We start from the raw sequence: 61,094 nt of genomic DNA on the forward strand, positions 1-61,094 counted from the left end.
TAGACTCAAATTGCCGTGCATTACATTTAAAAACTACAGTGCAATAACCACAATATGGTTGATAGACTCTTAGCGTACGAAATGAGGACCGTGACCCAAATATCCACATATCTGCACCCAACACTCAGAAATGGCTTTCGCCAACCAGAGCACGTGTTGTCTACAAAAGAGATGGTGCGTCGTGAACTGGGAAATCTTCTTAAAGAATTTTCAACTCTCGCTTTATCATCGGAACAGCCAGAAGAAACCACAAACTATTTTAAAAAAAGCATTCTAGATTTTTTGCATTCGCGAAAACGGGATATTCCGAACGCCACGGCGGCCGCAGTGAATATAGTGCGAATGTATATTGAGACTGAAGCCGCCACAGGGAACCACACCAAAGTTACTGGCACTTTTTGGATGAGCAATACTCATTTAAGGCCTTTAAATACCTATCAGTCCCAACAACTTCTGTGCCTTCCGAACGTATGTTTTCGACGTCGGTGTACGTGCTAACATCCAGAAGGAGCAGGCTTCTGGATGACGCAGTGGACCAACTATGCTTCTTGCATAAAATTTTTAAAAAAATTAAAAGGTTTCTATTATTGGATAATATAAAATTCAATATGATCATTAAAAGCCTATATAAAAAATGCTCAACCAAATAATGGTATGAAGAAAACTCTTCGTTTGCACGTAAATTTGTTTTATTTAGTTATTATTTAGCCTTTATGGAAAAAACCTAAAAATACCTAAAAAAACCGGTTTTTTGAGGAAAAAACCGGTTTTTTGAGAAAAAAACCGGTAATAAACCGGAGCCAGAAATTGTAATCGGTTCACATCGCTACTCACTATGGGGGAACCGCCTGGATGATTACGGTATTCCTCCGTCAGGAAGTATGATTTAGCAAGAGAAATACGAGAACGACTATCAACTGTGTAACATCTCGTCACCGCGATTCAGGAATTGTTTAATTTACGTGCAGCGACATCTGTTGATAACAAACTAAATAGAAATAAAAGTATCTCAGGGCGCTCCGAGAGCCACGACAGCGTGCACGGACGTCAAAAACACACTGAACTAGACGGAAGGCGAGACCGTGTGGAGCGCTTCGTGATTTGTCGGCGTCGCTCGGAGCCGCTTCGACAAGCCAATCGGGGCACACTTATTTTTTCGTTTCGTTTCATTTCGTTTTATAGAATTAGAAATCACATCTCAACGATTCTAAAGAAGTTTCACTTCAAAAATCTCAGTTGTCCACTATCCACTGCTGAACATAGGCCTCTCCAACTGATATCCAGTGCAGCCGGTCCGTTGCCACCAGCATCCAACGTGACCCAGCGATTCTCACTAGGTCGTCGATCCATCTGGTGGTGGCAGTCCCAGATTGTGCTTGCCAATACTTGCAGTGGGCTTAACATGGACATTGAACATGATTTTCGTTTTATCAATATCATTTTAAGGCCTACTCGTTGGGAAACTCTATTGAGGTCTGCCCCAAAGCTTCCAGCGATTCAGCCATGACCGCTGTATCGTCATCGAATCGAAGGTGTGTAATATTTTCGCTGTTTATATTGATGTCATGGTGGTGGTATTATACAAGTACTTCCTACACATATACACCTCGGTATGCACCTCGACATACTGATAGTCAATACGGCATCGCCGGATCTAAGGACTGCCCAAGCTCCGATGGAATCAAAGGCCTTTTCATAATCCACAAGAGCCAAGCATAGTGGCCGATTATACTCTTCGGTCTTTTGTATAATCTGCCGCAGCGTATGAAAGTGGTCTATGGTGCTAAACCCTTTGCGGAAACCGGCTTGTTCGATAGGCTTAAAGTCATCAAGCCTGCGTTCGAGACGGTTCGTGATGACTCTCGAGTATAGTTTATAGACAGGGCTCAGCAGTGTTTTGGGCCTGTAGTTGTTCAATAAGGCTTAGTCGCCTTTTTTGAAAAATAAAACCCCTGTTCCATGCCTCTAGCGTTTTCCCTTTGATTAAGGAGGAATTAAATAGCTTCTGAAGGACTTTCAGCACGGGCGTTCCGCCCGGTTTCAAATTTCATCCTCGCCCGGTGCCTTGTTGTTCTTGAGCTGTTTGAGGTCCATTTTTGCGGTGGGTTTTACAATATCTAGGTCCTACCGTATGGACAGTTTCCACCAGCCTGCTGTTGATATCTTCCACTGACGCTTTGCTGTCTAGCCCTTCAAAGCGATTCGATAATTCGAGTGGAAAGCCCTCACGGTTTTGAATATGTGCATTCGGCGGCCAGAGCGAGGTTCATCAGACGGAATATTTCCAATTTGACATTGATACTCCAGCCTCTCCCTGTTTTCGGATTTCCGATAAACCAATAACGTCCCAGCGCAGTTTGTCCGTCTCTTCTTCCAGCTCGATGAACTTCTCGTCCAGTCTCAGAGTGCGCACGTTTTGTGTAACCAGGGCCAGTGGTCGTCGTTTTCGGGGGTGGTATCCGGGTCTCTGCCAGGGATTCTTAGCACCCCCTACCCCGCCGTTACCGTGGTCGCTACCGTAGCCAGGAATAGCGGGGCCGGTGGGACTAGAGGCCCGGTCCCTCTGTTACTTTCGATGGAGGTATTTAGCCTACTGTACCACGCTGGATAGACGGGTTGGTACAGGGTTTAATTTCGAGTTTTCCCTCTCTTGCACTGACGTCTTGTACATATTTCCTTAATTGGTTCTTACCACTCTCTGGGATAGTGACACATTGTATTCTTACTCCGTCACCACACGGACAACGGACCACACGGACTGTTAGTTCATACACTAGAAAATATCACAAGCAATGCTCTTTGCGGAAATTGCATTCATTCAGAAGAATTACAAATTCACGCGGGCGAAGTCGCGGCGCACGTTTCGGGAATGATATAGTATGTACTTCAAGTACGATTTGACCTCAAGGGTATCAATTGTTTTTTCTAAACATCTTTTATGGGTTATAAATACAGATTGGACAAATACAGAAGTGTCAGTCGTGCTCTGTTGCTCGAAACGGTAAGTCACTGTTCTTATTCTTACTGTATTTAGATGTTCGTCAATGTTTGAGATGGATAGAAATAATAAGTGAAAACTGAGCCCATAACCACAGCGGGAAAGCTGCCTTGAGGCATGAGGTCAAAGTCTTAACCACCAACGGTATCAAAGTAGAGGGTTTTAAATGAATTTTTAACATTAACGTCTGTGAATAGCTGGGTAGGACTCCAGATTGTCTCAAGTTCAGAGATACAGTCAAATAACATTGTCGATTAGTTGACACTGAGTGGCGCACACTCGAGATCTTCTCCCAAGTGTCATCCGGGTAACGACGCTCCGGTGATGTCTGACTGACGAGACGCTCACCTTCCCCTCTATAGTACTAAAGACTGTTTTTATTGACATTATAGATTCCAAGATGAGGGTGCTGTTAGTTTGCCTGGCAAGCTTACTGGTCTGCCTGAAGACGGCTGATTTTCACTCATTGCCGCAAAAAGATTACGACACTGACACCAGTGGGAATAGCAGCTTGGATCCCAACATCTCCAGCGGAAACCTTGATTTTAACATCACAACGTTCATCGTGCGTTACGTATATAGGAATGACAAGAAAGAGTCCATGGGCATCTACGCCCACAAGAACGGCAAAATAAAAAAAGTTTTAGAAGACGGCATGGCCATCTCGGATTGGTTTCCAAAGTCGTTCACCTATTTAGGCAATAAGGACGGTATCTACGCTTACGATAGCGACACAGAGAAGCTTGAGAAGTACGGCAATCTGAGTGACAGCATCATCGGGATCGCAAAAGAGAACCGCACCGACGACCTGTACATTCTGACGGAAGACCACGTCGTCTACAAGGTCATCGAGCAAGGCACCAAGAAGATCAAGGTCAACGAGGCTGAGCATGCTGAGCAAATAGCGCTGGACTGGGATGACAACTTGTACTACATCGGAGCGAACAATCAGCCGTATGTTGTCGCTTCGCATGGTGCGAAGAAGATCGGAGGTCTTCCAACTAACCCAACCTCAGCGTTTATCTCTAGGCCTCCGATCACGATAGAGCACGGAGCGTGGTTTATGTCCGAAAAACAGCCCTACATCATCTATCCCAACGCGACCAGCGAACCATACGTATTCAACGACCAAGAGAAGTTGGAATATGAGAAAAGAAATCGTGCTGTCGAAGCTATATTCTTACAAGTGAGGGACCAAGCAGGGGAATAATGTATTATCTTCGGGTTTCGCGTGTTGTAGAGATAATTAAAATTACTTTTACAGACTGACCGTGTCGGACGCAGTCGGCCATGACCACGAAAACTGTAAAGAATTCGAAAAATTGGGAATTTAATAGTGACAATAACAAACACGAGGTTAAGCTGTAAAAGTAATTTTAATTATAGAAATAACGTGTTTTTGTATGAAATGAATGATTCTTGTCGAAGACTGTTGTCTTATTTCTTGTTTACCTGGACCATATAGAGCATATTATTATGAACATAAAGTAGAGCACTCGATGTATGTGGTTGCCGTTGCTCGTGGACACCAACAACGCCGGAGACACAGCCTGGGCGCTGCCTATCACGAGGGTTTTCTAAAAGTCTACTTTAGAACTTGGGTCTCAGAAAAAGTAAATACCATAGCTTTGAGAAGTACCCAGAGAGCACATTTGTTAAGTTTGATAGAACGTGACAGAATCACTTCTAAAAGAGATCCTCGTGGTGGCCTGGCCCCTTTTAAAATGATGAATCATTTTCCGGGGGTGGGAGATACAGCGCTAGGACGGAAATGACAGGGTCATCCCTTATAAATGCTTAGAAGGGTTCCCACGGAACTCACGGAGCATAATGTAGAACGAACAGTTGTTTCAAAAAGTAATAAAATTATTGAATAGGCGACATGAATTCCAATATCTTTACATTGATTGTGTTAACCGCCAGTACCGGTAAGCGCCAATTGATGTTACTACATGTATACCTACATACTACCTACTACTACTACTACTACTACTATTACTACTATTACTACTACTACCTACCTATGCCCGTTCACAGGACGCTCTACCAGCATTATACGCATACGAAAATTACAAGTTAGTATTGCGGGTTTGGTTTTTACACGATGCTATTCATCGCGGAAGTCGTTCGTGAAGATGTGTCAAGCATGTATTTCATTAGAAAAGTTGGATTGGAGTACCGGCACAGTCGCAACGGTCGATATCAATACAGCGGATGTCCTTTGGGCCGCGACGATTTCAGAGATTCTCCGGTTGACGGAAGTACTCACTATACCTGATTGCTAGTTATTTACTTGCCTATAGTCGCAGGAAGAGAGCCGCTGCTCTTACTGCAGTCCATGGACAAGGGCGTGTAATGTCGCCGCTAACCTTGACAAATAAAACTGCCGTTATTATGTAATGTACTTGTCTTCAATTTAGTTTCTACACTCCTGTTTGCTTTGTTCAGATGATCAGTTTATCAAGTGAACTTTGACCCGGGCTTTACATTTCGTACTATCAACAATAATTCTCGATACGGAGCCGGAGCCGCGGCTAATGTTTACCTAATTAAAAAATTTCGTAGTATCCAGATTGCGCAATTTAATTTTTTTAATTTTAGTAATGTAATGTGTACCTAACAGAAAGACTTGACTTAGTTAACAACTTTGTATACCTGGGCGCAAACATTAGTTGTGACGGCTCGTCCAAAAATGAGATACGGAGAAGGATTGGAATGGCAAAGGGGCCCATGGCGCAACTTAATAAGATATGGAAGGATAAAAACATCTCCCTGAAAACCAAGAGCAATCTTGTACGCACTGTAGTGTTTTCCATATTCTTATATGGCGCAGAGACCTGGACCATGAAGAAAGCCAATCGCGACCGAATTGATGCATTTAAGATGTGGTGCTGGCGAAAGATGCTAGAAATTCCATGGACAGCAAATCGCACCAACGTGTCGATCCTCCAAGAACTCCAGATAAAGACGAGGCTTTCTACCATCTGCCTACGAAGAGTTCTGGAATACTTAGGCCACATTGCAAGAAAGGATCACGGCAGCTTGGAGAAGCTAATGGTGACTGGCAAGGTGAAAGGAAGAAGATCACCAGGTAGAGGCCCGACACGTTAGACTGACCAGATCCGCACTACCCTCGACACCACAGTTCACGATGCTCTACACTCGACGGCAGATAGAGGCAAATGGCGTGGAATGGTCCGTAATAAACTCCTGTTGCGAGGAGGCGGTCACGACCCTCAGTATTGAGGAAACCGAAGCAAGAAGAAGAAGTGTGCACCTAACACATGGGATTACATAACGAATTTTGTTTCAAATACAATTCGGCCAATATTCATTCCTGTCTAACGCAGACGAACTGGCAGCCGACCTCGCGGAGTATCCGCTGTGGCCCACGGACACAGTAAAGGTAAGAGGCTTATTCAACAGGAGGTTGCCAACTGTAGACATACTTACCTGTTCCTGCTTATCCTGCGATTAAGCTCATCATTTTTACGAGCGCAAATAAACAGACAAAGTTACGGTCCCCCCGACGCACAGCGGTGAAGGGAGCAAATCTTGTTTTTTTTTTTTTTTTTTTTTTTTTTATGATTGAAGGATTACTGGTTGCCTGGAGGCCTTTCCAGTTTCACCAGGACAGGTGGGCGAGCAAAGGCTCAGGAGGGGTGGGATTTGCTAACAGCTACCCGAGCGCCTCCGAAGGAGACCTAACAGCTCAAGAGCAGCTGCTTCGCGAATGAATCTACTACCGGATCGGAATCGCGACCCGCTGAGAAGATCCGGCGAGAAACCCAGCGAGCTGATTCATGGGTTAGGTTGCACGGCGAACTCTTTGTCGAGTTCGACGAGTACGGTTACCGAGGTCCCTAAGCCTGCTCCTAGAGCTGAAGACGTCTAGTGCAAAGGTTATTGGATCTGATGGATCCGTAAGGACGTGTCTAGGGCGTCGACGGTGACTGGCTCCTGCATGATCAGGATTCGGGGAGTAGTCAGCGGCGGCTACGATAAGGCGATTATCATGACGCATAGCCTTATCGAAGTACCGTTCCGACGCTGACTTCATGTATTTCTGGATAGATTCGAGGCCCAGGTCGTCGTGTAGGTCAACGTTCCTCACGAACCACGGAGCTCCGACGGCTAACCTGCAAAAGCGGGATTGTAGAGATTGGAGGGGGTCTATGTGTGTGCGAGCCGCGTGAGCGAACACCACACTCGCGTAAGTCATGACGGGCCTTATGCAAGTTTTGTAAAGTGTCACCTTGTTCCCAAGGGACATTTTACTCCGCTTACAGATCATGGGGTAGAGTCTACCGAGAATAAACGTGGCACGGTCACGGACTGATTTTATGTGCGGGCGGAATGTCATCGATGCATTCAGGGAAACGCCCAGGTACTTGACCTTCCTGACCCAGGGTATGGATTGACTAAAGAGAGTAATCGGGGGTGTGAGATTCCTCCTCCTAATACGGGAGGAAATCCGTGTGGAGCATCCCCTCTGAAATAGCACCGCAGTACTTTTCGCTGGGTTGATGTCTATGCGCCATTTTCGGAACCACTGTCCTAGGGCTAGGGCTGCGCTCTGAAGCTTCTTCGCGATTAGGGACTTGTTTCTACTGGAATAGTAAACAGTCGTGTCGTCGGCGAATAAAGCTAAATGGGCGGCGGCGACCGGGGAATATCGTTAACGAATAAGCTAAATAGGAGGGGTGAAAGGACAGAGCCTTGCGGGACTCCAGCTGTGAGAGGTCGTGGGGAGGAGCGGGTTCCCTCGACTCGATATCGAAAAGAGCGGTTCGACAAGAAGTCCCGTATGATGAGCACGAGACTATCCGGCACACCCATGTTGAATAGATTGAAAATCAAACCGTTGTGCCAGACTTTGTCGAACGCTTTTGCGACGTCGAAGAAGAGAGCTCCCGTGTATAACGGTTTTGGTCGATTAAGCCCCACAAGAATGTGCTCCGTGAGGCGGTGCACCTGTTCAACGCATGAGTGATTTGTACGGAATCCGAATTGTTCATCGATGAGAATGCCCTTGGATGAGACGAAGTCTCTGAGGCGTTTGTAGAGCAGACGCTCATACAGTTTGCCTAAAGACATGAGGAGGCTAATCGGGCGGTAGCTCGTCGGATGATTTTTTGGTTTACCGGGTTTATGTATGCCGATAACGTCCGCTTCTTTCCACACCGCGGGAAAGATACAGTTCGGCATTGCGGCATTGAAAATAGATGCCAACATCACGATGAGTTGGACGGGTAGAAGTTTAATAACGCGGTTGGATATACCGTCGGAACCGGGAGCCTTGCGAGGACGTAGGTCTTTGATCAAGTCTTTAACTTCCATCGGGGTGACGGGTGGTAACGCATCCGAGGGTGGCAAGGAGACTCTGCGTTCTACCTCATGTCTACTAATTCTACATGAACAGGGTCAACGGATTGAGTGCTGGGCGTGCACTGAGTTTGCAATGTATCGGCCAGCAACTCTGCTTTTTCGTCATCATCAAACGCCGCGAGTCGGCCTGAGGGGCCTACGAGGGGGGGGGCATAGTTACTACCGTATCCGATTTGAGAGTACGAGCTAAGCGGTAGTAAGACCTTTGAGAGGGCGCGAGTCCTTCTAAGAAATCAGACCATCTGGCATCTCGGACTTCGGCGATGCGAGACTTTACGTCGCGTTGTAGGGCACGCATTCGAATACGATTTTCCGCGGTAGGATACCTGTCGTAGGCGCGTATCGAGGCGTTCTTAGCTCTAAGGAGTTCCCTAATATCATCGGACAATTTGAAGCGGTGAAGGAAGTCCTCCGCTACAACTTGTTTCGATGATCTATCTAATGTTGAGGTGATGTGTGACGTTAAGATGTCTATGGCTTCAGCGGTATCCTGAGGAGACGGGGTAGAGTCCGGATTAAACGGGAGCGATGGTGGATCAGATTCAGCCAGGCTGATGCCCAGCGTGTGCCAATCCACCACAGTCCTCGTGACGGGAACGGAGTCGGGAGCGCGACCGAGCTTCATAACGACGGGACGGTGGTCTGAATCTAACTCTGAAACTACTTCGATCGAGTGTAAGCGCAGAGTTAGGTTATTTAATAACGCTATGTCGAGTATATCCGGGCGATGCGCGATATTTAGCGGGTAGTGAGTCGGTGTTAGCGGAGCGACGATATCGAAGGCGAGATCATCGACTAACGCGTCAAGCCGCCTGCCATTCGGGGTTGTGGTGTGTGAGTTCCACCTGATGTGTTTACAATTTAGGTCGCCCGCCAGAATGACAGAGCTCCCCATGCCGAGCAGCGCCTCGATATCACTGCTTAGAACGATCTTATCCGGTGGAAGATAAACGGACGCGATAACGATCGGCGCGTGTCCCGTCAGTGAGATTCGGCACACTGATGCTTCGATATTAGCGAGCGCGGGAGGATCGAGCGGGACGCAATTCAGGGCTCTTCTATAGTAAATGACGGTACCACCACGACGAGCAGAGAGCCTGTCGTTCCTGACCATGTTGTAGTTCGCGATTTTAGGGTCACGGCGCGCGGGCTTAAGTAGGGTCTCCTGCACTAAAAAGATATCAATTTGATGGTCACGCAAAAAGTCAGAAACCTGATCACGTTGATTTGCGAGACCGTAAGCGTTAAAAAATCCTATCGTTACGGATAGGGGCTTTATTCTACTTATATACGCCATTGATTACCGGCGGAGTGAGGGGAGGACGTACGTATTTAATGACGCGTATACGTCGGCGTATTCTTGCACAACGGCGATAAAGTGTTGTGCAGTGGAGGCAGCGCGAATGGCGTCGCCCAAAGCGTTAACGCGCTCAAAGTTGATCGACTGAAAGGAGTCGATCGCTAAAGCGAGATTGTCGGAAGCGGTCGGAGGGCAAGTCGCGGGAGAGGGACGAGTTGCGGAGGCGGGACGAATCGCGGAGGAGGGAGTTGTAACCGTGTTCGTGTACGGCAGCGGTTTCGCCCAAGCCGAGACACTGGGCACCGGCGCCGGAACGAACGCTGGCTTAGCCTGCGACACAGAGGGTGCCGAGGCTTTGATGTTTGGGCCGGAAGCTCGGAGGCGGTTTTGGCGGGCGACGCGGCGATTTATTTTCGGGGCTCGGGGGCATCCGCGGTAATTTGCGGGGTGACCCTGTGTACGACACAGGACGCAGCTAGGCGGTTCCGTCGCGGTTTTTTGATCGCGAGTGCAGAGGGCCGTGGCGTGATCTCCTAAACACTTGACGCATCGGGGGGGAGCAAATCACAACGTGAAGGTGAGGTCGAGGCCGGCCGCCCTCTACCAACTGGACACGTACCGGCAACTTGAACCCTGAGATTATTTTGCCATGTTCTCAATAATTTTACTGGGATCGTTTTTTGTTGTTGTTGTTGTGTTCATACAGTATAGTGTTGGCTTGAACTGTAAGAGTAGTGGACACCATAATACGCAAATAGCAATCAAGTAAAAACGTCTGAGCCGATTTAAAGAACGGGTAAATTTAACACAAATATTCTTTATGTCTTGGGTTAACACATACAATATTAACACCTTGGTTAGTTTGTATCATGATAAATGGAATCACTCGGCCCATACTGTACCTGTCATATAGGTACTTTATTAAAATGAACGCGGGCGAAGTCGCGGCGCACCTCTCGTGAACGATATAGTATGTACTTCAAATACGATTTGACCTCAAGGGTATCTGCTGTTTTTTCTAAACATCTTTTATGTTTCATAAATACTGATCGGACAAATACAGAAGCGTCAGTCGTGCTCTGTTGCTCGAAACGGTAAGTCACTGTTCTTATTCTTACTGTATTTAGATGTTCTTCAATGCTTGAGATGGATGCAAATAATACGCTAAATCTGAGTCCATCTATATCGTCTCAAGTTCAGAGATTCAGTCAAACAACATTGTTGATTAGTTGACACTGAGTGGCGCACACTCGAGATCTTCTCCAAAGTGTCACCCGGGTAACAAGCGCACGCGGGGGCCGGGGGGATGCTCCGGTCCCCGCGTGATGTCTGACTGACGTGACGCTCACCTTCCCCTCTATAGTACTATAGACTCTTTTTATTGACATTGCAGATTCAAAGATGAGGGTGCTGTTAATTTGCCTGGCGGGCTTACTGGTTTGCCTGAAGACGGCTGATTCTCACTCATTGCCGCAAAAGGACTACGACACCAGCGGAAATAATAGCAGCTCGGATCCCGACAACTCCAGCGGATTGTTCGATTTTGGCCCCACAACGTTCTTCGTGCGCCATGTATTTAGGGATGACAATAAAGTGGACAAAAGTATATACGCCCACAAGAACGGCAAAGTGAAGAAAATTTTAGAAGACGGCATGGCCATCTTTGTTGAGTTTCCGAAGCCGCGCGCCTATTTGGGCAATAAGGACGGTATCTACGTTTACGACACAGAAACAGAGAAGCTTGAGAAGTACGGCAATCTGAGTGACAACGTCATCGGGATCGCAAAAGAGAACCGCAGTGACGACCTGTACATTCTGACGGAAGACCACGTCGTCTACAAGGTCACGGAGGAAGGCACCAAGAAAGTCAAAATCAACGAAGCTGAGCACGTTGAAAAAATAGCGCTGGACTGGGATGACAACTTGTACTACATCGGAGCGAACAATCAACCGTACGTTGTCGCTTCGGACGGTGCGAAGAAGATCGAAGGTCTTCCAGCTAACCCAACCCTAACGTTAATCTCTAGGCCTCCGATCAAGATAAAACACGGAGCGTGGTTTATGTCCGATAAACAGCCCTACATCATCTATCCCAACGCGACCAGCGAACCATACGTATTCAACGACCAAGAGAAGTTGGAATATGAGAAAAGAATTCGTGATCTCGAAGTTATTTTCTTACAGTTCAGGAACCAAACAGAGAAATAACGTATTATCTTCGGATTTCACATGTTCTAGAGATAATTAAAATTACTTTTACAGACTGACCGTGTCGGACGCAGTCCGCCATGACCACGAAAACTGTAAAGAATTCGAAAAATTGGGAATTTAATAGTGACAATAACAAACCCGAGGTTAAACCGTAAAAGTAACTTTAATTATAGTAATAACGTGTTTTTGTATGAAATTAATGAATCTTGTTGAATGTTGTTGTTTTATTTCTTGTTGTTTACGCATCAACTCCTCTTTCGTGAAGTCGGTAAAGAAGGAGGCAGCGCGGCGAGGGAGGAGACGGCGAACCAGCGGAACGGTGTTAGCTCGGTCGCGTAAAATACACAACTACCCTTCTCAACGGGACTCAACAACTACAAGACGCGGAATATGTACAATATTGCTTTTTTTTTACTGCTTAGATGGTTGGACGAGCTCAGCGCCCACCTGGTGTTAAGTGGTTACTGGAGCCCATATACATTTCCAACGTAAATGCGCCACCCACCTTGAGATATAAATTCTAAGGTCTCAGTATAGTTACAATGACTGCCCCACCCTTCAAACCGAAACGCATTACTGCTTTACGACAGAAATAGGCGGGGTGATGGTACCTACCCGTGCGGACTCACAAGAGGCCCTACCACCAATAATTACGCAAATTATAATTTTACGGGTTTATTTTTACTACACGATGTTATTCCTTCGCCGTGGAAGTCAATCGTGAACGTTTGTCGAGTACGTATTTCATTAGAAAAATTGGTTTTGAGTACCGGCACAGTCGCAACGGTCGATATCAATACAGCGAATCGACTCGACGATTTCAGAGATTCTCCGGTTGACGGAAGTACTCACTATACCTGATTGCTAGTTATTTACTTGTTTATAGTCGCCCGAAGGAAGCTGCTGCTCTTACTGCAGTCCATGGACAGTGGCGTGTTAATGTCGCCGCTAACCTTGACAAATCAAACTCCCGTTATTATGTAATGTACTTGTCTTCAATTTAGTTTCTACACTCCTGTTTGCTTTGTTCAGATGATCAGTTTATCAAGTGAACTTTGACCCGGGCTTTACATTTCGTACTATCAACAATAATTCTCGATACGGAGCCGGAGCCGCGGCTAATATTTACCTAATTATGTTTTCGTAGTATCCAGATTGCCCAATTTTTTTTTATTTTTTTTAGTGATGTAGTGTGTACCTAACACATGGGTTTGTTTATCGGATTTTGTTTCAAATACAATTCTGCCAATAATCATTCATGTCTAACGCAGACGAACTGGCAGCCGACCTCGAGGTAGTATCCGCTGTGGCCCACGGACACAGTAAAGGCTTATTCAAGAGGCTGCCAACTGTAGACATACTTACCAGTACCTGCTTATCCTGCGATTAAGCTCATCATTTTTACGAGCACAAATAAACAGACAAACTTACGGCCCCCCCGGCGCACAGCGATGGCGGGAGCCCATCAAATTACAACGTGAATGTCGCCCCCTACCTCGAGACATGAGATTACTCGTCGAACTCGCCGAAGAATGCCCACAGCTCAGCAGTACACGATGTAATTGTATTGTCTATCAGAGTCGGTCACATCGCTCGTAGAGGCCCCGATAACTTAGTGAAGCTGATGGTAGATGGTCAGGTTGACTGACGGGAGAAGTTCACGCGGACGCTTACCTATCCGCTGGTCTGATCTGGTAAAGACGCTCACCGGCCTGCCAATAACGGAGGCTGTAAAGACCGCCAAGGACAGGAAGACGTGGGGAAGCATTGTGCATCGAGTGGTCCACATTTCAAATTAGACACGACCTTCAGCAATGAAGAGACCGACTCAGAACAAGATCAGAGTCGGTAGTCCGTTACCATTGAGTCGGCGCTGAGCACATTTCGCAACTCATTCTAATAAAAATACAAACAAGTACATACGGACTATGATTGTTATAATAAGCTTTGATTTATTTCTTCAATTACCAGAATGAAGACAGTGTTGGTGTGCCTGGCGGCAGTCGACGCTGCTTCAGTCGAGGGCATCGCGTTCACTCCCAGCTCGGTCTACAACAAGGATTAAGTCATTTACTCTGGGAAACATGACATTATAAACATTGAACTTTGACAGAGTCGACATGAGCTCTAAGTCTGACAGCTCCAGCGAAGAATCTGACATTAATTACCCTAGTTTTTTCGTGGAAGCCGATATGGATGACAAAGGTAAAAAAGACTACAAGGGTCCGTATGTCCTCAAGGATGATGAAGCGAGAAAACTCCTAGAATCTGATACGGATATCGCCGTCTCTCAGCAAGCGATCTCGCTCGCCCACCTCGCTGCTGAAGACGGTATCTACATTTACAACGACAAGACCGGGAAGATCAGGAAACATGGACACCTAGACGACAGCATCGTCGGCATCGCTAAAGAGAGCTGCACCGACGACCTGTATATCCTGACGGAAGACCACATCGTCTACATGATTATCGAGGAAGGCACCAAGAAAATTAAAGTTGAAGATGCTCAGTAAATTCCGTTGGACTGGGACGATAACCTAATCTTCTACGGAGCGGATAAGCAACTGCAAGTGATCAGGTTTGACGGTACAAAGAAGAAAAAATTTCTACCTGCCACTCCGAGCATTGTTAAGCTCATCAAGCCGCCGCCCACGATAGTGCAAGGAGCCGTATTCCTGTGTGACGATCGCGTCTACGTTATATACCCCAACGGCATCAGTGAAGTCACAAACTCTCAGACACAGCCCACTGAGTTTCTCGCCGGATCTTCTCAGTGGGTCGCGTTTCCGATCCGGTGGTAGATTCTGCGAAGCACGGCTCTTGCTAGGGTTCGTGTTAGCAACATCGTCAGGTTTGAGCCCCGTGAGCTCACCTACTAAAGTTAGGGTTACGCTGACATAGCCGCTAGGGCTATCAGCTTAGGTAGGCAACAAAAAAAAAAAAAAAAAGTGAAGTCACAGAGTTCATGGTGGAGTTGAAGCCGACGGCTGCGTCTCTGGAGGCCACTTTGGTCCACTGCTATGGACACGCTAAACATATTTACAAGTTCAACGTCTTTACGGCATTTCACACTCTCCTCTCCGATGACGTGAAAGAGTACATCCAGACGAGTAAGGCGAGCTCGTTTTGATCAAGGCGCACAAGAATAAAAACTAGTGACTGCATTCTTTTGATACGATTCAATTGTTTTTTTTCTTAGCATTTCTGCATTCTTTTTTTAATTGCCTAGGTGTGTGGACGAGCTCACAGCCCACCTGGTGTTAAGCGGTTACTGGAGCCCACGTAAATGCGTCACCCACCTTGAGATATAAGTTCTAAAGTCTCAGTATAGCTACAACGGCTGCCCCACCCTTCAAACCGAAACGCAATACTGCTTTACGGCAGAAATAGGCAGGGTGGTGGTACCTACCCGTGCAGACTCACAAGAGGTCCTACCATCGGTATTCACGTTTGCTATTAACCGTATTTTTTACATTGTGAGCCCGCACGGATAAGTACCACTGTCCTATGCATTTCTGCCGCCAACCAGTCACGTGTTCCAGTATGAAAGGTCTCATATCTCGACACGATATTATTTACTTTCACAGCTTTCGTTGTATGTATATTATGTATGTATTGAATACAATTTACAAATTGTCCGTTTTCTTCTCAACACTCAGGCTGTGATCATCCATTTAAATTCTAATTCTCTATTTTTTACGAATTGATGTCTGATATAATTTTTCAAGAAAAAGAAAAATAGCACTTAATTATCAACTGGCATTTGAAGGGTAAACTAGTATTTGCTAATAATATGTATTAATTATATTTTTAATTTCATTTTCCATTCTAGAAAACTTTGTAGAGTTTGGCGCACCGGAGGCGCTCACAAGGACTCGATTATGTGTCCTTCTGAGAGGTACGCACCCGTAAAAACACGTAAAACTAAACATGGAAAGTACATACAAAACATTTAGATTATTATTTCATTGGATTCGAGTTATTCGAATCATAGCTGCATTCCGAAACCAATAAAACGCATAGTTGTAACTTATGAATAATTATGAATATAAGTTTTCTAATTTACATATCGATAGGCGTACGAAAGAGGCTGTACTCGATCGTTGCAAGTGTAAATGATATACGAAACAGCTTTATGATCTCACTGCAGGCCGTGGGCGGTGACCCACAAGCGTGCGTACAGCCTCATGTTAGCAGTATGGGTGCAAACCTTTGCACGAACTGTGGTCGCACGCAAAAAAAAAAAACATCGCTATTTTTTACGCGCGAAATTACTGTAGATTTTTTCAAACATAACTACAGACTATGCAATATGATGGACAAAATAATTATAATAAATAATATATTAATTTCAGTTTGTATGTAGTGCAGTGCTGTGATGAGTAATTAACTTTTTAAGTATTTTAATACGTTATTAATATTTTTTGATAACTAAAAGAAATGAGTGTTACAAAATACATATACTAATTTTGTTACAAGTGATATATTTTTAGAAGCAATGAAGTTTCTGTATGGATCTACGAAAAATCCTGACCAGGTATTGTTGAGTTTCATTACATTGTAATTTACTGTACAAACAATGTACAACATTTTATGTACAGACATGTTAAGCGACTGTCAGGGTATCCTTTACAACATGAATTGCAATGCAATAAGTACTAGCTATCCCACATACTTTAGGCGGGAACACATTGCTTTCTGACAGAAATAAGCAAAACTATATTATATTTGCTTATTGTGCTTATATACTAATTTAAATATATACTTGGAAGATAATATTAGTAAATTTTATTATATATTTAAGTATTAACGTAGTTAGTTTAGGTAACAAATAAATTTTCTCGACTACCCTTGGAATCTATCGGCAGTTCGTACGCAGACCCGTCGTCTACTTTCCGTTAAAACTCTTTAAAAAAAAATTCTGTCAAAAAATACCTGAAAAATACTGTAGAAGGAGCACTGAAGTATGAAACATGAGAAGGAGTTATCGCCATTTTATCAATAACTAGCGGTCCTCTGCGGCTTCGCTCGGGTCATTAACAAAAATTTCAAAATAAAAAATTATAATACACACACATCAACCCTTCTATTTGCGTCAAGTTACTAAAACTGGTTTACTGGTGGTAGGACCTCTTGTGAGTCCGCACGGGTAGGTACCACCGCCCTGCCTATTTCTACCGTGAAGCAGTAATGCGTTTCGGTCTGAAGGGTGGGGCGGCCGTTGTAACTATACTGAGACCTTACAACTTATATCTCAAGATGGGCGGCGCATTTACGTTGTAGATGTCTATGGGCTCCAGTAACCACTTAACACCAGGTAGGCTGTGAGCTCGTCCACCCATCTAAGCAATAAAATAAAAAAAAACATATTAAAAAGACAGTTTGAATATTATTATTTTAATGAACTTTTATTTTCGTTTAAATTATATGTTTTATTATTATTTTTCTTATTTTCATAAAAAGGTCATACAAAGAAAACAAAAGCCATTGAGCTTATTGAGTCGAAGCTTCCCTGTAAACGATATCTGACGTTGTTTTATTTTTTTAAATAAAACACCTATTGTGGCATAACTATAATAGTTAGACTTATGCTGTCGCGACACTTTTTCTAAATAATAATGTGTTCTACAAAGTCGTAGTACATTACTTTATTCTATCATCAATAGTTTTCGCAGGGCACGCGATGTAAAGAATATTTTAGGTAATTTTTTTACACTTTGGGTTACATTATTGGAACTTTAGTAAGGATCCCTAATTATTGTTAAAAAATAATTTAGCTTATGTCACTCGGGGATAGTGTAGCCTTCTCAACAGTGAAAGAATTTTTCAAATCGGTTCAGTAGTGTCGAAGCCTACTCAATACAAACAAACAAACAAATCTTTCCTCTTTATAATATTAGTATAGACAAGAACAGACCAAAAGCTTCTCGCGGACGTTATCGGCATACATAAACCCGGTAAACCAAAAAATCATCCGACGAGCTACCGCCCGATTAGCCTCCTCATGTCTCTAGGCAAACTGTATGAGCGTCTGCTCTACAAACGCCTCAGAGACTTCGTCTCATCCAAGGGCATTCTCATCGATGAACAATTCGGATTCCGTACAAATCACTCATGCGTTCAACAGGTGCACCGCCTCACGGAGCACATTCTTGTGGGGCTTAATCGACCAAAACCGTTATACACGGGAGCTCTCTTCTTCGACGTCGCAAAAGCGTTCGACAAAGTCTGGCACAATGGTTTGATTTTCAAACTATTCAACATGGGCGTGCCGGATAGTCTCGTGCTCATCATACGGGACTTCTTGTCGAACCGCTCTTTTCGATATCGAGTCGAGGGAACCCGCTCCTCCCCACGACCTCTCACAGCTGGAGTCCCGCAAGGCTCTGTCCTCTCACCCCTCCTATTTAGCTTATTCGTCAACGATATTCCCCGGTCGCCGCCGACCCATTTAGCTTTATTCGCCGACGACACGACTGTTTACTATTCTAGTAGAAATAAGTCCCTAATCGCGAAGAAGCTTCAGAGCGCAGCCCTAGCCATAGGACAGTGGTTCCGAAAATGGCGCATAGACATCAACCCAGCGAAAAGTACTGCGGTGCTATTTCAGAGGGGAAGCTCCACACGGATTTCCTCCCGGATTAGGAGGAGGAATCTCACACCCCCGATTACTCTCTTTAGTCAACCCATACCCTGGGCCAGGAAGGTCAAGTACCTGGGCGTTACCCTGGATGCATCGATGACATTCCGCCCGCATATAAAATCAGTCCGTGACCGTGCCGCGTTTATTCTCGGTAGACTCTACCCCATGATCTGTAAGCGGAGTAAAATGTCCCTTCGGAACAAGGTGACACTTTACAAAACTTGCATAAGGTCCGTCATGACTTACGCGAGTGTGGTGTTCGCTCACGCGGCCCGCACACACATAGACACCCTCCAATCCCTACAATCCCGCTTTTGCAGGTTAGCTGTCGGGGCTCCGTGGTTCGTGAGGAACGTTGACCTACACGACGACCTGGGCCTCGAATCAATTCGGAAATACATGAAGTCAGCGTCGGAACGATACTTCGATAAGGCTATGCGTCATGATAATCGCTTTATCGTAGCCGCCGCTGACTACTCCCCGAATCCTGATCATGCAGGAGCCAGTCACCGTCGACGCCCTAGACACGTCCTTACGGATCCATCAGATCCAATAACCTTTGCATTAGATGCCTTCAGCTCTAATACTAGGAGTAGGCTTAGGGACCCCGGTAACCGTACTCGTCGAACTCGACAAAGAGATCGACGTGCAACCTAACCCATGCATCAGCCCGCTGAGTTTCTCGCCGGATCTTCTCAGCGGGTCGCGATTCCGATTCAGTAGTAGATTCATTCGCGAAACAATTGCTCTTGAGTTGTTAGGTCTCCTTCGGAGGCGCTCGGGCAGTTGTTAGCAAATCCCACCCCTCTATTGCTTAGATGGGTGGACGAGCTCACAGCCCACCTGGTGTTAAGTGGTTACTGGAGCCCATAGACATCCAAAGTAAATGCGCCACCCACCTTGAAATACAAGTTCTAAGGTCTCAAGTATAGTTACAACGGCTGCCCCACCCTTCAAACCGAAATGCATTACTGCTTCACGGCAGAAATAGGCAGGGTGGTGGTACCCACCCGCGCGGACTCACAAGAGGTCCTACCTAACTTGTGTTAAGCTTTACAATACATCATTTGAGTCGCCCACACTCGAAAGTTTTATTCAATTTGTCGAACAACCTGTGATTATTATAAGTAACAGATATTTAAATCACAACATAACACGTTGTAGTATCACAAGAAAGGAATTTAAATGTATTACTAATTTGACGGCCGTCTGGTGTAGTGGTAAGTGACATGGTCACTACACAAGGGGGTCGCGGTTTCGAATCCCGCCAAGGGAAGATATTTGTATGAAAAATATAAAATGTATTTTCCAGGGTTATGGATGGATATACCTATATGTATGTGTATAATAAAAATCTTATATTTATTTCCGTTATCTGGTACCTGTAACACAAGTTCTTTACGAACATACCACGGGACCAGTTAACGTGGCGTGATTGTTAGTAAATAATTAATATTTACTTATTTATTTATTACTAAGTATTAGAAGTACAAAAAATATGTCATCCCTTTTTATAGATCAAATAGAAAATTCTGATTGTACATTAGTTGATATTTCAACAACCTTTGTAAGTAGATCGGTAAAACGGGAAATGTTTTAGCTTTAAGTAGGTTTTGTTTCTATTGAAAGCAGATAAATATACGTGTCCCCTGATCGTGAGTGATTACCGTAGCTCGTGGACAAATATAATGCCAAGGGCAAAACTAAGAACCTCAGATCACTCCTCAATATAATAAGGACATGCCATAGCGCTGAATCCATTCACACTGTTCCACGACCGATATTACATTAGAAGTCGTCGTGGCCTAAAGGATAAGGCGTCCGGTGCATTCGTATCTTGCGTTGCACCGGTGTTCGAATCCCGCTGGGAAATACCAAATTTTGTATACGTAAATTGTAAATTTTGTATATATTAAATACGTACTCAACAAATGTTCACGATTGACTTCCACGGTGAAGGAATAACATCGTGTAATAAAAATGAAACCCGCAAAATTATAATTTGCGTAATTACTGCCTATTTCTGCCGTGAAGTAGTAATGCGTTTCGGTTTGAAGGGTGGGGCAGCCGTTGTAACTATACTTGAGAACTTACATCTCAAGGTGGGTGGCGCATTTACGTAGTAGATTAGACACCTTAGCAATAAAAAAAAAACGATTGTAAAATGACAGTGTCCTGCCTCTCGCGTCATAGATCGGGCGATCCTGGTGTTTAAAATAAACAAATGAAGATGTTAAGTGACAAACTCGATAAAGAACGCGTATATACACGACGCGACGTAGTGTTTTATTTAAAGCAATATTATTACGTTAGCGCGCGGGCGACCGCCCACGATGATTCACAGTATGGTTCGTTCCTTCGCGGAAAATTCAATAAGCCAAATACTGCACGGCGGCGGATTGATCGACAACCGATATATTAATACACTGTAATAACAACTTATAAGTCTGTTTGTTATAATTATTCGAACGTGCGACGTCATTTATTTAATTTTTTAATCAAAGAACGACGCTTCTAATTTGGGAGTACTCTGAAATAAACGACAGTTCTTGTAATAAATTTGTCTGTATTCAATTTGATTTGTAATATTGATTAGGGCACGTTTTCTTGTTACTGTACACGAGTGGGATGAGATGAGCTCACATTCCTGGTAGTGTTAAGTTGTTAGCGGATCCCACAGAGGTCACGACATAAATGCCGCCGACATTCTTAGGAGCCGAGGTGTAAGTCTCCAATTAATGCTTCGTGGCAGAAATGGCTACGATGCTAACACCCAGTACTCGTGTGGCCTTTCAATTTACTCTGCCCCTGTTAATTATCCAAATTTTTTTATATCTGTGTCTTTATTTATTTGTATTGGGTCATGTAATTCTTTCATTAAGCCGTTACATCAATCACGCTTTGAGCTAAAAGCTTAAGTTTTTTTTTATCGTGGAGCGTTAATTAATTGCCTGTTACTAACTAATAGGTATTTACCTATTTATGAAGTTGCCGCTTCATAATACTGACCATTTGAAACGTAATAATTTATGTGTGGCTAGCAATACCTGCATTTCTAATTCGATTGAATTAATTTAAAAAATCTGAAAATCTATTTTCAAATTCAGTCATTTGTTTATTAATTAGTATTTTGTTTTCACTTCATTTGTATATTTTTCATCAATATAGACCCAATAGTAATACTATAGTAAATTATGGAATACGAGTATTGTCGCGGTAGAAATGAATGCCGCTTCTTTTTTTTCCTACTTATGCTGATAGCCTTGAGAGGCTATTTCAGCTTCGCCCTAACATGTAGGTGAGCTAACGGGGCTCAAACCGGAGTGTTGCTAACACTGGCCCTAGCAAGAGCAGTGCTTCGCAGAATCTACAACCGGATCGGAAACGCGACCCACTGAGAAGATCCGGCGTGAAACTCAGTGGGCTGTCTGTGGGTTAATTCGCGCATCGAGCCCTTCGTCGCAAGTGACGGGTTCGACGAGGACGGTGACCGGTGCTTGTGGTACCTAAAAGTACTGTTAATGGACTGGAAGGATCCGTAATAACGTGTATTAATGCCGCACAAATGACATCATATTAGTGACGTGTACGGAGTGAGCACTATGAACGAATGCACGACTTGGTATTGGTTAGAACACTTCAGACATGAAAATATTCATCTAAAAAATGAATACCGTGGTCGCCTGAAAAATAAAGTCAACAATGACACGGCGATAGTGGAAGCTGACGATACTCAATCTACCGCTGAGCTAGCCGCAGATGTCAGCATTATCATTAAAACAATCTTGGTTAATTTGCGACAAATTTGCAAGGTACAGAAATTTAATCATTGGGTGCCCTACGAACTGAACGATGGCGAAATGGCAAGTTCATAGGCACACGCAATATAGAAAATGTTGTCAGGTTAATGAATATTTATCAATAAGATAAAGTCGACGGCGTCTCCTTAAAGTGATCACGGGGTTCACGAAGGCTCGTCGGCGATGTAGTGACTAGCGCTGGTTCCGTAGCGTTTGGCTACTTCTTACTAGATATAGGCAGTGTGGTAGTACTACTTACACGCTTACATATGCGGCTCATTTATTGTTACTAAAGTACTGGGATTAAGATACGCGATAACATATTAAGATATAAGATACGGATTAAGATAAGGATTTTTACTGGTGGTAGGACCTCTTGTGAGTCCGCACGGGTAGGTACCACCACCCTGCCTATTTCTGCCGTGAAGCAGTAATGCGTTTCGGTTTGAAGGGTGGGGCAGCCATTGTAACTATACTGTATACTTCTATATATACCTTAGAACTTATATCTTAAGGTGGGTGGCGCATTTACGTCATAGATGTCTACGGGCTCCAGTAACCACTTAACACCAGGTGCACTGTGAGCTCGTCCACCCATCTAAGAAATAAAAAAAACCCCAAATGATAATTATTGTACGGTATCAGTAGGCGCATAGTACCGCAGTGCCCTCGGTACAGTAAAAATCCCATAGAAGATGAATACTATTATTAATGATTACATTGAAGCACGCTGCATGTGTAAAATTAAAAAGCCCTCAAAAAACCATAAGTCGACTCAAACACACTGTTTTATGAGCAAGCCATAATCGTTATCCTTCATTTTCGATTTTTATTACGGCAGGTCACAACGAAAATGTATAAATACAAATAATTTCGCGCCAAATTTCAATAATGAGTAACCGCCGTCCAAAGATGGCGCGATCCGAACAGTCAACATTATGGACGGGCATAAACCATAATCGGTGAGACAATGCAGTATACGGACGATAACTATACGCTTATTGGGATTATAAGGAAATAACAAGAAGGTTACTGAGTTTTCGGATCAACCGAATTGTTTATAGGGCTGCCGAGCTATAATTTTAAACTGTATTCGCTTCTTCAATTTCAGATTTTTTAAAATACGTTTTAAAGAATACCGAAAGAAAAACTGAAAACTACATATATGCTCAATAAATTTAAGAATTTAATGAATAATAGTAAAATATAAGCACTGATGTTTTAGAAATAAAATATATAGGAACTAAATAACCAATCTAGGCAAGCACTCACCTGCTCCTCGTCTAACTAACCTTTATAATAATCTAGTCAGAAAATCTGAAAACCTTCACATATTTAGCGATTCCCTTCCAATATTCAGGAACAAAATTATAAAAAGTTGTTGTTGAACGGGTATTACTGTCCTTGTTGTCTTTCTTATGTTTTTATATTTTTATTAATATAATTTTTTATAAATAAATAAAGTTGTATGAGATTGGTCGACACGCATATAATAATGCCTTTCGCCACCGGTCACCGTCCACGTCGAACCCGTCGCTTGCGACGAAGGGCTCGACGAGCGAATTAACTCACAAACACAGCCCATTGAGTTTCTCGCCGGATGTTCTCAGTGGGTCGCGTTTCCGATCCGGTGGTAGATTCTGCGAAGCACTGCTCTTGCTAGGGCCAGTGTTAGCAACACTCCGGCTTGAGCCCCGTGAGCTGTCCTACACGTTAGAGTGAAGCTGAAATAGCCTCCCAAGCCTATCAGCATAGGTAGGGAAAAAAAACCTTTCGAGGTCGAGAAATAAATAATAAATCGTCGTAAAAATCGTCGGTTACGTAAGCATTGTAAATGTAAATTTGATATTACACCATGACGCACGTAACCTATTAAAAAAAAAAAAAAGAAATGACATGTCCTTCTTCAAACGAGGCTTCCGGAGTGTATTCAATGGTAGGCAGCGACATGGCTGTGCCTCTGACCTTGCTAACGTCCTTGAGCGACGGTAACCACTTATCATCAGGTGGGCCGTAGGCTTATCACACTACAAAGGCAATAAAAAATTTTTGGAAAATATAACACTTTAAAAAACACCGTTCAATCTCACGTGGCAGCCCTATCAAAAAATTATATTTATTGGGCTCCGCTTTCGGCCATATCGCTGTGCGAAGCCTACCATATACTACCTATATGGCATTTGTCATCTGTACTTATACTCGATATGATTACACGTATATGTCCCGAACAAAAACAATATGTTTCGAACGATGCTTGCGGGCGTGGGCGCTCAGGGCAATATAATTTGATCACAATTAGCCACAAATTATTATTGATGATTAAACTTCTATACGGCAGGATTAAAATATACTGCGGACGGTTACAACTGACAGAAATATAATCAAATAAATAAACCTGAGCTTTACACAGATTACACTGTTCCTTAAGTTATAATTATCCGTGAGAAAGTTCTTTGAATTCGTTATTTTTGATAGAATCACAATTGAATTTCGGTGTTTAATATCAAATAAACGCTGCGTTTGTACACATCTCAATATGAATTCGGTTGCCCAACTTGAGACATGAAAGCTGAAGTCATGAGGTATAAATTGCATTGCCACATGTAGATATCAGAAATACGATGCCGTATTTTTCAAACACGAAGGCATACTGGAGGTAGGACCTCTTGTGAGTCCGCGTGGGTAGGTACCACCACCCTGCCGTGAAGCAATAATGCGTTTCGGTTTGAATGGCAGGGCAGCCGTTGTAACTATACTGAGATCTTAGAACTTATATCTCAAGGTGGGTGGCGAATTGACGTTATAGATGTCTATGGGCTCCAGTAACCACTTAAAATCAGGTGGACTGAGCTCGTCCAAACATCTAAGCAATAAAAAAAATTATTAATTTGAGACAGAAAAATACAGGATTTTGATTAACTTTGGCAAATGCCTTTCAACTTTAGATAGGATGTAAAAGGTTAAGAAATAAGAAGCTAGGCAAGAATATCCACGAGGAGTTTGCTACTCGCATTATACTCAGATGCAATAAAAGCGTCGTAACTAGGACACGGCACTATACGCGTCCGCCAATACCAAAATATCAGCATAGCTAAGACTTATAATCTCGCGGTCACGTTACGTTAATAATAAGGCACATATATGGTGTGGTGTTGGTAGTACCGCGTGGGACAGCTTTAAGGTATTAAGTGCCATCTTGAGTAATGACAGACGTGGGCTCTTTATTTTATATTTGAGCAGACAAAAGATCGTGTTACTTGTTGGGAATATCCAGCAGACGGATAGTGGTTCTGACACCATTGTCAATATTACGCCACTCAAGACAAGAATTTTGCTAATACGCCCTGGCGGGAAACTAGGCCTTGGGTCGTAACAGCTGTTTTTTGCTGCAGTGATTGAGGTCCTCGTGAGCACAACTCACATTCATATTTTTATGTAGTGCCCCTTCGTTACCGTTCGTTAGACGAGCGAACCAACCCATAGACACAGCCCTCTGAGTTTCTTGCCGGATCTTCTCAGTGGGCCGCGACTTCGATCCAGTGGTAAACTCTTCGAAGCACTACTCTTGCTGAGGCTAGTGTTAGCAAATTCTCTGAAGTTGAGCCCTTGAGGTCACCTACCGGTCCGGGCGTAGCTGGAATAGCCTCTTAGGTACATATTATAAAAGGTGATTAGTAAAGACTACTAAACTTTACATACATAATATGGTATTGCTATGTACAGTCCTTGTATTATTTTTTTAGTTATTTTATTTACTTCAGATTTTGCATCCATATTACATTCATTACCTTCTCCTATAGTATACCAGAATTAAATAAAAACAATAACTACAATCTCGGAATAGAACAAAAGCAACAATAATAATAATATAACAAAAAATCAAATAATAATAATAATAAAACAAAAACTCAAAATTAACGTCAAAACTACCTTAACCTAAAGACTGGTTTGGATCCAGAGTGCTCAATATGCACACGTGTCCAGTGTTTTATAATTCATTGTAATGGTTAATCTTCGGTTTTACCGGTAAATTTTAGTACCACAATTACTGACTGTATAGTTTCCTAGCACGTATCTAGATTTGGTAGGTATTTAGGCGTCGAACCTGTGACCTCTACTCATAAGTTTATACTGTGTTTTTTTAGTGGTTTATACTGTTAATTTGTAAGTAGACTAATTAAATAAATAAATAAATAAATAAGAGATATGTATGCCTCTGTTTGTTAGGCATAGCATTTTATATGTACTAGATATGATTAGGTCATTTATTATCTTTGAGGGCAAAGGAATATACAGTCCATCTGATGTCATTTACATCATCTGTATATGGTCAGCTCTGTGAACGCAGCCATGGCTGCTACCTGCGTAAAAGCTAAAATGAGGGTGTCAAATCATGCAGCACCAAATTATATTAGAATTATAACGGAATGTCTATTTGTAATCATGATACAGTAAATAACAAGGATATTAAAAAAAGCAAAAAACTGTTTCATACCTCTTCTTTAACCAAATGCAATTACCCGCACTGATCCAATGAACAATTGAATTGAATTACGATACACAGACAACTATAAATAGCTCCGAGTTATTGATGTATCACTTCACGCCCACATAGTTTCATCGGTTCTCGAACCCACACCCCCGCGACGATAGCGCGACAACCACTAATCTCTTAGCTGTTGGCGTTGATTGATATGACACCTCTATCGCATACAAGTGATACCTATAAGATACAAAGTAATTTGTGACCATCAGACGAGTTGATTTTTTTTAAATATTAAAAACTAGTACCATTTCCTTTATGGTATTTCTAGTTAAAAATGTACCTCCGTGACCTTGTACTCCGTGGCTTGTAAATGCGTAATGACATGCATCCAAACTATAAGTGATTTGTTTTTACGTGATTCCAACAATGCTAACAAAATATAGAGATACGTATTTTATGAAAAAATATATTGACCGATAAATATCGAACTGTCACTATTTTAATTAATATCTAATAACAAATTTCGTACTGTAAATTACTATATATTAATACGTGAAGCAAAAACTTTGTATCCCTTTTTACGAAAATTGCGCGGACAGAGGAGTATGAAATTTTCCACACTTATAGAGAATATAGAGAAGAAGTGCACAATGCTAATATTTTTTTTAAATAATGCATAAAAGATATATTAAATCAATAAAGAAAACATAACACACACTACATACCATGTATTTGGCGCACACACGCATGCACACTATTTATTGTCAAACTTTTGTTCTTGACGTATGTTGTCAAATTGAGATTAAATATTGTTTGTCTTTGTTAATATTTTTTATAGTGTAGTCTTGGCGAAATTTGTGATTATAGAAGTATAAAATACAATCATAATAGTGTACAAACTTACAATTCCAATTAATTATAGTCGAATTTCGACTACTGCGGGACCTCTAGTATATATTATTACATTCAAAGAAAGAAAATTCCTTTCACAATGAAAATAGTAATTAATAAAAACTACAAATCGACACCTCGCAACATATTTAGGTTAATTAAATTAATAAAAAGGCATTGAATTACAGCGTTTCAAAATAAATTAGCGGATACAAATCAAATAAATCATAGTAATATTGAGTACATTATAATTATAGTGCATTGAGGTGTAGGCGCGGGTCGCGTGGGCGCGGATAGAAACGACGCGGCGACGTGCCGTAGAGGCTAGGACACACTGCAAAAAAGAGCGATATTGAGAAATCGCTGCTTGTATTTCTATTTATGTACATATTTCTTATATAAAACTACACTCAATCCGATCTGAGCATAAAATTCATTGTTAACTTTATCAGTTTAATCTATTTTTCGTTTTTTTTTCATTGACCTTGTAGGCTGACGAGCATACAGTCCACTTGATAGTGAGTGATTACCGTCGCCCGTGGACTTCAGCAATGCTAGGCGCAGAGTCAAGCCGCTGCCTAGCGTTTAATACTCTCTACAAACCTCGTTTGAAGAAAGACATGTCATAGCGCTCGGGAAACACCGTGGAGGAGAGCTCATTCCAAAGCTGGATGGTGCGTGGCAGAAAATATCTTAGGAAACGCACTGTCGATGAACGCAGCGGTTTCAGATAATATGGGTAAACTCTGCTCCGGTGGCGGGAGGTGTGATGGAAAAAAGAGATGGGGGATCATCTTAATGAAAACAAACAAATGCAAAACTAATTTAGTTTGTAATTTTCCACAAGATAAATTTCATTAATTATGTACCGGTGTTATGAATTTTGGTTACGCTCCCTTTTTTTTAATAATGATTTACGATTTATTTAGAACATTATCCCTGATGACAGGCTATTACCGTTGTCAGCCCTGTTCACTAACGGCCCTTTATGGTTTTGAAGCTAAACACATTATGTTGCAATATAATTGCTTTCGCGCTATCTTCGATGTCAATTTTACGGTAGGCAGTGGCTTAGCTTTGCAACGGTAACCACTCACCATCAGGCGGGTCGTACGCTCGGCTGCGTATAAACGCAAGAAAAAAAAAATGCTGCGTATATTGCACTGCTTTATACTTAACTTTGAAGTGCATCAGAGTTATAACGGAAAAACCGCTCGGCTTTTTTCATAGTGGAGGCTAAGCCTAACGCCAATCGCTCTTGTCTAACGTTTTCACAAATTCGATTTGACGGTGAAGGAATAAAATTATTTAAGAAAAATTAAAGCTGAAAATGTATTTTACGTATTTCCTGATGGTAAGATGTCATTGACACCGATCGCGTTACACTATAATATTACTCTCTAAATTTATCTTTAGTTATCTATATCGTGACTTCGTAAAATGCGAATGGCTCTATTTCTGCAAAAAACATTTCATTTTCGGATCGGAGTATATAAATAACATATGCCTACACGCATTGCATTCGGGATCTCTAGTACCTACAAAACTAGTCTACCGAAGTATGAGCCCCCTGTTACTAAAGACAGAGGAAGGTGCTGGGATATGACAATGTAAGAAAAGACGTAATGACTTCTTCAGAAAAACGAGCCACAGAAAAGCATGTATACTATTGGAGGAGGCTTATACCTAAACCGGGATATTAAAAGAATATATTATTTAGAATAAATATTGTATGACTTTCTCTTCATTTTGTTTGTCTCATTGTAATTTGATATTTTTTGTAAATTGTGTAAATAGGATAAGGAGCTATTATTTTTGATGTAGGTGTTCATAATTGTATTCGTATGAGCGTCACCGATACTCATAGATAGATAGATATCGAATATCATAGGTAGAAAATCTTAGCTTAGAGACAGGTGTCTCTAGAATGATTTAAGTACACGGCTTTCTTAATTTTTTTATTTCTTATATGGGTGGACGATCTCACAGCCCACCTGGTGTTAAGTAGTTACTGGAGCCCATAGACATCTACAACGTAACTGCGCCACCCACCTTGACATATAAGTTCTAAGGTCTCAAGTATAGTTACAACGGCTGCCCCATCCTTCAAACCGAAGCGCATTACTGCTTCACGGCATAAATAAGCAGGGCGGTGGTACCCACCCGCGCGGACTCACAAGAGGTCCTACCACCAGTAAAAATAATTGTTGATTCCTTAAACGCGTGATCAGTTTGTAAATGGAGAATTGTTGTTGAAAATCTATTTTTGGTTATTAACATAGGAGTTGTCCGCTCTCCAACTGGTTCGTATTTGGGTCAACTCCAAACTCGTGGGCGTCTCAGCCGATCGTAACTGGAATGTAACACAATATAATGTAACGAGCCTTCGTAATTCAATTATTGTGTAATTAACTAATACAACGGTTATAATGAAGGTTAATGACAGATGTTTCTATTTAAACGGTATTAAGCTAGAATAGGCTTGTGGAGAGTATTAAGCGGTACGCAGCGGCTTGGCTCTGCCCCTGGCATTGCTGAAGTCCATGGGCGACGGTAACCACTCACCATCAGGTGGGCCGTATGCTCGTCTGCCTATAAGGGCAATAAAAAAAAAAACTTCTGTCCTATCGACTGTTTTAACCAGGTCTTGAATACCCAATTGGGTACAACAAATTAAGATCACATAGTAGTGTTGTACTAGACGTGAATAATAGAAGGTTTAGATACGTGTTTTGTTTAAGCACTTTTCTTATTAAGAAAAAAGAAAATAGTAAAAAGTTCAAAAGATTAATTTATAAACGAAAAACAAAACAATATTCCCAAAGCTTTAATCGTCATTGTTCATACTAGAAATAGCACAAATCGGTAGCTAGAATCTTAAAATAATGACCACTCATAGACCCAATAAATATTACGTGCTGCAATTGCCATGAAGCTATCTTGAGCGCCACTGGTTACCATCAAATGCGCTGTTGCTGCTATGATCCCCTCTATCTATCCGTAACGGTAACCTATAAACATAAATTTAAAATAAATATAATCTGGTAAATTCACCGTTATGTCCTTGTTCTTGTAGTCTTTGTGAATTCAAATGAGTGCTAATTGAACTACATGTTTCTGCAGCAAATCAACAACTTCTTCCGGTTTAGAGGGTGGGACAGTTGTTACACAACATCATCGCTCTTTCGCCTACACAATTCGAGGCAGATGTTGAAAATTACATTGTAATATCCATGTTTGAAATTGTGCGTCGTGTGGAATGAATGCAGTACTGAATGGATCTTTGGTTAGTAATCAGTATACTGGTGGTAGGACCTCTTACGAGTGCGCACGGGTAGGTACCACCGCCCTGCCTATTTCTGTCGTGAAGCAGTAATGCGTTTCGGCTTGAAGGGTGGGGCAGCCGTTGTAACTATATTGAGACCTTACATCTCAAGGTGGATGGCGCATTTACGTTGTAGATGTCTATGGGCTCCAGTAAACGCTTAATACCAGGTGGGCTGTGAGCTCATCCACCCATCTCAGCAATAAAAAAAAGGCAGACCTGTTCTAGTTCTATTGGTGCTTATCTCATAAACTAATTTAAAAATTGTGTGTTACAATGCTATTGTCGGATGCTGTTACGTATATTGGAAAAGTGTTGGGACGATACGACAAAGAGATATTTTACCAATCGGGTGTAGTTGCTTGATAGACCGACGGTCTAAATACTGTTGTTTGAAAATTTTAAATACGCGAGCTGATCTCGGAAATGTCGTTAGCGAGATTCAGGCATCTATCAAATATCTTGTATTCTATGACAGCTGCCCGTTACAAGTGCAAGCCGTTGTGGCATCTTCTTAATACTGAAACTGCGTTCCAGGTCGGTGGTACTGACACGACCATTCCAAAACGTCTGTGAAGAATATTTTAATACATAAAGTAATTGTTATGACTAGTGGTCGCCCGGTAGTCGAAATTCGACTATAATTATTAACTTAAATTATAAGTACAAAGACTTCTATAATCACAGATTTCGTTAAGGCTACACTGTAAACAAATAATATTAAATAATAATCAATATTAATCTGGTTTCAACTTGACCACAGACTTTAACAATAAACAAAATAGTATAAATGCGTGCGTGTGTCAAATACATGTTTTCTTTATTGGCTTAATGTATTTTTTATGCATTATTTAAAAAAATATTAGCACTGCTTCTCTATATTCTCTATAAGCGTGGGAAATTTCATACTCCTCCGTCCAGGCGATTTTCGTAAAAACGGATACAAAGTTTTTGCTTCACGTATTCATAATATATAGATAATAATTGTAATAATTCATATTATGTTTGATACCGACTCCGGTGAACACTTGGACAATGAGATAAACTTCTTAATAAAATTCGCTTGGTGACGCAACGTCTGCAAGTCTGTACCACCAACTCATCAACAAAATCGAACCTACCTCAATACTCTTCTAATCGAATGAGAATTAAATTTAAAAGAATCTGCTTAATTTTTTGCTGTAATTATAAAATAAACAAAAGCACAAAAAAAAACATATTTTTCACATTAGCGTCTTTGATCAATATCTTTGAATTGGTTAACAAATTATATGGCAGTCATGACAAGTGAATGATGTTCTATATAAGGACAAACTCGTGTTAACGATAATTGGATACGTATAAAATTAAACATCGACACTGCGACGTATGAGAACAAAAGTGGATCTAAAATTGATTAATTCAGAGGCTCTCAAACTTTATATAAATTTCTATAATTTTATTTTTATTTATAAGAATGTTTTTTTAGAAGTTTTTGTTTATGGCTTAGGTGTGTGGACGAGCTCACAGCCCACCTGGAGATAAGTGGTTACTGGAGCCCATAGACATCTACAATGTAAATGCGCCACACACCTTGAGATATAAGTTTTAAAGTCTCAAGTGGTAGGCAGCGGCTTGGCTCTACCCCTGGCATTGCTGAGGTCCATGGGCGATGGTAACCACTCACCATCAGGTGGGCCGTGTGCTCGTCTACCTACAAGGGCAATAAAAAAAAGTATAGTTACAGCTTCCTGAGATTAGTTATAATTACGAATTAAAGTAACTATTAAATATTTTTTTAATTAAATAATGACCGAGGACGGACGACCTCAAGATCCTTTGCGCAAGGTCATCAGAACACAAACATCGCCACGATATTGAGACATAATAAACGAACTCATAATAGTATTTTATAATTGCGGCCCAACGCTTAAATTAAAACGTACGATTGGTTCGCGGCAGAAACAGACAGAATAGTATTACGTAATATACGCCAAATAAATAATTAAAGTTTCAGAAACCGCGCCCGAGATTCGCGAATACACTGACTAATCAAAATATGGGTTTATAGCTTTATTCACAGCTGTGAGTAATCGTAAACTAAGAACAGTAACGTGATGCTTAATAACATCATAATATCATTCTTCAGTAGACCTACTGGGACTGCACTACCCACCGCATAGTCACAGCCCACTGAGTTTCTTCGTCTTTCTGCGAAGCACTGCTCTTGCCAGGGTCAGTATTAGCAACACTTCGGTTTAAGCCCCGTGAGCTCACTTACATGCTAGGGCGAAGCTGAAATAGCCTCTCAAGGCATAAGTGGAAAAGAAAAAAAAAAATCCCAAATCAGTGTAAACATTTACCATAAGCGGAATCCAAAATAAATACCCTATATCGATACAATACATCCCTAGTTCGGTAATTAAGTGTACAAGCTGAACGAGTTCCACTTTAGTTTGATGTAGGTCAGTGAAATTGAGTTAGATTGAAGATTTATATGTTTATTAGGAAAATCGATCCTAAACGATCGTACCATAAATGGCAGTGTTTAGCTGAGGCAGGTAACGGAGACTCGTGTCGTGTAGCGAGAAGGAAGGGGCTGAAATTAGCGCACGGGCGGAGCGACCCGCGCGCGCCCGACCCGTCGAAACTAAATATCCAAAACCGTTTGTGATCGCGCGCCAACGTTTGCCAAATATGGCACGTATCTCGGGTTTCGCGAGCGCTCGCCGCTGGCACACCACCAGACGGTGCGAAACGTTCACTGTTCCCGACTAAAAAAACACGTAAAAAAACCGTTTTTATTTCTGTAGCGAGCGCCCTCTAAATTTAGGCCGTATGGAAACCGAAAGTAATACGAGCGATTTTGGTCGGGGCCGCGTCCGTTGTCTGTATTTAGATTAGAGCGTTTCGGTCGTCCTCCGCGCAGCACGCGGCCGCACACAGCCGCACACAGCCGCACACGACCGCACGCGGCCGCACACGACCGCACGCAGCCGCACGCAGCGCCCCGCTCTGATAACGCGTCGCGTGCACCACTGCAGTCGGCACGCGAGCGCCGCCCCTGCTGCGTACGCGCGTTTGTCAATGAACCATTCGTGTTTACAGTGATCTATCAAACGGACTTGGATGTCACACATGTTGCCCGAAGGAGGTGATTATTTGCATGTTCCGATAATTTACTTGCCTTCGATTCGGTTTCTCGCTCTATCGATGAGAGTTCTATCGTTAACGGTTGATTAAGCGGCTGGTTTTGTGTTAATTATTGGTCGTTAGCGTGCTGTAACCAAATATTTCACGTTAATTAACTCGTTTGTGTTATATAAGTGAATGTTTATGTTTCTACAATGTTTTCCTAATTGATAAGATTGTTTACGAAACAATTTGTGGCGCCTGGGCATTGACCATGGGACCTACCACCATAGTGTCCCACTTGTTGGATGGACAGCAACGTTACAGAGTGGCACGGATTTTAGGATAGTGCAGTGTGTAACGCGGGCGTACTATTTATAAGTGAGTGTCAGTAATAAGATCCTAGTTATCAATGTAGGGCAAAGCGCGTACGTTACCTTATCGTAATAATATATCAAGACGCTCTTTATATCAAATCGTGCTCCTAAGAAATAATATACTAATAAATTTTGTATTTTATTAATTCGTGTTTGTACTTTGGGTATGTTTACTGTATGAGATTATAAATTATTCATTAAACTGAAAATGTTTTCGTCTCCAAAACAAACAATGCACGTTAATCTCATTCAATTTTTTGTAGTGGACACGCAGCGTACCAATTTTACTTAGCAGGCGCGATAAAGTCAGAGATAAAAAACAATATTAAATAACCAAACAAATTCCATAACTACTTACGGTTATTCTTCGTTATTTACGTAAAAGCAAACGCGAGTAACAACACATGACGTCATATGTGGCTAATCACATTGTTCGTGTATAATCTGCGGTTAGTTCGTTGTTTTTTACGACCCCAAAAGATGACTTACGTAATGAAGTCAATGTCATATTCAGCAGAGGTCTGTGAATCGGACGAAACAATTCTAAAAAAAAGCCGCCAATTTCTCTGTTACAATCGTCTCAAATCTTTTTCAGTTCCCCTGGTCACTGAGATGTTTTAACGATGCAAACATCTTTTTGCAAGCAAACTGACTGGTGGTGGGACCTCTTGTGGTTCCACTCGGGTAAATACCGCCACCCTGCCTATTTCTGCCGTGAAGCAGTATTACGTTTCGGTTTGAAGGGCGGGCAACAGTTGGACTGTTAAAAGTAAGACCTTAGAACTCATGTCTCAAGATGGATGGCGGCATTTACGTTGTAGATGTCTATGGGCTCCGGTAACCACTCAACACCAGGTGGGCCGTGAGCTCGTCTGCCAATCTAAGCTATAAAAAATAAAATCAGTTGAGACTTCATGAATACTGAAAAGAAAACCAAAAACCGTTTAGACAACGCTAATGAAATTTAGCTACGTTTTTCAGCCCACATATATTATTTACTACAAAACGCGTGTCCCTGTCTCCCCTGTATCGGTGAGCATCAATGAATCATCACTCACTAATAAATAGCCGGACGTATGCACAATTGAGGTCATATACTATGTCATATTTACCAGTGAAACGGACAAAGTACTTACTTCAAATGAACTCACACTTCTATATTCAATTAAATTTTAAATAATTTGTATTTTTTCTGAACAATAATATAAGCAGCTGATTGATAGTCTGATATGTGACCTAGACCACCTCAAGCTCATAATTCTAGATAATCTGTCCAATGAAGAAGCTTCATAACCTTATTCGCTAACTTCTACTAATTTTATTAGCTAATTTCTATGCTCCTTCGGGTTGAAGGCAAGAGGTTTTTAAGGAAGATATGCCAGAAAGGTTGGATCCAATAGCATATCACATAGCATAACAATGGTAACATCAATCTTAAAAAAAATCGCTCTTAACGATTAATAGGTAAAAATAAGAAGGAGTAGATGCTAGGTAAGATAGATAACATTATCGTTCTCGCGTGGTCTATTGTAACCGACTCTAAGCTCTGTCTATCAAATCCAAATTCTTTTGACTTTGTATCAAATTGAATTAATTAATGGATTCTAGAGGTTTTTTTTCCATTTATTTATACTATTAAATACGTTATATCCTAAGATTATAAAGAAGATATACATAGATATAGTCTTCGAAACTGCAATACTAGATCGACTCTACATTTATTTTACTGACAAAAAACTACAATTCATAAAAAGTTATATTAATTTGCTAAAATAACTGTGCTTAGCATAAAAATGTGAGTTAAAATTGAACTCTCTCTAGGTAATTTGATTCATCAAATTCATTGAACAATAAACAATGGATTAGCTACGTTAAGAACAACCTTTAAAAACATAAATCTGATTACTTGAGGGAACATTCTCGCAGGCAAACATAAATATACCATCAAATGTTTTTGTTGAAATCATCATATCAAAAGACATTCGTGTTCATGATCCCACAGACACAGCCCACTGAGTTTCTCGCCGGATCTTCTCAGTGGGTCGCGTTTCCGATTCGGTGGTAGATTCTGCGAAGCACTGCTCTTGCTAGGGTCAGTGTTAGCAACTCTCCGGTTTGAGCCCCCTAAGCTCAATTACACACGTTAGGGTAAGCTGATATAGCCTCTCAAGGCTATCAGCATAGGTAGGAAACAAAAAAAAAACGAAAGTTTAGAAAAATTCTTGTCATGTGCTAGGTTTTTACAGCGACTTGAGTCCAATTGCGCCATGCTTCGTAACTGATTTAAAAAGATATCATAACATTAGGGATATCAATTGCGCAACCTGGAGACTGGGCAAATACATTATACACATATATACACCATGAAACATATCTAGACTATTAAAACTTATACATTTGCAGTGTTGATGAGTAAATTCTGTTAGCTATTTAGACCGCCAGCTAGTATCGCGGTGTGCTGTACTTACTGATAAGAGAACCGCTCAGGAAAACGAATAGTACTTACTGTTGGTACATTTCTCCCACTGCAATAATATTGCTTAGAAATTGCCATCTATTTTAATACCCTTTTATTAGCTTCAGACGTAGGTATGTATGTTAGTATGTAACGGAATCCTTGAACATCATTTTGACCCCCTTTAAAATGTCGGATTAACTCTAATTTTGGTACGAATCGGTGACAATTTAATATTAAAAAAAATTTAGACAAAATTTAAATTTAACTAAAAAATGAAAAATAAATAAATAGTTTAAAAAACTTACAAAATACGCTTTTATAGAAAATCCAACTAAAAAATAGAAAATTTAATAAAATTTGTATTATTAAAAATGCATGGTATCAGCAGCTATAAATATTTTATGAACAGATATGAGTAGATGGGTTATTTTGATAATATCCTGAAAAGCATCCCACGCATTTTTTGCAATAACATCATTTTTTCTTACACTATTTTTAATTCAAATTTATTAAAATTTATTCTCTATTTTTTAGTTAGATAACAAAAGCGTATTTTTTATTTTTTTTTAATCTATTATTTATTAAATAATTTAATTCAAATCATTAATAACATCTTATATGTTATTAAAAGACACTAGGTAGTTGAATATTAAAACATGTCACGTCATGAATTTGCTAAAGTATTGGCTCAATTTAAGCCAAACGCAATTAATCCTTTTCTCTATTTACAAAATTAATATACCTAGTTAAAGCACATTCAGTGGATTTAGAAATATATATTTTTTAACAATCTAATAAAAAGTTAAGCAACGCAGAAAAAAAAATTATCGGTGTCATGTGTGTTCGACTCATCAAACTGTTTACTTAGTTCATTACCCGGTGGTGACAGCCTCCTGAATAACAAATACGGAGTGTCAACTGGCTCTCTGATTCATCGTTTTAGGGTTGTCAGAAAAGTGTGTTATTTCACTCGGTGCAAATTGTTTTTTTTTCATTTTCTCTTAAAACTAAAAACTAATTCAAAAGTATATCTGGTATACAGGACGTGACAGTGTTTATTGGAAGTAGTCATTTGAAATCATAGGTATACTTCCGCTAATTTAACCCTTATCCAAGTGAATTAAAGTTGACTTTTGACAGAAACGACTAGGGCGCTTCCTTCTGTCCGTGTGGGTCTAAAATTATGTGAAATAGGGAATAGAACAGATTATAAAGTGGGGTTACTTTACATGCGACAAATACTTTAGATACCCACTGTCGCCTATCGAATTCGCCTATGCACGTGTTTTTCAAAGAATAAAATATACTGATTTATCCACGGTCAGCCCTATTCGCACCGTTGTTCAAACAAAACGCATCCAGCCGATGTCAGTTATCACATTTTGTTTTCAAAATTTGCTCTTACCAAATTATTTAGTGTTTGTCGCAGCTTAAAAACTTTTGGAACTGTTTGTTCGACATAATTTTTCATATTTCGTTTACTTTTCCAATTTTATACCATCGATTTGGGAGCCGACATCTTGGTATGACTAAATATAAAATTATTTGCGGTCGAGAATTGCATTTAAGAAGGTTATTACTCTGTTGAAGATATTGGCAATAATATATACGGCGAAAAAAATTGAGAATCATTGGTTCGCATTACATTACATTTTGTACAGGATATAAGGGATTAATTCGTGAAGCCTATAAAACAATAAACTAGGTACTAACTTTGTGAGCACATTTACCTCTATGATACAATAAAAAAAACTTTCAGAAACTTTTACTGATGGGAGGACCTCTTGGGAGTCCGCACAGGTAGGTACCACCACCACGCCTATTTCTGCCGTGAAGCAGTAATGCGTTTCGGTTTGAAGGGTGGGGCAGCCGTTGTAACTATACTGAGACCTTAGAACTTATATCTCAAGGTGGGTGGCGCATTTACGTTGTAGATGTCTATGGGCTCCAGTAACCACTTAACACCAGGTGGGCTGTGAGCTCGTCCACCCATCTAGTGTAATGTCGCCAGTGGATATGGCCTCAGTGGTGGTAACTAGCATATTGAGGTGGAACGTTCTGGAAATAAATCACACTGATAATGCAACTAGATGATAAGATTTAATCAGACTTTTTAGTTGTGTGCTTAATTAAATTTGTCGGTTCGCTGTGGAACCGGACAATACAAAAGGATGAAAGGAAAACTTAGGAATTTTCTGTGTATTGAGTACCTATTCTGGTAAATTTTGGGCAGCCGCGTTTTTATTCTTAATGTCGCTGTCAAAAACAACACAGTCAGAGTTATACTCATAGTTAAATTTATTCGATATAAATATGACAAGAATTATACTTATTAAATGACTCAAGCATTATTATAAAAGAAGAGGTTGCATGCATTTAAACAACGGTTAGTTAAGAAGATAATTGGATTCAGTATTTTGTTATTAATTATTTCAGTCTAGCCTACGTTCGCGGAAACATATAAAAAATTTGACGATAGTGGAAAGAATAAAACACAAGTATTTTTTAATAACTTCGCAACTTTCAGACGCGCCATATACACAGTGCTATTTACTGGTGATCCTACATTTTTTTTGTTTTTTTTTCCTACCTAAGCTGAGCGCCTTGAGAGGCTATTTCAGCGTAACCCTAACGTTTGTAGGTGAGCTCACGGGGCTCAAACCTGATGACGTTGCTAACACGAACCCTAGCAAGAGTCGTGCTTCGCAGAATCTACCACCGGATCGGAAACGCGACCCACTGAGAAGATCCGGCGAGAAACTCAGTGGGCTGTGTCTGGGAGTTAATTTACTCGTCGAGCCCTTCGTCGCAAGCGACGGGTTCGACGAGAACGGTGACCGGTGCTTGAAGTACCTAGAAGCACCGTTAGTGGATCGGGAGGATCCGAGATGACGTGTTTTGGGCGACGTCGACTGCTTTCCATTCTGTCCGCAGGATCGGGAATGGGTGATCCTACACGCGTATAATAATTAGTATAGGGACGTCTGATACCATCTGTCATTGTTAACTATCTACTTAATATGTACTGACAATTATTAATAAAAATTATCATATAACAAAAGCGATACGAATCCTACACACGATGATTCATAGGCAAGAATTCATCTCAACATTATACCTTATAAGTATAACCATTATGATTCCCTTATAATGTTCGCTCATTACATATTAATCACTAGTTTTTAGGCCGTGGGCTCTCGTCGTAAAGTTAGAACTACATTAGGGGAACGCATCCGTATTACATACGACTTAAAAACCAGCTAATCTTCTTCTGTATCTTGAGGAATCAGAGAGTTGACGTTTGACGTTCAGGAGAAAAGATATTATTCAGGCATACGCATAAATATGACTTATCTAAAACCACATCTCTGAAATTCCTTGAAATTTAAAAGAGCACATTAAAGGTGAACGCTTTGTAATGACTACAAAATCAGTTATTAGTAAAAATGAATTAAAAAAATAATTGATTATTATATAGGTTATTAAAATGTTTTAATAACTCCAAGATTCATGATAACCCCAGAATATTAATGCTATTTCGTATTTTTGTCGAGTAATGATAAAATTTATCCGCTGGTTGATCCAGTGTAGTTCTAGCTTTAGTGTATTTTCCATCTGCGTCCCATTATTGCCAAATAAAAGTGTGTGAGGACTTTTTGATGTTTTATTGTTCGGTAATCAAATTAGTTTTCGCTACTTATTATTCCTTTTGGCAGAGACGCATACAGCAATAATACAGAGTATTTGAGAGCTAATGCTGAATGGTTAATATAAGTATGTCGAGTAGAAACAGGGGATTTGACGTATCTCCAATTAACATGCGAGAACCTTTAATTATATAGACTTAGGTACTGGCTCTTTCGATCATTGATATTCCTAGAGATTTTAAAAACCTATATTAAATGTAAGCTGTTTATAAATTATTATTCAAGTTTCACTGTTCACATGTAGCGTGTTTCTTTTTTGTTTTAATCAATCGAACAACAAAACACGAGCTGTATTTGCGTGTTCTATAACACGCATTTGACATTCACTAATGTTTACGTCTTAGTATTCAATTGTAAATCTTACTCCAAGAGCAGAAGGTTAGATTTACAGTTGAAAACTATTTTCACTTTCACTTACTGGATGTTTTGGATTGTATTTGGTTTGATTTGCTTTAAACGTTGCATTATTGCCGTGAAGTAAGGCAGCCAGGACAAAGACTAAGTCCGAGAATCTTAAATACTGAAACTTTCGTTAGTATTATGAAGTCGGATGACCTTTATTAACGTCATATCCGGTCAGCGTCCTCGTCGAACCCGTCGCTTGCGACGAAGGGCTCGACGAGCGAATTAACCCATAGACACAGCACACTGAGTTTTTCGCCGGATCTTCTCAGTGAGTCGCGTTTCCAATCCGGTGGTAGATTTTGCGAAGCACTGGTCTTCCTAAGGTCAGTGTTAGCATCACTCCGGTTTGAGCCCCGTGAGCTCACCTACTAGTTAAGGTTACGCTGAAATAGCCTCTCAAGGCTATCAGCTTAGGTAGAAAAAAGAAAGAGAAAGAAAAAAAAATCATATTTTAAGGTTTGAATTTTAAAATATTTCTAATGACGTGTCACAGAACATCTCTGAGGCTCTGCAAGTGAATGATTACAGTAGCTTAGTAGAACAGTGTTACATGAAGTCTTCTTACGCTCTTGTTAGAGTTCGGTAGCATTATTAAGTAGCTGTCATTACTAACTTTGAGAAAGCGCTTGCATACCTTTGATTGAACGCGCACGTAATGCTGCCTGCCGTGAGACGAGATCAGTCTGCTGTGGCGTATTTCGATAACAAATGCACGTCATGATTGAAATTGAAATGTATAATACATAGTACAATTGAAAGGCAGCTCATTTGTGCACTATTTTGCTAGTTTTTTTTACTACGTTTCCTTAAAGCGTCCAAACATTTTTGTTTATAATCAGACATTAACCCAATTCCTCTGAATGGTGACCTGGCATCTGGCACGACGCCAGCCACATAACACACGCAATTCTTTTGGTTACGTGTGAAATGTTTCTATTATTATGGACATCAGATAATTTGTCATGATAAAAGTCTATACAGCATGATTCAAAGATGTCGCACGAAGTTCTATTTCTTGTCCAACTCTCCTGCCTACCTGACTTCGTCTCTTTCTAGACCACAGCCTGTGGTATCTATTGATTCTAGTGACAATTTTATGTCAGCCGTGACCTACCCTGACATCGCCTGTATTACTACTACGCAAGAAATACAGTGTCCGATTTCGTAATTAAATCCAAATACTAAACATGGTAAGACAATATACAGAAATGAGAGCATACGAATACAACGCCCGAAATATCTCAAGAGGGACTAGATGGAACGCTCGGCGCCCATTTCGCAACTCAATGCTCTCAGAAAATTCACAAATGCCGCCACAGATGGCCAATATATTATGGATATGTTAGTTACTTGAGTTAACTGCAATAATAAAAAATAGTTTTTTTTTGTTTTTCAAAGGCTTATCAAATAATTTAAAGATTAGAATTGTAATGTTTTTTTGTTTTTTTAATGTTCTAACAACAAATAAAATACACTAAAAATAATATAATAAAATTGGTAAGTTCCACTTAGAGATTTGTTGTAAACAAGTAAGATAAGCTTTAGCCTTAGTTGATTAGTGGGGTTCGGGAAGGGCAGGCTATCGCTATTTATTAAAATATAAAGTATGTATGTATATGGTATATAACTGGAATGGACAAGTTTCAAAAATATTTTCCACTTAATCAGTATTCCACAATAACATTATGTCAATAAAACTACATCACAAATGAAATAATAAATACAATAAATAGTGGCTTTCACGTTTTGCTCTGAAATGTCGATCATTCTTTATTAGAAGGTACACATTTCGAAGTGTAAGATATTTAGTTCAGAATAGATTATACCTCTTTCTCCCTCCCTCGTGAGCTTATATAGATTTTGAAACCCTCCTTCTCTCTCTCAGGGCCCTTCAGTGAATAACGAACGCCCCTGGACGATATTATCGTGTAATGGTAGTATTAAGATGAAAGCTGATGGTGAAAGAATACTCACATTACCACTATCCTATCTATTTTCTGCCTGCCTACTATCATTTAAATACGCGGTAAACGTGATCCTCTCTGCCAATTTACAATTTAAATAAATCATATGCTGCTTTTCATGGCGGATGCTATGAGCATCATCTCAGGACGCTATTTTAGCACAAGTTCAGTTTTGTGTTACATTGCGCGGTTATATATTACTGGTGGTAGGACCTCTTGTGAGTCCGAACGGGTAGGTACCACCATCCCCTCCATTTCTGCTGTGAAGCAGTAATGCCTTTCGGTTTGAAGGGTGGGGTAGCCGTTGTAGATAGATACTGAGAGTGAGTGGCGGCATTTACGTTGTAGATGTCTATGGGATCCGCTAACCATCTAGAACTAGGTGGGCCGTGAGCTTGTCCACCCACCTAAGATATAAAAAAAAATCACATAAACGTAGATATGATATTACCTTGTCTGTGAACCACTACTTCTTTATTTTCGGGAAAAATTCCCTTCCCTTTGATGTAAAGATATAAATACTTTATAATAATAAAGGTATTATTATTGATATGTTCGTGTTTTGTTACAGAAGTGATGCGGCGCGTGGCGTGCGCGGACGTGTGTCCCGCACCGACGCTCTGCGCGTGAGTCACTTTTATTTATTTTTATTATATTGTTCAATTCTTCACAAAAGGGACATAAAAGTTTCAAAACTTTCTTAGAATAAATACCACTGCGTTTGTTTTTAGCTTTTCTGAAAGTCATAGTTTATTCAGCGTTAAGTTACTTCATGAATATGAAAGGGTTTTCTCTTTTCTTCCAGAAGCTCCGAAAACAAGGAGTTACTCCGCCAACAGCTGCTGTCAGCCAGCAAGGAGCGATCCGCCGAAAAGTCTGAACAACCTAAACCAAAACACAGGAATAGACAGAAGAACCGATGGAAGCTCAAGTTCCACCATCAGGCGTTGCCCCAAGAATACCTTGACCACTACGAGCAGAGCTTGCAGAAGGCCAACGCGAAACAGAAACAGAAGGAGAAACCGAAGCCCGAACCGGCTCTCGACGTCAATAATATCACCAACGAAGCCTTTAAGGTTTGGGCGCAGCGCCTCGCCTCAATACAGAACAACACTGTCCTCGCACTCTCCGACGCGCTGCCGACCAGCATGATGCCACTCAGGCAAGATCGGACGGAAGATAAGAGGAAAAAGAATCCCGCCATCGCGCCCAGCAAGATCGTCACATACGACGACCTGCCATACATGGGGGAGATGACACTCAACAACTCCAAGCCGCGCCGGGGAAGAAAGCCGAAGAAGGCTGACATCTGTCATCTTATTTACGAAAATTACGGAACTGTAGTCCCCGGACAGCCCTCGCCACGTGAAGGGCTCAACTTAGTACCGTCGCCCTTCAGAGAACCGATCAACCCCAAGACTGACTTACAGAACAAGATTATATCTAATTTAATGGAACGAAAGCTCTCGCAAGAAAACAAGAGAAGAATGGAGAATGCCTCTCCCTCGCAGTACTCCACTCCGGCACTCATCGGGCACGACGAGCCACTTAACCTCTGCATCAGAGATCTACGCGACCTTAAAATTCAGATTCAGAAGAAATTTGGCAATATTTACACATCGCTGCTTGACGTGAAGTCCGACGACGCCGATAACTCAGATCCGGAGTCTTGCAAAAGCGAACAGCCTAACGCCATCTCTGTCATACAAAGGAACACCAGCATCTGTCCTCCCGCTCCCTCCCCTCTACAGGATGCGGATACAAAACTCGTCCTCAAGCAGATAACTGATTTATTAGATCCGAAACTTATCGACAGACTCGAAGATGCTAAAAAGAGTCCAGAGGCAAAGATGAAAAGGGCTTCTCCGAACCCAATCCAAGGTCCAGTGAAGAGGAAGAGATCTGCAATCTTTATTCCTCCCGTTCCAACCAAAAGCAATTCCACCACCCCCACTACTGAAGTGAGTATATGCAAGTTCAAGTTCACAGGCGGATCTAAGCCTTCGCTACAAGAGAAAAAGATGCTCTCAGTGGATTCGGGGGGAAACTTTCGGTACTACAGTGGCGGGAACAAGGGGAACAAAGGATATGAGTATTTACAAAATAATCAAGCCAGGAGCCAACAGACCGGAGAACTTTCCGTAGATACAAAACCGAAAGAGGGCTTCAAAGAAGAAGAGAGTAAAAAAAAGAGAAAGAGCAGAAAGAGTCTACAGAGAGAGAAATTGGAGCAAACATTCAAGGAGAAAGGGTTCCTCATACAAACGCAGCAACTGCAGTCGGCTGAAGGAGCGACCTACTGTAAATTTCGACAATTACGGAAATTTACAAGGTACTTATTCCGGAGTTGGAAGGATTATTTGCCCGGGGAATTGGAAGAAAAGCCAACCGAGAATAACGAGGTCAGGGACACCGCCGGGGACTGGAGTTAAGTTTCGCAGAGAATAATAATGGACTTGACGCCAAAGACGCTTGTGTTCAGTGCCGAGAGAACCAAAGCTGTGGTTTAGTTTTTAAAATACTTCGGCCAAAATTTTATATTAAATTTTCGTACAGTACTCTTCTTGGTCGACTAATGCATTTATAACTTACACTTGTGTCGCTTGCAGGAAGTGTGTGTCCGTTGTTCCGTCCTTTACATTACAAGGTATTTGTGTGAACGTTTTAACTTGTAAATAGTCTCGGATATGTGAATATTTATGTTACATTAAGATTATTAACATAGACAATTTTGGCTTTTTCAATCACATGATTTTATCAAAAACTGCTCAATTAAAAAATAGTTTAAGATTATTATCAAAATCATTCATTTATCAAAATTAGCTTATTTGTAATTGGGGTTATTAACATCAAGATTATATACTTTATCAACCTGCGATGGGATTTTACCATAATTAATTTCTCAGAAGCACTGTATTTTATCTAAACAGCCAAATTTAGGTTATAACGTTCTTTGAGTATAATCTGTGCTGACTCATAATAATTTTAGAATAAAGTTACGGTTGAAATATTTATTTTATATTATTACGAAATTTATGAACATATAAATAAATTATCGTAAAACGTAACAAACTAACAGACTAGTCACCTGTAATTATATTTAAGGTTGTGTTTTTAATCATAAATGTATTTCTTGCGTTTACACATCGAACTGTTATTGCACAACGGAATTGTTCATTTATTTGCTGTGCATTAGATAACAGACAGATGTATGAAACATTAAAACAGCGAACTATGTTGTTGTAAGTAAAGCAGAACGATTTATATAAAAAGTGAAGTTTGCATAAAGTTCATTTTAACAACTTCTGCTGCAGATGTGAAGGCAGGTGTCAAACTGTTTCTTGTAATGTTTTAAACAATAGTTTGGGTTGAAAGTAGTAGTACTCTTAAGACAATGTATTATATCCTATTGTCATTATTATTAGCTAGTAGATATTGTGTTGTATAATGTCAAACCTATAATTAAATTCATTGACCAACCGTTACCAATTACTGACTTACATGAAAGACATTTGACATCATTAGGGTTAGAAGTCACCCTCTTTTTCAGACCACGACTTTCACCAAATTCCTATCTATAAATTAAATAGTTTTCAATGTTCTTGTTAAAAGCGTTTTACCAAAGTTTAGATAAATTTTGAGAAAATAACTGTGTTTGTGTACTAAAAATTCTTGTTTTCAACGAAAAATGTGCAATTTCAGTTCGATGATATTGTTTCGCAAAGTAACAGGAGGCATTCTAGTCATTACAATTAAGTGATAAATTTAGCAGATAAATGTTTATGTATAATTAATATAATGTTATTTATATATTTTATTAAGAAATGAAACAATCTTTAGTATTAAAAGTTTATTACAGAAAACCAAATCGCTCCAAGTAAAATGAAAAAAATAAAAAAAACAGGAATGTAATATTTCCGAATAAATGATTTAACGAAAAATCTATGTATTTTCATATAAAATGGAAGCCCTAATTCTTAACAATGTTTACAAAAAATAATGAAAATAGCCCTTGATCTCGATTCCTGTGAATATATACTGCACTACACCTACTTACAATATATATATAATCCTTACACGCTAACCGTCAAAATCCAATCTAAAAACCCATCAGCCTTTACCTTGTCAGTTCCACATGAAGGCACTAGTCTATAAAAGTATGCAGCACGTTTTACTCTTGGTTTGACTTACATTACTAGAAATACATCCAAACCCCTTTATTAGGTACATAGTTTATCAAAATTTATGTCATAATAAAAATACATTTCATTGACATGGTTGAGTGGGCGAGTTCCCAGCCTGTCTGATGTTAAGTGGTATCCAAAATTTCAGACATTACATGTGGTGTTGCGTGGTGAGAGATCACAAAAATCACCGGCGAACCTTTTTTGTACAAAACAACAATAAAACGCATGAGAATTACCCTCACATTAAAGATTATAACAACAATGAAGTAATAGAACTATAATTTATATAATGTATAACAATCATATTTTACTCAGTATATTTTGTTAGCATAGGAACTAGTGTGCCTTTAAATTTGTGCACGATTTTATTTTAATTTTGGAATGTCTATAACAATCTAATTATAGTTTCATGGAATAAAATTTTTCAATTTTATGTTTTCATTTAGTGATGACACATTCCACACATTTAGTATAGAAATATAAAACACCAACTGAATCAGATTATAAATTATGTTTCTAGAGATTTTCATTGACTATTAATGCAGCTAGTTCAAGCGCAAATCGGCTTCAAGTGAGATTTTATAAAAACCTTAAGTGCTTAGAGATTAAATAAAGACGTTCTATGTCTTTTCTAATCAGCTTTTCGTAATCGAGTTAACTGTAAGTGAAATCCTACGTTTGTAAACATTAGTCTCATTCCCAAAGCGGCATCTCAACATAAGTTGGGCTGGGTATATGAAATTATTACATTTACACGTTATAAATTGAATTGCCCATTTGATATGCTAATTTTTTGCATTTTTTGTCTGATATTTATAAAGCTCTAACTTCGCGCTCGCAGTCACATACGAAAAGATTGAATTTTATGAAGTGTAACTTTTGTTAAATCGTCTCAAACTTTTTCGTCTGTGTGTTGCATGTCTCGTGAAGGTCGGCCGCGGTGTAGGGATGAAGTGGAAGACACTCGTCAGAGCAGCCAAGGCCAATATGGCGGCGCCTATAGTTCGCAGCAGCTGACCGTGTAGTGTATAGACTATTATTCATTGGTGCCAGTGCTGTACGCTATTTTGTTTGTTTTTGTCAGTGTTTAATGTAAATGTTGTTTGTCAGAGTTAAATGTCTATAATGTGAAAAAAAGTTTCACTTTTACCGTGGTTTCATAAAATCACACAATCCTTTTTGTCTTAAGTCATGAAAATCTCGGAAAGTAGAGTAAGACAGCGATTAGGCTTTAATGAGTTGCTTGGCGGCGGCCACGATGTGTTGTTGCGAGATGCCGTAGTGGTCGAGCAGCGCGGCGGGCGGGCCGCTGCGGGGCACCTCGCGCACGTACAGATGCCGCACGATGACGTCACGCTGCAGCGACACCGCCGACAGCACCGCCTCGCCGATACCTCCTGCAACACACAATCACGTCTTTCAGTGGCGACTCAAACTGCAAGAATTTAGTATGTCAGAGGACGCGTGTAATAACAAAACCGGTTGATTACGCACTACTTTATTATATTGACGGCGGACGCAGCCGCCGATGCTCACATACCTAACAGAATTCAAAATTACCATGGGCCAGTTTCATTTATATATTGGAGTTTACTCCTTTAGAATCGATTTACATATATAGGCCCGGGGTATGAAAATTATGGGGACCAAAATCGTACTAGCATGTCACACGAAATGCGTTATGCGCCTGATTGCGCATGTCACACGAAATGCGTTATCGCAGGTGACGCCGGGCTGCTGCGCCGGCAGTCCGCCACAAAGCCTCGTACTGATCGCGCGTTTCTCTCATTATTGTATTTTCATATATTTGTTAGTCGTTTGTTTTGTGTCTCGTTAATTTGTTAATAATCTGTAGTGTATCGTGTTGTCGTAATATAGAACTATTTCTCGTATTGTTTCGTTTAATTTTTTATATCCAGTAAACTCCAGTCGTGCGTCGGAGCGGACACACACACTTTTTTGGACACATTTCTGATTATACAGGAATTAATGTAGTTTTCATAATATTTCGAGTCAAAGTTTCTATAATATTTAAAAATTTCAAACTCAACTAAAAAACAAAAAGTATTTTTTAGGTATGTACTATAATTTGTATTTATGTCAATATTAGATGATAAAGATTTTATTATTAAGAGTTTTATTATTAAGATCCCTAATAAACATTTTCTTATTAAATACTGACCCGCTTGATAATGATCTTCAACAACAAGTATTCTTCCCTCAGCAGCCCGAGCATTCTCCAGAACTGCAGCCTCGTCCAATGGCTTGATGGTGAACGGGTCCAACACACGAGCCTCCACACCTATTCATTTACGTAATTATTAATTATTATAAAATAGTATCTGAAACCAGTTTCCCACTATTTTATTCCAAGTTTATTTGTATTTTGCCTTAAATTAGGACTTCACTCGAAATAAAGATCAAAACAAGTTTCTCATCTATCAGTGATGTACAATAAATTTAGAGCAAATAATATTGTTACTCCGGTAAGTGTAACGCCATCTATCGCCAAATAGTCGAACGAACATCGAAGGATCTAGTAGCACCTAGAACGCTCCAGAAGTACAACGCTATCTATTGTCAGATAGCGGAAACATAATACACGAAATGTGTGGAATATTCTCGATAATTCTAGGGATGTGGTATCGGGTATAAAAGCGTTGTAAAGATGGCACGCAGTCAGTCTGTAATCGGAACTACTCGAAGCGAAACAGCGAACGGATCACCTGAAGCGAAGCGGAAGGAGCGAATTGAGTTTTAAAGTGTTTGTTGAGTGTTTTAAGTGTTCTAAATGTTGAATACAGTTTTTAGTTGTACTTTGGTGAAATTTTATTTATCCCGAACCCCAGCGCATAACCATATATGTACAAACCTTCTTTTTTCAATTCTTCAGCAGCAGCAAGTGCTTCGTGCAGCGTGATTCCGGCTCCGATCAACAACACTCGGTCCTTTGCGGACTGACGGAGTACTTTGGCCTGTCCGACCTGCATAACAAATTATGAAATTTAGTAGAATGTGTCGTGCAGGATATACTCTTATTACAAAAGCTATTACCAACAACCGTTCGTGAGGTCAACACATGGACATCCTTGCTATTAAATAAAAATGTAAATTCGAAATATACCTTGAATACTTCATCATTGGGGTACAAGATAGCCGTGTTGGGTCTAGAAGTTCTGATGTAACAGATGCCTCGAGTGTTGGCTGCTAATTCTACTGCACGCTCTGTAGAGACTGCATCACTGAAAGCAAAATGGAATTTCGTGATAATTAAATTGATTTCTTTCGATTTATGTGAAATAAACTAAATGATGTAATTATGTATTCCACCTCGAGTATCAATGTAGGTGGTGTACAGTGTACACCCCATTGTGTAACCCAGTAGAGTTTGTACGCTCTGTTATAAGGTAATCACAGCTTGAATACATATCAAATCCATTAAAAAAGGTAGTATGTTGCAAGATACTAACGACGGGTAGAAGACAGTAGCAGTAGGCACTGTACGGAACATGGCAAGGTCCTCCAGTCCCATCTGACTCGGACCGTCCTCTCCGATGCTGACTCCGCAGTGTGAACCGGCAAGGTTAATGTTGGACTGACTAATAGCACCCATACGAATCTGATAAAACATAATTTAACTTTATAAAAAACTGAAACAAATGAAGAAGAATAGAATTTTTCTAATGAAATATGTACTCAGCAAATGTTCATGATTGACTTCCACAGTGAAGGAATAACTTCGTGTAATAAAAATCAAACCCGCATAATTATAATTTAATTTGGTGGTAGGACCGCTTGTGACCGATTATATCTCAAGGTAGGTGGCGCGTTGTAGATGTCTATAAGCTTCAGTAACCACTTAACATCAGGTGGGCTGTAAGCTCGTCCAACCATCTAAGCAATAAAAAAAAACTTTGGATTTGAAACAAGAGCTAATAAATTTGTAACCATTGAACTAAGTAGATCAATTTTAAATCAAACAATCACAAGTATTCAACTAAAATATAAAAATTCAAAAACAGATACCTCAAAGCTTACACTTAGTTTGCATATTATAATACATATCCTCTTTAGTTTTGTTATTAAAATTAAAAATATTGAAACAGGTATTCGAAATGAAGTCGTCGTGGCCTAAAGGATAAGACGTCCGGTGCATTCGTATGTAGCGATGCACCGGTGTTCGAATCCTGCAGGCGGGTACCAATTTTTCTAATGAAATACGTACTCAACAAATTTAATGTTCACGATTGACTTCCACGGTGAAGGAATAACACCGTGCAATAAAAATCAAACCCGCAAAATTATAATTTGCGTAATTACTGGTGGTAGGACCTCTTGTGAGTCCGCACGGGTAGGTACCACCGCCCCGCCTATTTCTGCCGTGAAGCAGTAATGCGTTTCGGTTTGAAGAGTGGGGCAGCCGTTGTGACTATACTGAGACCTTAGAACTATATCTCAAGGTGTGTGGCGCATTTACGTTGTAGATGTCTATGGGCTCCAGTAACCACTTAACACCAGGTGGGCTGTGAGCTCGTCCACATATCTAAGCAATAAAAAAAATAAAAAAATGATAATTTATCATCCTGTGTTATTTAATTTCCTGTCACTACTTACTATTAATTTAACATTTTTGTTAGGTAATGTTAATTTGACAATGGAAATAATTATTAAGTTGTGTGAATGCTACTGCCCACAGTCGACAACATACATCGATGTGAGTACGACAAACACATATTACTGTATGCACTCCGAATTAACTCAGATATTAATTTGTAATATGAGTCCAAAACTTCTCGTGCAATGTTATAATATTATTAAGCCAAATGTGGCTTGGAGAATGGAAGGGCTACAATACAATACATTTGAGAGCTTCAATTTACATTTTGATGTCTAACAGATTCTATGACTTAATACCAGATGAGTCACAAACTCATAAGTGAAAATGTAGTTTTAAATTGACAAGGTTAAGCAATATGATGATGAGGTCTCTACAAACTTGGTCAAAAGTTCTTGTGAAGAAAGCAGCAAATGTGGAGACAAACACCACGGCCCGGTCCCTGCAGGCTGCTCCCGTAGCCACTCCAACTAGATTCTGTTCAGCGATGAAACACTCCACATATCTAAAATGAAAATGGAACATTTACTACGAACATTCAAAGCATGATTTGACAAGATAATAATTTAGCACTTTATATCAAATAGGCTCGATACTTTTTATGGCAATACATATTTGTAAAATTTAGAATATCAGGGTATTACTCAAACATGATTTAGTATCCTAAAAGAGCACCCAAAAATTGACTGATTATCAGGAAAAACGAAGATAATTTATTGAGGAGGCTGTGATAAATTTTAAAGCACATATTAAACTGAATCATGAATTGAAGAAAATCAGATTAAATACTAACCTTTCAGGGTAAGCATTCCGAAGCTTGTCACTGAATGTAGAGTTCTTGGTGTCACCATCCAAAGCGATAACACTATAATAAAACATAACATCCATAGTTTAAAAATCAGTAATTTAAATTCCAGAATAACTAGTATTATGCATCTTGTTAAAACAGGTACCTTTCATCTGTAGATAATGTGATATTTGGTGTATAGATTAGTTAGATGAGCTTGTATGAATGCTACTGCCCACATTGTCCGACAGCGGTCATGTGAGTACGACAATCACTATTTGCTCTTGCACCTTGTAGATTGTAATATACTAATGTAGTTTATTACAATGTTAATACGCCCAGTGCAATTTTTTTTACGACTTTATTGATAAATAAAAGTTTTACTTATCAGTTAATTCAAGTATCACTTTTTAATCTAAAAAATTTTATGTCAAATGCATCTTTACAATTGTGCCCTTATCTTTAATTGTATTCCTGCCGATTTGGGTATACTTCACTTATATTGTTGTCTACATCTATGTATACAATAATTGTTATTTCTTATTTAAATGGCTGGTAGGCATAAAGTCACAATCAAATGAGTTGAATTGTTCTTATATTATTTTCAAACAAAGTTAACAATAAATACTGCAGTTTAAATATGAACAATGCAAAAACTAACCGCAGATTAGTATCAGCAATCTTTTTAAGTGCAGTTCCATATGCCAGTCTTGTGGCTACCAGCTCTCCTTGCTTGTAAGCTGGCGGAGACGAGAGTGTGATGTCATCGATGTGAACTTTGGGAGCTTCTGCTAGTGGAGCTTTCGGTTTTAGTGTAATCTTTGTTGTTTTGATCTGAGACTGAAGATGCTGAGAAGTGAAATGATTTGAGTTATTAAAAAATTTTAAAAAAAATAGCACACTATTTTTCTTTTAAATCTCTTTGTATACAACTTTTTTATCTTTCATAGCCACACAAACAAGTTTTTACAAGCACAACAGTGGTGAGTTTCATCATTTCATCACTTGATATGAATACACCAGGCTTTTTAGACTTCAGGCCATGATGAATTAAATTTGATTAGACTATTATATTTAAATTAGCAACTAATTGTAGTCATGTCTCTTTTGAGTGTGTATGTGTGAACTATTGGCTGCAGACTCGCGCGCGTCTGTTTCAATAAACGCCTGTATGGATTTTTAATTACATTACTAAAAATTCGAAGTCGTCGTGGCCTAAAGGATAAGACGTCCGGCGCATTCGTATGTAGCGATGCACCGGTGTTCGAATCCCGCAGGCGGGTACCAATTTTTCTAATGAAATACATACTTAACAAATGTTCACGATTGACTTCCACGGTGAAGGAATAACATCGTGCAATAAAAATCAAACCCGCAAAATTATAATTTGCGTAATTATTGGTGGTAGGACCTCTTGTGAGTCCGGACGGGTAGGTACCACCGCCCCGCCTATTACTGCCGTGAAGCAGTCATGTGTTTCGGTTTGAAGGGTGGGACAGCCGTTGTGACTATACTGAGACCTTAGAACTATGTCTCAAGGTGTGTGGCGCATTTACGTTGTACATATCTATGGGCTCCAGTAACCACTTAACACCAGGTGGGCTGTGAGCTCGTCCACACATCTAAGCAATAAATAAAAAAAAACTATAAGCATGAAATTAAAACGTAGCAGTACCTTGATGATCTTCTCTCCCTCAGCTCCCAGAGCCTTTCCGTGCCAGTTGTCCAGGTCCTCGATCCCCGGGAAGCCCCTTCCCTTGTAAGTCTTAGCCACCAGCGCTGTTGGCTTCCCGGTCACTGAAGCGGCCTCGTCGAACGCCTTGACCAGCTCCGTGACGTCATGTCCGTCCACCACCAGCGAGTTGAGACCGAACGCCTTCAGGCGCGCGTCGTACACTTCCAGCTGTTCCAAATTTGAGTCAATTATTTTATATGTTGCGACCGCTCTGCTATTTCTACCGAACGATCATGTGTTTCGTTTCAAAGCAAATAGTAATAACTCAATTACAATGCTTCTTTAAATTCCGAGTTCGTGTCTCGAGGAAGACGATATTTTTCGCTTATTATTAGTTTGGCTGTGGGCTCAGTCAGAGTTCTAGCAAAATGTATAATTCTCATCAATCTAGCTCTGATAAAACACTCACACCGTCAACAGTTACAGGTTAGGTTAATGTTCATATTAGAAATATACTTCAGCTCACAGTACTGACAAGCTATGCTGCTGACCGGTTGCCAACTGAGAGCGCTTTGTAACATGTAATTATTAAACTTATAATAAACAAATGTTTTTTAATTAAAGGTTTATCATAAAATATCCGAAATACTGATTTATTATATTATATCAATACAGAATGTGACCCACCAGGACGATAATTAGATGAGGAGTAATATCAAGTGTTGACAAAAAAGCGTTGTTCTTCATCCACAGAGAATAATATACTTTATAACACATCCCTTCAATTTTAAATTGTATTTTATTAAAGGGTCACACCTTTAGTCAGAATAACATATAAACATCAAATATGGAAAAAGTATTATATGCTTTCAGTGTTATAAAGTATATGTTGATTGACTCCATTTGTCTATTATATATTCAAGAACAATCATAGATGCCAAATTTAGTTTCATGGTCAGATAGTTATTTGAGACAACATGCCTGATGTTGCAGAGAGGTAGGCTCGGACTGCCCCAGACGGTTAACATCGAAGATGACGACCAGGTTGTCCAGCTTGTAGTGGCTGGCAAAGTGCAGCGACTCCCAGATGCTGCCCTCGGCTGCCTCTCCGTCGCCCACCAGGCAATACACCCTGGGGAACAGGTAGCTAGTTGACTTTGTGCAGAGCAATCAAAATTTCTCAACATGACTTATAAAGGAATTTTTTTTTATTGCTTAGATGGTTGGACGACCTCACAGCCCACCTGGTGTTAAGTGGTTACTGGAGCCCGTAGATATCTACAACGTAATTGCGCCACCCATCTTGAGATATGAGTTCTAAGGTCTCAGTATAGTTACAACGGCTGCCTCATCCTTCAAACCGAAACGCATTACTGTTTCACGGCAGAAATAGGCAGGGCGGTGGTACCTACCCGTGTGGACTCTCAAGAGGTCCTACCACCAGTAATAATTGCATATGTGCATTTATATGTGTTCGATGAGTACCTGTAGGGCGCCTGGTCGAAGTACTTCCCGACGTAGGCCATGCCGGCCGCCACGGCGAGCCCCTGGCCCAGGGAGCCGGTGCCGACGTCCACGAAGTTGAGTCGCGGGGTGGGGTGGCCCTCCAGGTCCGAGTCCAGCTTGCGCAAGTTCTTCAGCTCGTCCAGCGGGAACAGCCCGGCCTCCGCCCACGCCGCGTACAGGATCGGCGCTGCGTGACCCTGCATGAGCCACGGATATGAGATGCAGTCAAATGAGTGGTTAACAGAATCGCAGTCAGCCCCTTCAGCCCCTTCTTCCGAGGTGGATAGCGAGTTTATACGTATTGTTTAATTGCTGTTTTTGCTTGAGAATAGAAGTAATTTACCACCGTTTACCTTGGAAAGAATAAATCTGTCGGCGGAAGCGTCTCGTGGCGCGGAGATCTTGTACCGCATTGTGTGGAAGAAGAGAACAGACATTATCTCCGCCATTGACGCACATGATGTCGGGTGACTGTTGGAAAACATTTTATTTACAATTAACGAAACCAGTCATGCCAGGGCCTTGCGAATAACTGCAGGTTTTTACTGTCGCTAAACATCTGAAAAACATTTTGGTATTGCTGAAGTCCATGGGTAACCGTAATCACTCACTACACACTATATGAGTATGTACCTACTTAACGAAATGGAGTAACAGACCATACCTACAATGATCTCATCTCAGATTTACCAAAATGATGCTACATTTGCCTTACTTGTGTGAAAATAATGGTATCTTCTTTAATTTATTTCCCACTTCCACATGACAAACTTTTTATTTTCAAACCTAACATATTTTCATCATATTTTTGACTACATTAATGATTTTGATATTTGACATTATTAACATTTTAAATATTATATAACCTTATTTGAGAAGACCTACTAATTTATTATGATTAGTTGTTTATTATTTTGTTTTCTATATGTACCTATTGTAATTTAATTTTGATTTAGATGTGCGTGTGTGTGTGTGTATTGATGGATTATTGTTATCTGATAATAAAATAATAGAATTTAGAATTGAATTATTCAATAAAATAATTTAAATGGTTATTGTTGGCTACACCGTGTTACTAGGTAGTAAAAATACAATTTAGACGAATTATGAGAATAGATAACATCTGACCTCATTTCCGCAATTGCTGCATAGTAATTCAAAAAATATCATATTTCAAGATAAAAGAAAGTTTCTTATAATGATTTTGTTTCCTGTTTTAAAACAGTAATACAGAATATAATTATACAATACCGTAATATGTAAGAGCACCAATAAATAAAAAATAAGGACACTGAATGAATTTCATGGGTGTTAAGTGGAATTGTTGACATGTATTTGAGTCGTCTATTATCAAAGGTGGCAATCTGTGCATTTGGACAAAAAATTGTTATTGATATGTCAATACAGATTGATTTGAATATAATCGTCTCCTTCAAAGAATACGGTTCAAAACCTGCATTAAATAAAGGTTAATACTTAACCTGCTATTTATCTAAGATGTCGTTCCGAAGAGTTTTGTGACTGCCAATGGAATACAAAGTCAATAATTCGTTTTTCTGATTTACCAATAATTGTCCAAAAGTCAGATTGCCGGCTTTGATAATAGTCGACTAATTTATCAATTCGCCCCCAGACTGCTCCAGCTGGGATTCATCCAACTTATCTAGAGCCACTATGTTTATCCAAAGTGTGTTTTCTGAGAAATTTTCTGCGACATACTACCCATTTTTGGAATCAACTTCCCTCCAAGTTGTTTCCAGAGAGCTATTACTTGTCTTTTATTTTAAACAAAGTCTGCAGATCAGTTCTCAGTGGCCGTGGTTCGTGCCCCTGGCATAGCGGACATCTATTAGCGACAGTAACCACACCATCAGGCGGGCTGTGTGTTTGTTTGCCTACAAGGTCTTTAAAAGCATATTCTTATTGAATTTCAGTTTTACACAACTGGACTTCTGAAATCCACAAATGCAGTTTTACTTAACACTGAATAATGAGTTAGAAACTATCGTTATTTAGTATTTGCCAGCAGCTGCCACCCAGTACCTGGCTGTCCGATTTATAGGTCCCTATTTATAGGGATTTATAGGGTATAGGGAAACCAGACAATCTTTCATCTTGAGTTTATGTGAATGAAAACCAAAATATATGAGTTATGTATATTATTTATGCATATCATTAATTGAGTCTTGTTCAAGATTGTTGTTACCCATGAATTAGGGTAATAGAGGTAATGGACAGCCATTATACAGAGCGGTTAAAAATTCGACCTCACGTTTTCACACTTGGGTGACAACAAACGCCTATGGCTCGATAGCGTGTGGCCGTGAGCTCTTTCAGGTTAAAAAACGTACTAATGATTTCAGGTAATTTGGTTTTACGTTGGATGTTTATTGTGTCAATCATTATTTTAATTGTTACTGTGTGAATGCTACTGCCCACAGTCGACAACATACATCGATGTGAGTACGACAAACACATATTACTGTATGCACTCCGAATTAACTCAGATATTTTATGTTATACACTGAGTTTTAAAAATCTTTGTGCAATATTATACATATAATATACAAAGCACTATAAGTGGTCTTGTCGACACATGTGGACTTTACAAAGCTGTTATTTTAATACCAATCTTTGTGGCGAGGCTTGGGGGAGGCCTATTTCCAGCAGTGGATGTCTGTGGACTGATAGAACAGAAAAATCAAATAACAATATTGTAAGATTTTAACTTAATTATTATAATGTAATTGATAGACAAAAAATATGCTTTTTAATTATGACTTATTAATTAATTCCCATATTTTACAGATTTGATCATCAGTGGTGCATAAAAGGGACACCATGTGATTTGGAAACATTCTTACTGAATGAATTTTAATAAACAATATTACAATATATATTTTTTTAAACATAAGCCTTTTAGTGGATTATGGACTAAATTTTAGTGTTCTTTATCTACTGACTGTAAAAATAATTCTCATCTCTCCTTAACAAACAGAAATAGCATAGCAAATACATCTTTAATTTCACTTATTTATTTATTGTATCTTTATTATTTGTCATCAACAAATATGCACATCCCAACTCCATCTTATTTTAATTAAAAACTTATGCATCTCTGCAAATGAAGAGATATTATATCATCTTTTGAGTTTTAACGCAAGTGATAATTATCATATCTTAAAAATTTAACAATTATCAAATGGCCTTTGTATTGAGATGATAATGATTATGTAATCAATTCTTACTACATGTCAAGGATATGTGAATGACATTTTGAGGTTATTTAGACTAAAAATATTTCAACTTTTTGTGTGTTTTAAACTTAAAGATTTGTTTGAGAGTTGATAAAAACTGATTATGAAATATCTAAAAACAAATGTTATGAATAGTAAACAATATGTAGCAGGAGGACAAAGAGTCAATGGTGATACTAACACTCGATTGTTAAAACACTTATTGATAAAAACTAAATATCGTTTTTTAAAAACATTTATTTATATAACCTAAATAAAATTGAGAAGTGCAAAGTTTAAATAAATTCAGTAGTTTACTTAACCTTTTAAATTCAGTAGCAGGGATCATTGAATGAATAAAAAATTTCTATGGGCAGGCTGAATACAGACATGAATGTACGTGGAGAAGTAATAGGTACGCCGTATAATGGTGCAGAACAGTATATAGCGAAAGATGGCCATACCTTTTCTTTTAGACAATATATGGAATTTTATTACAAATTTTGATGCTGTTTTAAAGAACAGTTTGTTATTTTATTATGGTGTTTTACATAATGAATTAAGTAAATAAAATAAATCAACAAACACTGTTGATTAATTTTACTTCGTTTTATGGAATTAACGATGAAGATTGTTTGGTATTTCATGAACTTCCTATTTAACATAGTTTTTGAATGAATGATTTATTTTATTTCAGACTACAATAAGTCCATATGTATTTTTAGTTCATAAAGTATAATTATTGAGTAGGTATTAAAGATACCTTTGATATGAAGTCAGATTTGACTATGGTTTCATGCAATGCACGCATGCAATTTAATATGCTGACAACTAATTTGAATGCATATTCTACTATTACGATTGGACTACAACGCCGGCCGGCATATTTTTAGATGGATTGGTTTTTTATTCTACTGTCTAATACTTATTGCCGACACATCAAAAACACATGGTGGCCGCGTATAACCTGGCAAATCATTTTATCCGTGATCAACTAATATCTATAAATGGTACACCATATTGTGGCATTATTGCCAACCATATTTTATACGATCCATCGTAGCTTGATAACTTACAAGGAAACTGATTTTTATGTATTAATACTAGAAGAGAATGTGTTTCGTATATTTTTTTTTTTTATATCAATATGTTTTATTTTAACCTTCACGAGACCTTCATGAATCAGAAAGCCGAGTTTTTATAGGTTAGGTCACTCACCCAGACTTTGAGGCGTTTGTAGCAACAATACTGTCGATTCTTAGTTTGTTGGCGATATCTTTTAGTTGTTCAAAGTCAACATTTTTATCTCCCTTCATTTTCGGAATGTATTCAATGCCTTATTTATTTTGTCACGAAACCACGTTGAACGCAAGCGCTTGGTTAAGTGCCGCCAAATTTAATGATTTGATATTAGAATTGCGATATGAGATCGATTTATTATGAAATCGATTTTTATCGTTAAGAACCAATGAATCAATCTCAGTCAAGAAAATCGAGTTTTTTTTATCTGTTTAAAAATAATCCTCTATCTTTATGAGTAATTTACAATTAGCTTTGTAATAAACATAAAACAATGCTATTGGTGGCTACAGGATCTTAGTTTTTAATAACATTTTATCGTAAAAAATCTCGATTATCGATTTTGAGTGTGAATGAAAATCATCAGTGATTGATGTTAGGTTGTAATAAATAAGTATTTATTTATTAATTGACTTTTGTATATGGAGGGTAGAGGTAAGGAGAATCGTCTCATATGGGAGAAGCTTGAAAAAATGTCCCACTTTCAGCACTGATTCAAAAATCCTCCAGAATGGCGCTAGCGTAGGCACAGGGTATGACATGAATTGGGCAGTTGTTAACTGATTGAAGTGAAGTATACTGAGTTAGGAAATTTAATATATTTTATGACTAGAGTAGTTAGTGATAGCGTATTATACAAGACCTCACATGTTTACGTAGTCCAAACTAATTTCGTCAATATAACCTAAAATTATTGCTGTGGTAAAACGTATAGACATCGATTG

The 61,094-nt window shown here is 39.8% G+C and overlaps 4 protein-coding genes and 1 long non-coding RNA gene across 8 annotated transcripts; 3 read left to right on the forward strand and 2 right to left on the reverse strand.

Annotated features, from left to right (window-relative positions):
• The first annotated feature begins 2,951 nt into the window (after positions 1–2,951).
• On the forward strand, positions 2,952–4,425 carry LOC105842972 (uncharacterized). The gene is made up of 2 exons (XM_012697586.4): positions 2,952–3,001; positions 3,391–4,425. The coding sequence occupies exon 2, from the start codon at positions 3,399–3,401 to the stop codon at positions 4,206–4,208; it is 810 nt and encodes a 269-aa protein (XP_012553040.1). The 5' UTR covers positions 2,952–3,001; positions 3,391–3,398; the 3' UTR covers positions 4,209–4,425.
• Positions 4,426–10,624: 6,199 nt separating this feature from the next.
• Positions 10,625–12,111, forward strand: LOC101740628 (uncharacterized). Its single transcript, XM_012697588.4, has 2 exons — positions 10,625–10,780; positions 11,080–12,111. The coding sequence occupies exon 2, from the start codon at positions 11,088–11,090 to the stop codon at positions 11,892–11,894; it is 807 nt and encodes a 268-aa protein (XP_012553042.1). The 5' UTR covers positions 10,625–10,780; positions 11,080–11,087; the 3' UTR covers positions 11,895–12,111.
• Positions 12,112–30,530: 18,419 nt separating this feature from the next.
• On the reverse strand, positions 30,531–33,787 carry LOC110386910 (uncharacterized). Its single transcript, XR_002431917.3, has 3 exons — positions 33,555–33,787; positions 31,388–31,612; positions 30,531–30,728 (listed from the first exon to the last, which is right to left on the reverse strand). It is a non-coding gene; the product is annotated as an uncharacterized LOC110386910 (long non-coding RNA).
• Positions 33,655–47,005, forward strand: LOC101741865 (uncharacterized). Of its 4 annotated transcripts, XM_062669308.1 has the most exons (4): positions 33,655–35,053; positions 35,126–35,214; positions 43,636–43,690; positions 43,870–47,005. In XM_062669308.1, exons 2-4 carry the CDS (start codon positions 35,154–35,156, stop codon positions 45,494–45,496), a joined length of 1,743 nt encoding a protein of 580 aa, XP_062525292.1. In that variant the 5' UTR covers positions 33,655–35,053; positions 35,126–35,153; the 3' UTR covers positions 45,497–47,005. The 4 variants fall into 4 exon arrangements, with proteins under 4 accessions (XP_062525292.1, XP_037867891.1, XP_037867890.1 ...); XM_038011963.2 differs by lacking the exon at positions 35,126–35,214 and having other exon boundaries at positions 33,655–34,175; XM_038011962.2 differs by lacking the exon at positions 35,126–35,214 and having other exon boundaries at positions 33,655–34,175; positions 43,873–47,005.
• LOC692848 (transketolase) lies at positions 46,900–60,457 on the reverse strand (the record flags this gene model as incomplete). Its single annotated transcript, NM_001046693.1, is given in 13 exon segments — positions 46,900–48,648; positions 49,434–49,553; positions 50,124–50,235; positions 50,376–50,493; positions 50,722–50,870; positions 52,248–52,371; positions 52,660–52,731; positions 53,315–53,502; positions 54,329–54,556; positions 55,310–55,460; positions 55,814–56,031; positions 56,188–56,305; positions 60,289–60,457. Coding segments are annotated over 13 exon segments (1,869 nt in total). The 3' UTR covers positions 46,900–48,475.
• Positions 60,458–61,094: the final 637 nt, after the last annotated feature.

Source organism: Bombyx mori, chromosome 7 (assembly GCF_030269925.1).
Source record: "Bombyx mori chromosome 7, ASM3026992v2".
NCBI lineage: Eukaryota > Metazoa > Arthropoda > Insecta > Lepidoptera > Bombycidae > Bombyx > Bombyx mori.

Excerpts from the sequence above, each read along its gene's own strand:
- LOC105842972 (XM_012697586.4), top strand. The coding sequence starts at position 3,399 with ATGAGGGTGCTGTTAGTTTGCCTGGCAAGCTTACTGGTCTGCCTGAAG.
- LOC101740628 (XM_012697588.4), top strand. The coding sequence starts at position 11,088 with ATGAGGGTGCTGTTAATTTGCCTGGCGGGCTTACTGGTTTGCCTGAAG.
- LOC101741865 (XM_062669308.1), top strand. The coding sequence starts at position 35,154 with ATGCAAACATCTTTTTGCAAGCAAACTGACTGGTGGTGGGACCTCTTG. Across the intron at positions 35,215-43,635 it reads CCTCTTGTGGTTCCACTCGG|AAGTGATGCGGCGCGTGGCG; the intron begins GTAAATACCGCC and ends GTTTTGTTACAG. Across the intron at positions 43,691-43,869 it reads CCCGCACCGACGCTCTGCGC|AAGCTCCGAAAACAAGGAGT; the intron begins GTGAGTCACTTT and ends CTTTTCTTCCAG.